At 44.0% G+C, this 72,089-nt stretch overlaps 1 protein-coding gene across 1 annotated transcript; it reads right to left on the bottom strand.

Annotated features, from left to right (window-relative positions):
• Window positions 1–24,169: 24,169 nt before the first annotated feature.
• Window positions 24,170–64,609, bottom strand: LOC106562389 (protein naked cuticle homolog 1). Its single transcript, XM_014127253.3, has 10 exons — window positions 64,395–64,609; window positions 64,234–64,266; window positions 63,815–63,954; window positions 37,706–37,763; window positions 34,475–34,581; window positions 34,041–34,136; window positions 32,427–32,574; window positions 30,128–30,209; window positions 29,784–29,950; window positions 24,170–29,237 (listed from the first exon to the last, which is right to left on the bottom strand). The coding sequence occupies exons 1-10, from the start codon at window positions 64,417–64,419 to the stop codon at window positions 28,699–28,701; spliced, it is 1,395 nt and encodes a 464-aa protein (XP_013982728.2). The 5' UTR covers window positions 64,420–64,609; the 3' UTR covers window positions 24,170–28,698.
• Window positions 64,610–72,089: the final 7,480 nt, after the last annotated feature.

The following is a 72,089-nucleotide window of genomic DNA, read 5'->3' as shown; positions in this document are numbered from 1 at the left end:
GAACTTCATGAAATGGGTTTCCATGGCGAGCATCCGCACACAAGCATAAGATCGCTATGTACAATGCCAAGCGTCGGCTGGAGTGGTGTAAAGCTCGCCGCCATTGGATTCTGGAGCATTGGAAACGCGTTCTCTAGAGTGATGAATCACGCTTCACCATCTGGCAGTCCGATGGATGAATTTGGGTTTGGTGGATGCCAGGAGAACGCTACCTTCCCCAATGCATAGTGTTAACTATAATGTTTAGTGGAGGAGGTATAATAGTCTGGGTCTGTTTTTCATTGTTTGGGCTAGGCCCCTTAGTACCAGTGAAGCGACATTTAACACTACAGCATACAGTTACATTCTAGATGATTCTGTTCTTCCAACTTTGTGTCAAAAGTTTTGGGAAAGCCCTTTTTCTGTTTCAGCATGACAATGCCCTCATGCACAAAGCAAGGACCATACAGAAATGGTTTGTTGAAATCGGTGTGGAAGAACTTGACTGTCCTGCACAGAGCCCTGACCTCAACCCCATCGAACTCCTTTGGGATGAATTGGAACGCCGACTGCAAGTCAGGCCTAATCGCCTAACATCAGTGCCCGACCTCACTAATGCTCTTGTGGCTGAATGGATGCAAGTCCTTGCAGCAATGTTCCAACATCTAGTTGAAAGCCTTCCCAGAAGAGTTGAGGCTGTTATAGCAGCAAAGGGGGGACCAACTCCATATTAATACCTATGATTTGGAATGTGGTATCCACATACTTTTGGTCACGTAGTGTATGTCATACAATGGGAAAGAAAACATGAAAGAAAGTACACAATGCCCCAATTCTTGTCAACAGAATTCTGATATACATTACTTTGCTGAGTTGGTCCTGATACAAACTGCTCTCATCGCTATCTCTGTCACGCTGGCTGCCTACTGCTGTAAGGTGGTCAACTGCTGCTCCCCGGGGCAACGAATGGTGAGTCAGTGTAGAAATGATCCTCTAGAATCAGAAACAGAGGCCATAGTCAGATCTGGCAAATGCCAGATGGGTCCATTGGCAAATAGGCCAGTCTAAATTGGGGTTTTATCACAGAATTATCATGATTTGGTTTATGATGAGGACAACAAGGGGATTTTTTTCTCCAATTTCATGCAGTTCATCCCTGCTTACAACAGACATCACGTTGAAATGCAAAGTTTGGTTGGAGACCTACCAATACTATGCCTGTGGTGTGTCTAGAACGGGCTGAGTGGCCTTTTCTCATCATTCAAATATTGTATTTGATCAGATAATCTGAATTATCATCAGTAATTGAATGTTGTTATATCATGACTGTTATAATGTCTTAATTGAGTGTGTGAGTTCTCTCTTCTAGCCGGTGATCAAGGTCCAAGTCCCTCCTGCTCAGCAATGAGGAGAGATGCTGGGTGAGGACCTATTAAGACATGCAATCCACCCCCCTAACCAACCAGCAAAAACATTATACTTGTCTTATACTTCCATCAACTGACATATTGTAGACCTATATGCCTACACATATGTCAGACCGATGGATTTGTTATTTATATAAAAACTGCTTGGAATGATGTAGCCTAATGTGAGTTATATTTTAAAAGAGGTCCTAGCAGGTTGGTGGAACTGTGATGGAAAACATTTTGTTGGTGCTTTTCTATTTACCAATTGCTGTGTTCTATGTTTGTGCTTTTCTATAAACCAATTTCTGTGTTCATGCAAGTGACTGATTAAATGAATCCTCACTATCAGTATCTGCAATTTGGCAGTACGCCCAGAACCTTGTTTAGAGAAAGGGAAATCTCAGTTTCAAGGTCTCAGCTTAGAGAGAAGAAGCCTTGTGAGGTACTGGTCTGTCACATGCATGACCCAGTATTGGTTGTCACATGAATGAAGCAAACATTAATTATGAATGATGAATAAGGTAAATCATGCAAATCTAACTTTTCAGTATATAAGGGAACTAACAAGACTGCCCGTTAGAGCTCACTTCAGACCGGTACTTTATGCATCTAAGTTTGACTGTGACCTCTCCAGCTTGCTGACAATAAAGAGTGATTCGTTTATAATTGACTTTGAATGTCCCTCTGTAAGAATTTACACAACAGAAACCCTACATTATGATCTATAGAGGGTTTCTAAATGGCTTACAAGTTATCAGTAAAGGATATCCATAGATGGTTTGAACAGGCTATGTGGGTTAGAGCATGGTGCTGGCAACACCAGGGGGTTGGAGTTGATTCCCACATGGGCCACAAATACAGTGGAAAAAGTAGAAGTAGCTGGAACATGAAAGTTATTGTATTGTTTCTATTCAGTGAGCAACTAGCTCTCACAGTCCATGTTTCTCAAACTTCAAATTTCGAAGTTGCTGCAAATGTCAAATGTATAAGTATTTAATGTTAAATTTAGCCATTAACTCCAAATTTTTAAGGTTAGGTATCAGGTTTCAGGTAAGACCCAAGTGCAGACTGTATTGAAGTAACAATGTTTATTGCAACAACAGAGGCAGGCAAACGACAGGTCAAGGCAGGCAGGGGTCGATAATCCAGAGTAGCGGCAAAGGTACAGGACGGCAGGCAGGCTCAGGTTTGCTGATCAAATACTTCTGGGGTAGTAGCCGTGGCACTATAGCGGTATGCCAGCGCCATAGGCTAGACCTTCTTAGATACCGGTCGGTGCTGCGGAAGCGAAGTGGCCCGGGCCTTACTGAACCCCTCCCGGAGGTCCCGGTACACTGCGGAGCTGGCAGAGAGGTCCGGGAAAATGTCCAAGCCCCCAGGAAGATGTCCCAGGGCAGGCAGAGCTGACTCCAGGCAATGAGTGTGGCAGGACGGGCTCCAGCCCACAATGGCACCAGTAGCCCAGTCAATGGAGGGATTGTGTTGCTGGAGCCAAGATAATCCCAATACCACGGGAACCTGTCGAGACTCAACCAGCAGGAATTGGATCATCTCGCTGTGGTTCCCCGACACTCGTAGGTTGAAGGGGGTGGTCTGGTGGGTGACCCGGCCTATAGAGCGCCCATCCAGCGCTCTAACACCCATGGGAATAGAGAGGGATTGAGTGGGGATGTCCAGCTCGGACGCCAGTGTAACGTCCATGAGACTCACATCGGCCCCCGAGTCGATGAGTACCTGGAGAGACTTGGACTGGTCGCTCCACCACAGGATGGCATGGAGAGGGGGGCGAGCAAGGGGAGATGAAAAATGATCTTTAAGGCCCACCAGAGTACTCACTCCTACGAATGAGCTAGGTCTCTTGAAGGGACAGGTAGACACATAATGAACGGCAGTACCGCAATACAAACAACTCTGGGTCAGAAGTCTGCGTACGCATTCGGCTGGAGACAGCCTAGCCCTGCCGAGCTGCATCGGCTTGGGAAGAGGTGAATCGGCAGTCTCCAGAGGCTCTTGGAGGGACTGGGGTAAGCCCGGATCCTCTCGGGGACGTAGACACCGGGGACTTACGGAATTCATCAGATGCAAGGTGGGATCCCTGAGTGAGTGATTGGGGCCGCAATCGGACCTCTTCTCCCTCCTATGTTCCCGTAGCCGACCATGGATCTGGATGGTTAAAGCAATGAGTGAGTCAAGATCCGTCGGTAGTTCTCCGGCTGCCAGCTCATCCTTTACCTCCTCCGATAATCTGTGCAGGAACGTGTCGAACAGCGCTTCCGGGTTCCAGGTACCCTCTGCTGCTAGCGTGCGGAACTCCACCTCATAGTCGAAGCTGGTGTAACTTCCGGGCAGCCTCTTTCCCGGACACCGGAGCCTCGAAAACGTTTCTCACCTCCGCCACGAATACCTCCAGACTGAGGCAGAAAGCGGATTGTTGCTCCCACACCACCGTGGCCCAGGCGAGTGCCCTTTTGGACATCAGCATAATAATGTACGTTATCTTTGAGCGGTCCGAGGGGAACGAAGAAGGCTGTAATACACGGCAAAACTTTTACCCAGAAAGTGAGCAGGAAGATTGCCTTGAAAGACATGAAGTAGCTTTTCAGACCTTTTGCCTCAGATTTGGCTTTGTTTATCAGGCTGCAGGTAGCAAAAAGCATGTCTAGGGCCTTGATGATAGACGGCTAGTTGCCACTGGTCGGACCGCAGCAATACGCGCACTCCATCGCATGTCTGAAAGACGGTTAAGACAGGAGCCAGTCTTTTCTTTGAGAATGGCCCATCGCTCTGGGCTGGCAATGAACAGATTGTAAAGATGATACTTCTGGGCACGACTGAGCTGCATGTACACCCACAAGATTAAGAGTATGGGAGGCACAAGGTGAGTATGTGGCCAGTGGATTCTTTTGCAGTATGTGTGCTTAAACTTCCTTCACTTTGCCTGACATACTTGCACCATTGTTATAGCCTTGACCATGGCAATCTGCTATGTCAATACCATGCCCTTCCAATGCACTCACAATCATTTCAGAAATGTCACTGCCTGTCTTTCTAGCAAAGTCTTTAAGTTCAAGAAAATGTTCTGTTATTTCCATTCACCTGTTCCCTGAACTTTATCTTTGTGTACATATTTCACCAATAATACATTTTGCTCAGTATGGGAAATGTCTGGAGTTGCAACACATATAACCGAGTAATAGATTGCATCTTCTCTTTCATGAAGTATTGTTTTCAAAACCCTTTGACCACATATTCTGATGAACTCGTTTTGGCTCTCAGGGCTGAGGTAATGAGTCAGTTGTGCTCACTATTTAGTTTCATTAAATAGTACCCGCAAAACACCAGTCTCAACGTCAACAGTGAAGAGGCGACTCCGGGATGCTGGCCTACTAGGCAGAGTTCCTCTGTCCAGTGTCTGTGTTCTTTTACCCTTTTTAATCTTTTATTTTTATTGGTCAGTCTGAGATATGGCTTTTTCTTTGCAACTCTGTCTAGAAGGCCAGCATCCCAGAGTCGCCTCTTCACTGTTGACGTTGAGACTGGTGTTTTGCGGTGTCATGACGTTGCCCTCTTTGAGTACAGGGAGGACAGTTGACCCCCTCCCCCTTGCACCATCCCCCAACCTACCTCCCCCCACCCAGGCCCTGTGTGAAGGGGTGGTAAAATTCTAGAGGAGAATCTCCTGCCGCATTGCCCAGTTGAGACACAGAGGGGTTTCATAGAGAGACACAGGAAATTCTTCCAACTCACAGAATTGGGGAACCGAACGACAATTATGTTCTGGAGAAGGTATAAAAGATTGGTGAAGAATCCAGCTACGAACTGGTCCGCTTGGTACAATTTTGTGATACTCAGAAGAGACAATATAGCCATATTACCACAATACTGTTTATATAATAGCCTCAGCTATGGGACTTGCATCTAAATGGTTGTATAAAATGTATTAACCTCTCTAGGGTATGTGGGACGAAATCGTCCCACCTACTCAACAGCCAGTGGAATCCCGTGGCGCGATATTCAAATACCTTAGAAATGCTATTACTTCAATTTCTCAAACATATGACTATTTCACACCATTTTAAAGACAAGACTCTCGTTAAGCTAACCACACTGTCCGATTTCAAAAAGGCTTTACAACGAAAGCAAAACATTAGATTATGTCAGCAGAGTACCCTGCCAGAAATAATCAGACACCCATTTTTCAAGCTAGCATATAATGTCACATAAACCCAAACCACAGCTAAATGCAGCACTAACCTTTGATGATCTTCATCAGATGACACTCCTAGGACATTATGTTATACAATACATGCATGTTTTGTTCAATCAAGTTCATATTTATATCAAAAACCAGCTTTTTACATTAGCATGTGACGTTCAGAACTAGCATACCCACTGCAAACTTCCGGTGAATTTACTAAATTACTCACGATAAACGTTCACAAAAAAACATAACAATTATTTTAAGAATTATAGATACAGAACTCCTTTATGCAATCGCTATGTCCGATTTTAAAATAGCTTTTCGGCAAAAGCACATTTTGCAATATTCTGAGTAGATAGCTCGCCATCATGGGCTAGCTATTGTGACACCCACCAAGTTTGGCATTCACCAACCTCAGATTTACTATAAGAAAAATTGGATTACCTTTGCTGTTCTTCGTCAGAATGCACTCCCAGGACTTCTACTTCAATAACAAATGTTGGTTTGGTTCAAAATAATCCATAGTTATGTTCAAATATCCTCTGTTTTGTTCGTGCGTTCAAGACACTATCCGAAGGGTAACGAAGGGTGACGCGCCTGGCGCGTTTCGTGACAAAAAAAATCTAAATATTCCATTACCGTACTTCGAAGCATGTCAACCGCTGTTTAAAATCAATTTTTATGCGATTTTTCTCGTAAAAAAGCGATAATATTCCAACCGGGAAACCCTGTTTTCGTTCAAAGACTGAAAATCTAAAATGGACTCTTCACGTGCACGCGCGCCCCCGTCTCATTGTTCTCAGATCGACCACTTACCAAATGCCCTACTGTTTTTCAGCCATGGCCTGCAAAGTCATCATTCAATGTTCTGGCGCCCTCTGAGAGCCTATGGGAGCCGTAGGAAGTGTCACGTTACAGCAGAGATCCTCAGTTTTCAATAAAGAGAGTGTAGAAGGCCAAGAAATGGTCAGAGAGGGCACTTCCTGTTTGGAATCTTCTCAGGTTTTTGCCTGCCATATGAGTTCTGTTATACTCACAGACACCATTCAAACAGTTTTAGAATCCAAATCAAACAATTATATGCATATTCTAGAGAGGTTAATAAGGATAAAGCTATTTGTAATACGTTGAGATGCTATGTACTGATGTTAATGTGATAGAATGTATTTCTGTTCAAAGCTTAAATCAGTCATCGGCACGCCCCCAGGGACACAGACAGGACCAGGCATCATGTGACAAGCCTGTTCTATGTTCACGTATAAAACCCCACCCTGATTTACTTTCTTCAGACCAGCTTACCTCAGAAGAGAGAGCCAAGGTTTGACCATCCAATTCCTCTACTGAAAGTTAACTATACCACATGGTTAAACTTTTAGACTATCAAGACCGACAGAATAATAACAAGTCTTTGATATTAATTAATAGTCTGCAGCTAGAAATTATATCATTGAACGTGAAGACCGACGAAACATCCATTCTATAACGACATTAATGAATGTCGCTTTGAAAGATCCATTCTAACCGAGAGAGAGAGAACAGGACAAAAACTCTCCAACAGAACAGAACTCTCCAACAAGGATCCCGATGACACACTGAGCGTAAATATATATTGATTGCAATTGTTCCCGAATGAGTGAGCGTTCATGTGCAAAGGATTAGCATATCAATTGTTAATATTTATCAACTCTGTAGTGTCTTCTCAGCTGCCCTTTATGACCCTTTGTTTAACAGGCCGCCATGCCTGTTTAGCCCACTAGGGCACATTCCTCTACCATTTCTTTGTAACGATAACTACTGTTTGTATACTTTCTGTGAATTACTTAGTTTAGTAAATAAATGATTTTAAGACAATTGATGTATGGATGACTTTAGTAAAGGCTGGATTCGTGCAGATACAACAATTTACGACGTTTGGAATGAGACTGGACGCGAGGTAAAATACACCATTTAAACCAGAAGATAATCGGCCTATACGATAATATAATATATAATGTTATAACATAGGAAAGTTATATTAGGAAAATGATAACTTTGTAATCTGAATATTTTCCTTAGTGCCCCGATCTCCTAGTTAATTACAGTTAAACGATTAATCAGTTTAATCGCGTAATAATAATTACAGGGAGTTAATTGATAAACATGTCTTCAGTTTAAAGGTGCCCAAAGAAATGACAGCGGGTACTATTTAATGAAGCTGCCAGTTGAGGACGTGTGAGGCATCTGTTTCTCAAACTAGACACTCTAATGTACTTGTCCTCTTGCTCAGTTGTGCACTGAGGCCTCCAACTCCTCTTTCTATTCTGGTTAGAGCCAATTTGCACTGTTCTGTGAAGGGAGTAGTACACAGCGTTGTACGAGATCTTCAGATTCTTGGCAAATTCTCGCATGGAATAGCCTTCATTTCTCAGAACAAGAATAGACTGACAAGTTTCAGAAGAAAGTTCTTTGTTTCTGCCCATTTTGAGCCTGTAATCGAACCCACAAATGCTGATGCTCCAGATACTCAACTAGTCTAAAGAAGGCCAGTTTTATTGCTTCTTTAATCAGGACAACAGTTTTCAGCTGTGCTAACATAATTACAAAAGGGTTTTCTAATGATCAGTTAGCCTTTTAACATTATAAACTTGGATTAGCTAACACAACGTGCCATTGGAACATAGGAGTGATGGTTGCTGATAATGGGCCACTGTACGCCTGTGTAGATATTCCCTTAAAGTCAGCTGTTTCCAGCTACAATAGTCATTTACAACATTAACAATGTCTACACTGTATTTCTGATGAATTTTATGTTATTTTAATGGACAAAAAAGTGACCCCAAACTTTTGAACGTTATATTTACCAAAAAAATATATGGGGGATTAGAAATGATGCAGACAAATACATTGATGGAAGCGACAATCTATCCGCAATATTAAAGCTGATCCACCCCTTAAATACATATATACACTGCTCAAAAAAATAAAGGGAACACTTAAACAACACATCCTAGATCTGAATGAAAGAAATAATCTTATTAAATACTTTTTTCTTTACATAGTTGAATGTGCTGACAACAAAATCACACAAAAATAATCAATGGAAATCCAATTTATCAACCCATGGAGGTCTGGATTTGGAGTCACCCAGGGCCAACCGCACCAGCATATGGTCTCACAAGGGGTCTGAGGATCTCATCTCGGTACCTAATGGCAGTCAGGCTACCTCTATGCGGCCCCCCAAAGAAATGCCACCCCACACCATGACTGACCCACCGCCAAACCGGTCATGCTGGAGGATGTTGCAGGCAGCAGAACGTTCTCCACGGCGTCTCCAGGCTCTGTCACGTCTGTCACGTGCTCAGTGTGAACCTGCTTTCATCTGTGAAGAGCACAGGGCGCCAGTGGCGAATTTGCCAATCTTGGTGTTCTCTGGCAAATGCCAAACGTCCTGCACGGTGTTGGGCTGTAAGCACAACCCCCACCTGTGGACGTCGGGCCCTCATACCACCCTCATGGAGTCTGTTTCTGACCGTTTGAGCAGACACATGCACATTTGTGGCCTGTTGGAGGTCATTTTGCAGGGCTCTGGCAGTGCTCCTCCTTGCACAAAGGCGGAGGTATCGGTCCTGCTGCTGGGTTGTTGCCCTCCTACGGCCTCCTCCACGTCTCCTGATGTACTGGCCTGTCTCCTGGTAGCGCCTCCATGCTCTGGACACTACGCTGACAGACACAGCAAACCTTCTTGCCACAGCTCGCATTGATGTGCCATCCTGGATGAGCTGCACTACCTGAGCCACTTGTGTGGGTTGTAGACTCCGTCTCATGCTACCACTAGAGTGAAAGCACCGCCAGCATTCAAAAGTGACCACAACATCAGCCAGGAAGCATAGGAACTGAGAAGTGGTCTGTGGGCTCCACCTGCAGAACCACTCCTTTATTGGGGGTGTCTTGGTTATTGTCTATAATTTCCACCTGATGTCTATTCCATTTGCACAACAGCATGTGAAATTTATTGTCAATCAGTGTTGCTTCCTAAGTGGACAGTTTGATTTCACAGAGTGTGATTGACTTGGAGTTACATTGTGTTGTTTAAGTGTTCCCTTTATTTTTTTTTAGCAGTATATATATATATTTCTTTTTGGCCTATATGTCACGTCCTGACCCTGGTATGAGGCCATTTTTCCCTAGTAGATTGGTCAGGGCGTGACAGGGGGGTGTTTCGTCTATGTGTTTTGCGTTTTCTGTTTTCTATGTTGGTTGTCTAGAGTTTCATTCTATGTTGTCATTTTCTATGTTGTGGCCAGGTATGGTTTCCAATCAGAGGCAGCTGTCTATCGTTGTCTCTGATTGGAAGCCATACTTAGGCAGCCTGTTTTTCATGGGGTTTTGTGGGTGGTTGTTTCCGTTTAGTCTAGAGTACCTGATGGGACTGTTGTTGGTCGTTTTGTCATTTTGTTGTTTAAGTGTATTCATTAAAGAAACAGAATGAGCACTATACACGCTGCGCCTTGGTCTCCATTCAACGACCCCTATGACATATATGCCTACACATATGTCACACCAATGAATTTATTTGTGTAATTAAAAACTGTTTGACATGATGTACCCTAATGTGAGTTACATGTTATTAGGGGTCCTAGCAGGAGCAGCAACCCTATTGTTCTGTTCGTTTTCTTATTACATTTCCTGGGTCTTCCTTCTTTTGGTCAATACAATAATTAGAAATGGCAGGTTGGTAGAACCGCTACATTATGACATATGGAAGGTTTATAAATTGTCACGATGTACTAGAAGTGAAGGAGGGGTGAAGTCAGGCGCAGTAGACCAAATGTACGTAGTAGAACGTTTATTTGTTACCGAGTCCAAAAATGCCAAACACTAGGCAGGGAACAAGGAAACCCAACTGGGCAAAAGCCACCAGTACAGAGTCGGGACACAGCCCAGGATAAACGTCCTTTCAACAAAATATAAGAGAGGAAAAACAATCCCCAAAACATTAAACATTAAAGTTGAACATTAAAGTTGTTCTATTGTTTCTCTTTAATGAGAGCACAACATGAGCCATGTGCCTACATTAATGAAGCGACTCAGAGTAGGACTAATGATCTAGGATCAGTTTAGCCTTTTAGGTCATAATGAATATCAGATTCCATGGACATGGGGACCTGAACTTAGATCACCACCATAGCAGCACTAAAATGTGGCTATATATGAAGTGCACATCTCTTATAATCCATTTGTAGATGGTAGATTTGGAGTAATGGTAAATGGATAACTGTAGTGTTCTTATGAGCAAGGGTTAGAGGTAAGCCTAAAAAGCTCTCATCAAGTCCACAAGCGGCTCCCATTGTGGTGACACTGATGGTTTCTTGGAATTTATGTTTTCTACAGTTGTGGCTAAATGGAGTACAGCATTTTAGCTTGGCCTAACCCTAACCCTTTTCCTAACCTTAACATAATTCTCCTAAACTGCCACTATAATCGAGCCACAACTGTAGACGTCATCAGTTCCGAGAAACCATCAGTGTCAACACACCGCCAAAACATCAGCTATGAGGGTGTCGGCTTGATCTGATGGAATCTAGGCTTAACTGCTGTACATTTGATTTGAATGGTGAGCATTGTTCATTCAAGAGACTGGACTACAGTTTGAAGTTTGATTTAAAGCTTGCTTGTTTCAGTCTTTGCTTACTTTGATTCAATCATTTTTGGTGAGTTCCCCTCATATTGTAAGAGGACATCACTGCTGGTATTCTGAACCATGGATATAGGAAAGGCATTAGCTCAGACTAGAGGCCACATCTTTTTGAAGGTCGTTTTGGGAATGTGTTCCTCAAAAACAAGCTTTTATAAAGAGGAAACGTCTAACAACAAACACAGAATTAGTACCCAAATGATCATTGAGTAGCTAAAGTAGTTTTAAATGCATAAAGTGAAGGACCTCACATAATTCTGCTAGGTCCTAGGAGATGTGTAGCACAGATTAGGGTGCCAGTCAAATTGTCATACCCAATAATATATGCTGTAGTGATCTAATGCAACCACTTGAGGGAACTGTTGTGTAAATTAGAGCACGCTATCTGTTGACGAGACTGGACTGTGAGGCCCCATCTCTTACCGTTTTCCTATGACACATTTTCTTTAGATTCCCCTGACACTAACCTTTCATCCATCCCTTTCTATTATCTATATGCTTCAAACATTCTACAGAACTCAATCACAGAAATGACTGATGCACAAATTATCAGATATAGGGATGTTTTCTTCACCCACATCATAACTCTGTCTGCAGGGTTCACTGTGATCATTTACCAAGACATTTAACCAGTTAATTGTCATTAATCTAAATTGGGAAATCATTTGACATGAGATGATGATTAATTGGCTGTGCTTTGACAACTCATTCTAAATAAAACAGCTCAGGGGGAAATTGTAATGCTCTTTCCTTCAACAACAATAAAATACTAAAATACTAATGAATACTAACAGTATGCAGTGGAGGTGTGGGGGAAATGAATAGTTTAGCCATAGGGAGCATGTATCTATGCATCATGCTCACATGCTGTGTTTCTGATGTAATCTCATAAAATCACAACCGTGGAAACAGCAGCATTCTGATTGCCATCTACTCCTCATGCATTCTTTGATCTGAGAAATAAAATACCAGCGGAACATTTTTTTTTTGGGGGGGGGGCTGTCTGTTGTTTTATTATTATTATATTCATATTGTTTCCTCCTGTGTGCCATGATTAGTTCATTGTGTTTTTTATTATGTTCTGAGGGCGAAATCTTCAAAAGTCAGACAAAGGAAGTATGTAATGAAAGACAGACTGGGGTGTATGATTTTAAAGTCAGTTTTTTCCTAAATCTGCCAAGGAGACAATCCTACCACAGGGAGTAGCAGAGTGTCACACAATTGTCTTTATCCAACCAGCACAGCATAGTTATTGCTATATCTAAAGTTCTGTGATATGAACTAGGGGTTGTGGCCTGGTCTGAGTAAATTTCAATTAACTTTTACACTGTGCTTTTGTAACCATTCATTTAACCCAGTCTGACCATGGGCATGAATATCTGTGACGATTTAATGAAAAGTTGTTTATTGTGAATTCCTGGATGTGGTACGTACAGATGTTATTGTGTTGTTCATACACAGTCTTTGCATTTTCTAAATGATGCACTGTGACAGTAGACACAGCTTTAAGATTTGTGTAAAAATTTAGAAAGCAGACAAAATACATCTTATAGAGTAATATACAGCATTTCTTCTTCACTTATAGCTGAAACCATATCCATTCCAGGAGCAATGATGCTAGCCAAGTCTCTACAGAGTACAGACCATTCCTACTAACTTCCTCCCTCAGTGATGAGGTGATCCTTGGGTCTATATGGGTCTCCAACGGTGCAGGACAACTTCTTGAATCTTGCCCAGACGTATAATAATGTTTTTCACAGATATATTACAGAGAGTCTGGCTGCATTGTGTGGCTGATGATTAAGCGGTGGAAAAAAAATCCCAAAATTGTTTGGAGTCTATACAGTCCTGCTGATATCGTCTTGGAGCTAATTGTATCTCTCGTGCCAATTAGAAATCTCTGGACAAACAAACAGGGAGTCAGATGACAGAAGAGCTAGGATCTAGCTGTCACTGTTATGCTTGTTCTTTAGTGTAAAAAGATAGTAAGGACTAGTGTCTGGGTGCAAATGTCTTGACACACCAGTCACCACCAAGCTCCTATGCTCTGGGTCATTGGTTGTAATGAAAGGTCAAACTGATGTTGATCTGACGATGTGGTGCTGGCCTGTGAGCTCTGCAATGGACACCCAGTGACAGACTTACATGTCTATGAACAGCCAAGCCTGGGACTCCTTCATATATGTACTGTAGCCTCTGGCTTGTTCCACCCACACTATGTATCCAGCTACATACAGATCCCTGGACCTGAGCAATGGACCAGTAAAGGGGAATCAAGACAGCGATGGGACTCCAAGTTTCTATGGTCCTCCAGATCACCCTGTGAAAGAGAACGAGAGAGAGAAAGAGGGGATTTTAGAGGGAGATAATGTTCATTTTTCCACAATACCCACAGAGAGCCCCAGCCAAACCCGACATGGCGGAAATGTTCATCAGCATGTGGTTTATTGGACATTAAAGTAAGGTCCTGCTCCATATGGACTCAATTCAGTTCCCTGAGCTGCACTAAAGCAGCTGCAAAGCACTAAATAACTTAACTCCACACAGCCATTTTAACCTTGATGGCTATGAATAACATAGCCCAGCCCAGCCCAGCCATTGCAGGCCTATGGCAGTGAATAACGTAGTTCAGCACAGTCGTTTCATCATCATGCATTTTTCTGCTCTTAAGATATCAAAAACATGTGGTGAGCTTAACGGTAGGCCAGGTGCATTGAGTGTGCACGTAATGTGGAAGAAAAAATGTAGGCTAGGAGTTGTTTTGAATACTAAGATATTGAAATACAAGATGTGTGGTTGTGGATGTGACTTCAAAATAAATCTGGACCGCTCTTGCTTTGTGCTTGGTGTTAGATCAGTCAGATAAGGATAGGACTGGGAGGGTAGAGTAGGTCCATCCATAACCTGATAGGATCAGTCACAGAGACATTCTCTATTTCCTTATCAGTGTTTGGACAGGAATGTACTGTAGACTATCTCTGACTGGTACCTATTACTACCTGTCTGTAAATAGGCTCCATGGTTCCTTAGCCATCATCAATAGCTGTAAATGTCAAGCGGCCATCTTTCTTTTATTTTCTTTCTCTGAGTGCACTGTGAGGTCAGAGTATGCATCATCCTATTAAACTTCATGGACTGCTGAAATTCATTGGTTCTTTAAATCCCTGCAATGAGAACTTGTGGTGTGTTGATAAAAATTCAACCATTAAATACAGTGTAGTGGGTCCTCACTTAAAAAAGAGAGTTGAGCTCTGCTGAAATTCATGGAAATCTGGAAGATTAAATCTAAGGTGTGTGTGTTAATCAAAATAATAACAGCTTCCCTAGACAGACTAACTAAGCCACTCTAATGAGAGCGAGGGGGATGGAAGATACAGGTGGGTACATTATTCTCCCAGTCAAATTATGGAGAGGTTAATTGGCAACAGGCTTTGCTGTAATAATGGTAAGAATGGGAGACTGTTTTTCTGTCTCCTATTGACTCATATGTTGATAAGATTGGTGTCCAATTAGTCAGTTCTCTCCAAGGCCAGTGAGCGAGGAACTTAAAAGAAGAACCAGATAGAACCGCTTTTAAAGGGAACAGAGCAAGGGTGTGTGTGTGTGTGTGTGTGTGTGTGTGTGTGTGTGTGTGTGTGTGTGTGTGTGTGTGTGTGTGTGTGTGTGTGTGTGTGTGTGTGTGTGTGTGTGTGTGTGTGGCCGCAAGTGTGGGTGTCAATCGGGATTTAATTGACAGGAAGATTAAAGCTCACATCTGATAGACGAAGGAGCTTTTTTCGGGCGCCAGCAAAGTCGAAAACAGAAGGAGAGTCTGGTCTCCTCTCCAGTGCCTGCCTGCCTGCCTGGCCGAGGTTTGGGGTGCGGTGGGCACGGCCGCTCAAGGTTAGCACTGGGGCCCCTGCTGAGCGTGTGCTGTCTGAGATGGGTCGTACTTGTTGGACATTCATTATCAAACTCTGTTTGCTCCTTTCATCTGCAGCACTCAACGTAAACTACAGAGGCACCTTGCAGCTTGACATCTCTCCATTCATGCTGTACCTTTAACAGCATGCTGCCACTTCAAAGAGGAAGAGCTGCCTTTGATGTTGCAAAAAGAAAGAACCTCAATGATCTACTAAAACCAATGCAGCAACTTTTTGGAGGGAGCAGGCTGGCTGCTATTCATCTCCAACTAGCTCACTCTCTTTAAGTTTGAGAAGGGTTCTTCTTCTTAATGTCCAACCTCTGTTCTGTTTTTCCTGTCCATGGCAAGTATTTCCTTTGCAGTCCCTTACTTTGCAAGTCCTTTCTTTGCAGATCCAGCAAACACAGAAAACTCAAGTTAGCATTAGTTAGAGACTTAATTCAATTCAAAGGGCTTTTTGGCATGGGAAACATATGTTTACATTGCCAAAGCAAGTGAAATAGATCATAAAATATAAAAAATAAACAGTAAACGTTGCTCACAAAAGTTCCAAAGGAATAGAGACATTTCAAATGTCATATTGTGTTTATGTAGTGTCTCTGTCTGTTTCTCCCATAATCTAAGGTTATTTCTCCTCACACTGCTGTAATCATATTGGTGTCTCCCCTACAACCTAACCTACACAATTTGATCATTTAATTGTATTTAAACTAAAACAAACAGTCACAAAGCAGACTATTTCAATCATCATACTCAGTCATAAAATAGTTACTGATTACATGCAATGCCAGCTTGCGGTACATAATATGTTGCTCCAGAATCCAGTAATGATGCCATGTAACAGGAAATACACATGGCGTGCACAGACACAGACGCACGCACTCGTCCATCTGGGACCAATCTAAACCAGTTGTTACCTTTCAATCCAATGTTGCAGTAATTTGCAGTTTTTTCAAAGGATCTGTAAGCTTGTGGAAATGACAAATGTTTTTTTGTTTTTCCTGTTTGTGACAGAAGAGAAGCCTTTAAATCTGATGCAAAAATCACAGATATAAAAGGAGAAAGTAGGTGTTCTTCTTGACTAGCTTGCGGCCATCTTTAATCTAAAACATTGCTGGGAAATTGGGCAAAAGGCCAGTTTGTTGGCCATGTGTGTAGACTGCAGACCCTCACTCCTGGGAAGATGGAGCAGGGAGGCAGGGCAGGCTGGATTACTAGAGGCTGGGGTTGTGAAGGCTAGGCCGCCCCCTCCACCCCTCCCACCAGCCAACCACACCTCAACACACAGACAACAAGTGCATCTACATTGATTTTCTGCTTTGATCTGTGTGCTGAGATCTGTTGATTTTTTTCCTTTTCAAATCAAGAGTAATTTCCAATCTAAAAGCGGCAATTACAGTCTGTTGGATATAAAAGGCCTGAAGCTACTGGCATCCTTCATCCTCCCAGACACTGAATAATTCACCACAGCAGAGTTCATTAGCAATCAGGCTTCCTCCATTACAAACATATCCTTAGTGGCTGGAAAATCCAACGGCAAGCAAACCTGTGGAAATGTTATTATTACTGTACTGACTGACTGAGTGAGTCTCCTGGACCATTTACTTAGTACTGTGACGATTGGGCGCTTACTTTTCATACTGATTAAACATCCATCATCCTTGCATCTTGCATTAAAATATTAGGAATTTAGAGAAAAGTGTATTCTGATTGTTTAAAGGTGGAAAACTCATTGTGATTTGAAAATGTTCACATACTGCATCTTTGGTCCAAAGACATTAATAAATGACTTCACCTCCCTTTCTATGAGTGACAGCTAAGCGTGTGCTCAGAGCTGGAGAACAGGTACCGGCTATTTAAAAAAGTATATATATATATATTATATATATATTATTTCACCTTTATTTAACCAGGTAGGCTAGTTGAGAACAGGTTCTCATTTACAACTGCGACCTGGCCAAGATAAAGCAAAGCAGTGCGACACAAACAACAACACAGAGTTACACATGGAATAAACAAACATACAGTCAATAATACAATAGAAAAAGTCTATATACAATGTGTGCAAATGAGGTAGGATAAGGGAGGTAAGGCAATAAATAGGCCATAGTGGCAAAATAATTACAATATAGCAATTAAACACTGGAGTGATACATGTGCAGAAGATGAGTGTGCAAGTAGAGATACTGGGGTGCAAAGGAGCAAAATAAATAAAATAAATAACAGTATGGGGATGAGGTAGTTGGATGGCCTATTTACAGATGAGCTATGTACAGGTTCAGTGATCTGTGAACTGCTCTGACAGCTTTTGCTTAAAGCTAGAGAGGGAGATTTGAGTCTCCAGCTTCAGTGATTTTTGCAGTTCGTTCCAGTCATTGGCAGCAGAGAACTGGAAGGAAAGGTGGCCGAACGAGGAATTGGCTTTGTGGGTGACCAGTGAGATATACCTGCTGGAGCGCATGCTACGGGTGGGTGCTGCTATGGTGACCAGTGAGCTGAGATAAGGCAGGGCTTTACCTAGCAAAGACTTATAGATGACCTGGAGCCAGTGGGTTTGGCGACGAATATGAAGCGAAGGCCAGCCAACGAAAGCATACAGGTCGCAGTGGTGGGTGGTATATAGGGCTTTGGTGACAAAACGGATGGCACTGTGATAGACTGCATCCAATTTGCTGAGTAGAGTGTTGGAGTCTATTTTGTAAATGACGTCGCCGAAGTCGAGAATCGGTAGGATGGTCAGTTTTACGAGCATATTTTTGGCAGTATGAGTGAAGGATGCTTTGTTGCGAAATAGGAGGCCGATTCTAGATTTATTTTTGGATTGGAGATGCATAATGTGAGTCTGGAAGGAGAGTTTACAGTCTAACCAGACACCTATATATTTGTAGTTGTCCACAGATTCTAAGTCAGAACCGTTCAGAATAGTGATGCTGGACGGGCGGGTAGGTGTGGGCAGCGATCGGTTGAAGAACCTAACCTTGTCGCAGGCTAATTGCTAACGAGTCGGCTGGTGGATGAGGCTAGATCAGGGCTAACAGTGATGACCCACGATCAACACTGTATGATCAGAGATGAGGGGGCGATGCCGCCTCTTCACCACACACGTACACACCACACACCCACCGAGTGATTACAGGGACGGCTGTTTAATCCATCCAATTGTCATCTCATCACATTTTTAACAAGTGAGTCCCGGTGCAAATGTCAACAGACAGGGAAAAGTGATATTCAGTGCCAGTGACTGATTACAGGGGCAGACAGCTTTAACTTTAGCACTTTGTCAGCTCCTTAATTCAATGAACTTGACAATTATTGAAGTGGCTTTATTTTTTTACCCTTTCTTTCCTACACATGAAAGGCTGCCACACTAATTAGCTTTCATTCTTTTTCTTCTCTTTTTTCATGCTCTTGAATCGGCAGAAACCAGCGTATTCCAATCATTTGCATTATCCTGTGAATCTGGGCTTTGAAGTTCTGATATGCTGTAAGAAATAGGGGCCCACTTATCCCGCATGAAAAACATTTCAAAGCCCCATAAATATGCTGGAACAGATGTACATTATCATTGGATTTGCTTTTTTCTCTTTGCTCCTGTATTGGTAATAGAGTACCTCGTGTCCTTCTCATCCTTAGCGTTTAGCATCTCGTCTCTACAGAAGCTAGCACCCCACTGGGCCAATCCGCACTTCAAAGCTCTCACTGCCTATCTGCTGGAGACAAAGAGAACACATATGGCAGCCTCTCATTTTCCCACAATATCATTGCTCTCCTGCTTTTGGCAACAACAAGATAGGGTTCATCTCCACCCCCTCCCCAACCCCCCCACCTCCTCTCACCCGACTCCCACTCCCATCGCTCAACAACACACAATCTAAGTGTGTTTTCACATAGTGTCATCTTTAAAATAACCGATCTCAGTACTTTTTAAATTGAACTCTGGGGTCAAAAAAAGCAAAAGAGGTTCTCTTGGTATTCACACTGCTCTTGAATTTGAATGAGGACTCAATTCTTTTGCAGGTTCACTTCATCTATTTTGTGGTCCGAGTCCCCTATGCATATCATTCACATTGCTATGTTTAGAAAGGAACCAAGATCTTTTTCCAATATTCAATCAATGCATTCTGGGTTTTTACAAAGTGCAGGACAAGCCATTCCATCAGAATGTGTTATCGGACAGCTAGATATACCTACTTACATTTTGGAAGCTAATAGATTGCATTTAGTTAAAAGATGAGACAATTATAATCAGAAAATAATAACAGAATAAATAGCAGAAGAATACCTGCAGATTAAAAACCAGTTGAATGTAACTAAATGTAATGTATGTAATTATTTATCATGAGAGCATACTAATGCTACATATCTAAGAAAGGTTCAAATCGGACTTCTCTGGTAACAAATAGTTATAAATTGCTGAGGTGTAGTCACTTTTGAGGACACAAGTTCAAGTACACCGTGCAAATATGAAATCTGTTATATGATGTATTTCCTATTCAACAAATCTGTATGAATAAGGCTTGACATAACTCACATGCTTTCTAAATATAGTATAATCAAATTATACAATGACTAACTATGAGTTCACCTTCTTTATAACTGTAAAATACATATTTGTATATTTAGTGATAGAGAAAATGTGCATATTTTCTAAAGGTCTCTCAATCAAAACATCTGCCCCATCACTGTGAACATCTCACAGAGCTTTAGCTTGTCTTCCTGACAAACAGAAAGTGTTTTTTGTATAACAATCTATTCATTATTTTAGATTACTGGCTATAAATCAATCTCTGAATGGGCTACAGTGACGGAACCACTCTCACCTGCTGCGCTACGGTGTAAGGATTTCAGGCATATGCGTTGTTAGTGGCTGTGACGTAGAGTTCAGCCAGGAGTTGATGGACAGTCGTAAGAGCAAATGAAATGGTAGGAGGGACATCCCAGCTTCAAGTGGTGTCAGATTTCACATCCTGCTTTACACAGGCAAGAGAAAAATACTCCTGTATCAGGGCAACCGCTTAATGCAAGCCATTTTGATCTACAGTATGGTGTCAACAGATCGATTCATAAGCGAAAATGTTGGTCGGAACCAATACCAGAACGACGCAGGTCCCCAAAACAGGGGACTTACATTTAAGAGGTATAATGCTGTACAATGGAAAATTGTACACCCAATGTAGGCTAGTGCCACCTTGAGATAGGGTACAAAATAAAATAGTATGTTGTGATTCTCACCAAATATGTTGTCTTCACACACTATTCAAACCCCACAATCGAATAAACAGCTTATGAAGCTGCAGTAGTCTAGTGTGAGGGGTTATGTCAGTAGTCTAGTGTGAGGGGTTATGTCAGAGGAAACAGTCTTGCAGTAGTCGGAGTGTGAGGGGTTATGTCAGTAGTCTAGTGTGAGGGGTTATATCAGGGGAAACAGTGTTAAACAGTCTAGTGTGAGGGGTTATGGGAGGGGAAACGGTGTTGCAGTCATCTAGTGTGAGGGGTTATGGGAGGGGAAATGGTGTTGCAGTTGTCTAGTGTGTGTTAATAATGAAAAGCGAACCTGGTGAGCTTTTTGTTCGCATTTCCCTTTAAAGGGAACCGAACCTTGGAATTCAAGCGAATCGAACTCAGACCACCTCTCAAGATGGTCTCAGTTCGGTTCGCTTCTGGGCTCTTTTTAGGGGTTTGAGTTCCTTTGGAATGTTGACAATGCACAAGAAATTAAGCAAACTGCACTGGGTTCTATAATATATTTTTGTGACCTATAATGTATTTTTGTGGTCACAAAAATATATTATATAATATTTTTTCCAGTAATGAGTATTTTGACAAATTACATCAGATCTTTTCTCCTCAGATCTTTTTCAGAGCTAATCAGATTGGTCAAAAAATATTTGAATTGGGCTTCCTGTATAAACGCAGTGTTAGAGTAACCAGAGGTGTACATGCAGTTGAAGTTGTTAGTTTACATACACTTGGGTTGGAGTCATTAAAACCCGTTTTTCAACCACTGCACAAATTTCTTGTTAACAAAGTTATAGTTTTGGCAAGTCGGTTACAACATCTACTTTGTGATTTTTCAAACAATTATTTACAGACAGATAATTATTACAGACTTATAATTCACTGTATCACAATTCAAATGGGTCAGAAGTTTACATACACTAAGTTGACTGTGCCTTAAACAGCTAGGAAATGTCCAGAAAATGATGTCATGGCTGCTTCTGATAGGCTAATTGACATCATTTGAGTCAATTGGAGGTGTACCTGTGGATGTATTTCAAGGCCTACCTTCAAACTCAGTGCCTCTTTGCTTGACATCATGGGAAAATCAAAAGAAATCAGCCAAGACCTCAGAAAAAAAATTGTCGACCTCCACAAGTCTGCTTCATCCTTGGGAGCAATTTCCAAATGCCTGAAGGTACCACGTTCATCTGTACAAACAATGGTACGCAAGTATAAACACCATGGGACCACGCAGCCGTCATACCGCTCAGGAAGGAGATTAGTTCTGTCTCCTAGAGATGAACGTACTTTGGTGCGAGAAGTGCAAATCAATCCCAGAACAACAGCAAAGGACCTTGTGAAGATGCTGGAGGAAACAGGTACAAAAGTATCTATATCCACAGTAAAACGAGTTCTATATCGACATAACTTGAAAGGCCGCTCAGCAAGGAAGAAGCCACTGCTCCAAAACCGCCATAAAAAAGCCAGACTACGGTTTGCAACTGCACATGGGAACAAAGATCGTACTTTTTGGAGAAATGTCCTCTGATCTGATGAAGCAAAAATAGAACTGTTTGGCCATAATGACCATCGTTATGTTTGGAGGAAAAAGGGGGAGGCTTGCAAGCCGAAGAACACCATCCCAACCGTGAAGCACGGGGGTGGCAGCATCCTGTTGTGGGAGTGCTTTGCTGCAGGAGGGACTGGTGCACTTCACAAAATAGATGACATCATGAGGCAGGAAAATTATATGGATATAATGAAGCAACATCAATACATCAGTCAGGAAGTTAAAGCTTGGTCGCAAATGGGTCTTCCAAATGGACAATGACCCCAATAATACTTCCAAAGTTGTGGCAAAATGGCTTAAGGACAACAAAGTCAAGGTATTGTAGTGTCCATCACAAAGCCCTAACCTCAATCCTATGGAACATTTCTGGGCAGAACTGAAAAAGTGTGTGCGAGCAAGGAGGCCTACAAAGCTGACTCAGTTACACCAGCTCTGTCAGGAGGAATGGGCCAAAATTCACCCAACTTATTGTGGGAAGCTTGTGGAAGGCTACCCAAAACGTTTGAGCCAAGTTAAACAATTTAAAGGCAATGCTACCAAATACTAATTGAGTGTATGTAAACTTCTGACCCACTGGGAATGTGATGAAAGAAATAAAAGCTGAAATAAAGCAATCATTCTCTCTACTATTATTCTGACATTTCACATTCTTAAAATGAAGTAATGATCCTATCTGACCTAAGACAGGGCATTTTTACTAGGATTAAATGTCAGGAATTGTGAAAAACTGAGTTGAAATGTTTTTGGCTAAGGTGTATGTAAACTTCCGACTTCAACTGTATGAACGAATAATGATTTGATATTGTAGCTTTAAATATCCACTGTGTGATGGGAATGGAGCTCTTCCTCAGCTGAGTGAACAGAGCACCATCCTAACTGCCTTCTTTCCAACGTGTTCTCCCCATGTCTCTCAGGGGCCATCACAGAGTAATTGCTGTATTACAGTGGAGTTTGGGCTCATCTATAAATGATCAGGGCTCTATAATAACCCTCTGACCTGGGTTCATCTGAATGCTCACACACAGAGCACCAAACACACACACACACACAGAAAGAGAGACAGACAGAGAGAGAGAGACAGAGACACAGAGACAGAGAGAGAGAGAGAGAGAGAGAGAGAGAGAGGCCAAAGCAAGCAACTGAGCCAGATATTGATCTGAGGTCAGTCTAATTATTCCTGTGGTGATATCTCTCTGGTGCTCATCATGCTAAACCAACCAGCCTGCCCCACTCTGCTTTGCTCAGAGAGGATTAACAGGAGGCGACGCATACATTAGACGGCAAAAAGGAGAACAGAAATTCAGCAGAGCAGATACTTAGACAGTACAGGGCAAATCAAACACCTTAGAAATTATAGCAGTGCAATTTCCAATTTCTGCGTTAGTTAATAAACATAATACCAGTGAGTTCAAAAAGACATGTCAAAGTCACACGAATGCAAGAATCCAAAGAATGACTTTGAAAGACTGATCTTAGATATTGCTGTGTTTTCTATACCCACTCCTGGCTAACATATCTCCATGTAGACCCTGCAGTGGGCTGGGGATACGATTGATGTACTAAAAGATGAAATGAAGAAAGGGAGCTTTGGAAATGGTTTGATGTGTCAGTGTCGGAGGGATAGATACTGTTTATCATGATGCCGACTTCTCCAGACACACAAACATGGTTGATTTAAATGGGCTGTATTTGGGAGAGAATGGCAGGTCACGTTGCCGTGGACACTCTGTGGTCGTCCCAATGAGAGATAAGAGCTTAAGCTGCATATCAAAGGGTGTGCATGTAGAGAGCGTGGCATGGCGGGCAGCTGTTGCCAGCCAGATTTGGGAGCCCACCGAGGCTCCATGGGGTGGGATGGAAAGGATCCTCCCTCCTCCTTCCCCTCTCCTCCGACTCCCTCATCCCCACATGTTCCCACATTCAGCCACATCAAACAAACACATACACGGCACATCAAAACACACACACACAGACTAACGCACACACAAGCGGATAAAACAGCCCGAAATAAACCCAAACGCACAAACACCATGAGGAAATGTATGCATAAAAAACACCACTGGCACAGAGGTCCAGCAGAAACAGATTCCAAGACACACAGATAGGCGACCTGCGGTGGTTTAGATCACACACACACTCCCTCCCTCATCCATATACATCCAACACAAATACGCACAGCACAAAGCCACACAAAGAGGAGTCAGCAGACGTATTCTAGGGAACAGGTTCATACTTTAATGAAAGGGTATCTCCCTTGGCACAGTTCTGCTATCAAATAAATAAAGCAATTAATCAAAAACCATCTATATAAACTAAACAAAGTCATGAAAAAGCCATTAGGGAAAAGAGAGAAAGGGTCTGGTCTGCTATTGAGGAACTGAACAGCAAGTGCTAGACATGTTTCATTTGCAACAATCACAAAGAAGAAGTGAAGGAAGTGAGAGAAAGAGACAACTATCCTTCCCTGCTAGCACTGATTGGCACAGCGGATACAGTAGAGAAGTGACAAAATAGTAGGCAAGTGTGATAGCTTGGAAGAAATACTGTATATTTGCTCAGTCATTCAATTATTATAAATACGTTTATTCCTTCTACACGATACTGGTATAACCTTTCTGCAGTCCATATACTATTTACATTAGTTTAACATGTAGATACATTAATTTTACAAAACATAACTTAGTGGTGGAATACAGTGAGAAAATTAAATTCAGTCTTGTCTGTAAATACCAAAACTGAATACATTTACAGATGAAGAAGATACAGTGGAGCATTCTGGAGCAGAACTTTAGGTGCCGGTGAAGCTGGAGTGTCCCTTTAAAGAGGCACAGTGCACTACTTTTGACCAGAGACCCTGGGCCCTGGTCAAAAGTTGTACATTATATAGGGAATAGTGCTGCATTTCAAACGCACCACAGAGATATCTGTTCCAGTGGCTGCCCCACTAATACCACAGTACTCTAGAGGCACATGGCACCATTCATCTAGTGTCTGTGGTGTTGGGGGAAGATGGCAGAGGGATTGTAAGTTTAACTGAGGATGAGAACCCAAGCAGATCCCTGCCTATTAGCCATGGTGTCTGTCTGAGGGGATCACTGCAGACATCATCACACACACATATGCCTAATGACGACCACCATGAAGGGAGACACGGGACCTCTGCCTCTCCCTGGCTTGATATAGCCCCCAATGCAGCAACAAGCCATTTCCACCTTAAGCATGTCTATCCTATGGGCAGGTGCTAGTATCAACACCTCTACTGTTTAGCTGTGGTGTTGCCGTGGTGTGAAGACTACAACATGAGTTATAGTATTGTGATGGGCCCTGTCAGATGGGGTGCTGCGATGCTAGACCAGACAGATGACAGCGCCAAGCAGATCGCAGAGCGGCAGCGTTGTAGGGGAGAGAGGGGCTGTGGAATGGGGTGCAGCTGCGTTCCCCTTGGGGGTGGCTGAGGTGGGTGACTGTGTCCCGTGGTGAGGCCAGCCTGACTGGTGCCTCTGCTAATGCACAGCCTGCAGCTGTGTGAGGGAGTGCAGCACTGGAGCTCAGGACAAGCCTGGAATGCACCAGATTCCCTCAACTGACCCAAAACACACACTAACGGAAACTTGTAGTAAAAGCTCTAAACCTATACATGACCCAGAGTGGAAAGTTAGCTTTGATGTCCACACACCTGGTGTGAGGTTCAACACACCTGTAGGGGAATTTGTGAACTCTTCACACCTGCTCACAACGCATAGCCAGTAGTGAGGTCTATTAGCTCATACTGACTACCAATGTTCCCTCTAAGATGCGTGAGAGTGCAGGTGTGCAGCTCACCCAGGACTGTCATGCAGAATAAATATCAGCCCGCAAAGAAGTGCGAACTTTCTAGAGTTTTCCACATTAGTTAACACGATCAACGTTTCCGTTTACTGTGGGAAATGTGATTGAATCAATGCAATATTAGCCACTTTCAATGCAACATACCGAAACAAAACCATGCAAGAGATTTGTTGTAGGCAGAACGCATCGGAGTAGGATTTCATTGCATTGACAGGCACAACATAGGCCGTACTCTACACAGACCGGTGCCCCATAACCAATCAGAGCTGCAGTAGGCCTATATGCAAATAGACATTGCCATATATGGATCTGTGCCATTCACTTTGAACTGGACTGTTTACACAGCATGAGTGGTGGTGAGTAGATGAGTTTGTTTTGAGATCAAAGCCAGAGCTACATGTAGCGACGTGTGTACATGTGTTCATATCCTTCGCTAGTTAGTCAGTTATTAGCCCAGTTATAGATAATTTGTAGTCAGCAATGGGGGAGTGATTGCTTCCTACAAGAGCACAAAACGTGTGCATTTCTAGACATCTTTGAAAAGCAAGTCAGGTAAATTGCTTATTTGTCTTAAAGGGGCAGTGTAGCCAATTGGCAGAGGGTAGAATATTTTGCCTGATTCTCTGTAATAATAGTATGTGAATAATGATGCATTTAATTTCATAAAGTGGATTCTTGCATCAAACACCACAACATTTTCAGTCACCTCCTTGTCTGAAGGACAAGTGGATAAAGAGGTTAATGTCAAGCCCTGCATGTACTTTTCAAAAGTCTCATAGAATGTAGGCCTACATTGAACACCACACATTGTCTGCTACTGTAGGCTGAACGATAGAACAGCTATTTCCATGTTAACATATTATGGGATGAATTGTCTCCATTGTTTTTGATGGTTGGCCAGTCAAGTAGGCCTACATTATTGTCAAATAGCCACAGTAGCCTACTTGACCACTGTTAAAGGTGTACCCTAGCGGGTACAGCCTCAGTGTTCACATTAAACGTGCTTCGTAAGTTGCACCAAATTTTCACAATGTTCAAGTTTGCGCTCAGCAGACCTGAAATTTGCTCAGTGACGAAAAAAAAATAGAGGGAACATTGCTGATTACAGTATTTTCCTCTTTACCCTGGCCAGATTATACTCGGTCAGGAGCTCCTGGACCCAGATGCAGGCATACCGTAGTGACCTGTCCTAAACAGTGGTGTAGGGTTCTGATGGTTCACCTAGGGTGGGAGAGGATCTGAGAGGTCCTGTGTGGTTGAAGCTGCCTGTCTGACAGCAGGCCTTCAGCAGGGTGAGTTATGGTCCTGGTGGAGCCTGCGGGCTGGGCCTGGTGTCACCTAGCACCAGAGGAATGAGACAGACAGCTGAGAGCCTCCACCCCTGTCCAGCCAGCGTCATAAACAGAGCTTTGTTGCCTGAGTGCTGGGGACACATGGCGTGATGGCAGCCTGGTGAAACGGGTGCTGACAGCTGGGGAAACGGGTGCTGACAGCTGGGGACAGGGGGATGCCTCATGGGGGGACAGCGGTTAGGGTCATGTGTTATGATCAGACCTGGAGGATCATGGGACTGCTGTGGATTGTCAACCACCACATACTTATGATTCAGCTAATGAGAAAGAGCCTTACTGTGAACTGCTAACCACAACGATTAGACAGACACTGTTCAGAAGGCAGAGATGTACTTGAGAAGGTGTACACTGATCATTTGTGTGAAAGAACTGTGTGTGGTGATATTAGGTGGTGATATTAGAGGGAGTCAGAGTTGTATCTTTGATGGTCTAAATTGTATACATAGTGGTCTTTCAATATGGTACATCGGGAAAATGGGTTTGAGTGAGAAATAAATGTAGATTGTTGATACAAACGTCACATTATAAATAAAGCTTATAATGTTGATAATATATGTACATACAATATGTAGGTAAAAAAATGTAGGAGCGTTTCAACACTACATTACTGCAGATTGTGTCATCTTTAAAAAATAAAATAAAATGTAACTGAAAAATAGCATCTGATTATTAACAATAATAATAACACCAACAATTCCATTAATAACACTAGAGGTAGCAGCTGATTACAGTCTTCTATTCTCACTGAACATTTCAACATCGTTCTCTCAGGGAGGGTCCTGTATTGCATGTGAGATTCAGGAGCTGGATGATCTTGTCTTCATCATATCCAGCCGATGCCTGTCAGTCCTCTGTTCTGACAGCCCAAAGTGTCTCCAATGCAACTGCACCCACAAGTGCTTTTCAAGTGGTTTTCAGTGACGATAGGTGTGTCACAGCAGACAGGTAACACATGCTCTCACACACACACTGTATATTCATACACACAAATCTCTCTCACTCTCCAAACCAGACCCTCACTTCTCATTCCCCAAAACGTAGAGATATGTGAGGATGGCAGTGCCAGTATGGCTTCGTAAAGTCAGCTAGTCCATCAGAGTAGAGGGTTTCAGAGAACCAGACAGACAGAGAGGGATGAGAGGAGTCCTCTGAAGGATTACAGCCAAGTCTCTTTTCTCATTCTGTTCCTCTCAGGCTCCCCTGTTACATCCCTCTGCCAAGTCCTGCTCCTGGTTCATGGCAGGCCTGAAGACCAAGAAACTGTCCCGCTGCCTCAAAGGGACTCTTCATGCCTGGACAACCCCATAATAACCCTCTTCACCCTGCACCTCTCCCTGTCTGTCCAACTCCTCTTGATGTTCTGTCCTCTTAGCCCACAGGGCCATGCAAGACCCAACTCCCCCTAACAGTGACACAGTTCTGGCTGTGCTGTTGCTGTGCTGTGTGGGAGGGGCCTGTGTCTGTAGAGTCTACTGGCTTGGCAGTGGAGCCAAGTTGAGGTGGGGCTGTGAGAAGTTGCTCTGGGGCTGGGGGCAGCAGGGCAGGGAGCTGGCTGGCTGCCTCAGGACTGGTAGAAGTGGTGGTAGTGGTGGTGGTGTTCATGGTGGTGATGATGCTCGTGCCTTTGAACCATCTGGGCCAGCCCTCCTTCATAGAGGAGCACACTAGGTAGGTCCCTCACCTGCTCCTTCTCCACCACAGGCCCCACTGGAGCCCCCAGAGCCCGGTACTGCTGTTGGCCCTCCTTGGCCCTCTGCTTGTGCCTGCGGTAGGGGGCTGAGGACTGGTGAGGGGGGGCCTGGCTGGGTAGGGCTGGGGGAGGTGGGGCCCCTCTGCTCCTCATCACTCTGCCCATGGTGGTCTGTGTGGGGTGCGTGCGGCTGTGGGTCTTGGGGGAGCGCAGGGCGTGTTTACCTGAGTCTTTACTCGGTCGTGGGGGACAAAGGGTGTCAGGGCCTGGGGCAGCGCTGCTCTCCATGGCCACCTGTGAGCGACGGTGGTGGGAGTAGGTTTGGCCATTCTCTGGTTCATGAGAGCGAGACCTGGTCTGGTTCGATGGTCGGGTCTGTGGCTCTGCTTTCACAGGCTCTGTGGTGGGGGCTGGAGAGGGGAGAAATACAGCACAGGATAAATAACCCATGATGGGTCAATTGATACATCAATAACTTAATTGAAAGACGGAGAACTCATAAACGTTAATATTACCAGTTCCAATACTATTTTAATAACTTTTTCCATTTTTTCTGCTTTCTTTTTTTCACGGGACAAAGTGTATTTTTCTACTTTGAACTAGAGGGGGTCACACTAAAAAAATCCTCCCGTCAACACAGACATTTAAACAAAAGCAGTCCCATAATAAACAGAATTTAATTCACTTCATGACGAGGCCTGGCTCCTGAAGACATATCGTATTGTGCCCTGGTGGGTCCAGATGTTTTACTGGCCAGACCTACCTGCCTGTCTCCCTCCAAGCAGGTGCTGGGGTAATGAAGGCCTCTCTCTATCTGGACACAGCTTCAAAGTACCGCGGTGCTATGATCGGTCAGTGCCTCTAGTCTCCAATCTCTCCATCATCACCCCCGGCCCTAGCCCCCCCATCCCTCTGGCTTTCTACCCCCCCGGACCAGCCCACCTGGGCCAGCTCACCTGCTCCAAAGCGGGATGTGTAATTCTCGATGCCGGCCAGGTCTAGGTAGTGGTTCCTGCGCTCCAGGTTCTCATCCACACAGTGGCGCTGGCAGCCCTGACTGTGACCCTGACCCTGCTGGGTCAGAACCTGGTGCTGGATAGTGTGGTGGTCACTGTGATGACGCCTGGAGGGGAGAGAGATGGGACTTTACAACAGCTTGAAGCAGTATTTTAGCTCTCTATGATGTATTGCAAAACATACATTCTGTCGGTGTCAAAATAAATGTTATTAGTGTCAAAAATGCACAGATATACATTATTGTCTTGTAAAACATTGATGCAGGCTGTAAAACATCTGTTACCTGAGGAGGGCACGAGACTTCTTCTCCGCACTTTTAAGGTCTTCAATGCACCTGTCAGTCTTGGTTCTGGGGTGGGGCATGTCTGTGAGAGAGTGAGCAGCACATTATCAAAAAGAGCAGCCACACACACGCACGCAGATCTATTTCTCTCAGAAGAAAGAAACCTTTGTTCAATACTTCATTTATTTACTCCAGGCCTCATATAAGACAAAGAAAAAATATATACAGTACCAGTCAAAAGCTTGGGCACATCTACTCATTCAAGGGTTTTTCTTTATTTTTACTATTTTCTACATTGTAGAATAATAGTGAAGACACCAAAACTATGAAATAAACAAATCAAAATATATTTGAGATTCTTCAAAGTAGCAACCCTTTGCCTTGATGACTTATTTGCACATCCCTGGCATTCTCTCAACCAGCTTTACCTGGAATGATTTTCCAACAGTCTTGACGGAGTTCCCGCATATGCTGAGCACTTGTTGAGTGCTTTTCCTTCACTCTGCAGTCCAACTCATCCCAAACCATCTCAATTGGGTTGAGGTCAGGTGATTGGGGTGGCCAGTCATCTGATGCAGCACTCCATCACTCTCCTCCTTGGTCAAATAGCCCTTACACAGCCTGGAGGTGTGTTGGGTCATTGTCCTGTTGAAAAACAAATGATATCCCATCTGGTTTGCGCTTAGTGGGACTGGCGTAATGCTGCAGAATGCTGTGGTAGCCATGCTGTTTAAGTCTGCCTTGAATTCAAAATAAATCACAGGCTGTGTCACCATCATAGCACCCCCACACCACCTCCTCCATGCTTCATGGTGGGAACCACACACGCAGAGAACATCCGTTCACCTACTCTGCGTCTCACAAACAGACGGCGGTTGGAACCAAAAATTTCACATTTGGACAGGTTTCCACCAGTCTAATGTCCATTGCTCGTGTTTCTTGGCCCAAGCAAATCTCTTCTTCTTATTGGTGTCCTTTAGTAGTGGTTTCTTTGCAGCAATTCAACCATGAAGGCCTGATTCACACAGTCTCCTCTGAACAGTTGATGTTTCAATGTGTCTGTTACCTGAACTCTGTGAAGCAATTTCTGAGGCTGGTAACTCTAATGAACTTATCCTCTGCAGCAGAGGTAACTCTGGGTCTTCCTTTCCCGTGGCGGTCATCATGAGAGCTAGTTTCATCATAGCGCTTGATGTTTTTTGCGACTGCACTTAAAGCAACTTTCAAAGTTCTTCAAATTTTCCCGGATTGACTGACCTTCATGTCTTAAAGTAATGATGGTCTGTCGTTTCTCTTTGCTTATTTGAGCTGTTCTTTTACCAAATAGGGCTATCTTCTGCATACTACAACCTACCTTGTCACAACACAACTGATTGGCTCAAACGCATTAAGAAGGAAAGAAATTCCACAAAGGCAAAGGGTGGATACTTTGAAGAATCTCAAATATAAAATATATTTTGATTTGTTTAACACTTTTTTGGTTACTACATGATTCCATATGTGTTATTTCATAGTTCTGATGTCTTCACTATTAAATAGTAAAAATAAAGAAAACCCTGGAATGAGTAGTTGCGTCCAAACTTTTGACTGGTACTGTATATATAACCCAGAGTGTATTAATGAAGTGTTGTGGTTTGAAATTAGCCTGAAGACAGCTGAAATGTGCGTGAAGACAGCCAGCTAATGTTTCGTTTTCAAAGCCTGCTTCTTTTGAATCGCTTTTATAAATAGACACAACAACAGGAAGTAAACAAACAGGGCGTCATATTTAGTAGCAATTTTTTTTAAATTCTCAATACTTGTTTACCAAGTCGTCAGTTAGAAAAGTTACGTTGAATGTAGCTATATTTTACCGACAGCTCTGAGAAGTGGGGGGTGAGGGAGAAGAAGAAACACTTTGGAGAAAAATAAAATGGTTGTGGTTATCAAACGGAGTTGGTGCATCTCTTAAGGTTTCTTTCGGAGTATTTGAAGGCACTGGGGGGTTCTCAGCTCTGTCACTACTCCCATCATTAAAAATGAACCCCATTGTGCCGGAGAGATGGAGCAATGGAAGAGATGGAGACACAGGCAAAGAGTGAGAGAGAGAGAGAGAGAGGAGTCTGACATGCCTAAAGCAGGTGCCTTTCCGCATGACAACAAACAAGACTCTGGATGTGCTGACAGCAGAACAGTCAAGTAGGGGAGCCCAAAGAACACTGCTCTCTCCCCTCCCCTACCTCTTCTTCCCCCTCTATCTCCCCATCCTCCCTCCCTCCCCCTTCCCAGCCCTGTGATCCTCCCCCAGCCTGGTGGTTACCTGCGGGGCCCTGAGTGCAGCTCTGCCAGCGCTGGCTGGGGTCGGGGGCGACGGAGAGCTTGACCCGCAGTGTCTTGCTGCTGCTGGGGGAATGGTTGACCGACGTGTCCACCACCTCATAGATGGTGTGGAGCAGGCTGGTGATGTCCTGAGGAGGGGAGGGAGAGAGAGAGAGTGAGATGGTTTGAGTTAGTGCACAGCCGACAACTCAGTTACTGTAGTCTGTCTAGCATGTTACAGACAAACAGGAGAGATGAAGAGAAGAACATGCTGAGTTGTCAGTTGTTTTATTTCAGTGTTCTCCCTGTAAAGTGATCAGGCAGGGAGTACAAAGATGGGATAAATGCACAACAAGATATGTCTGGGAGATGGGAGGAGAAGTGCTAAAAGATGAACTGATGCACAACCCACTCTATAGCAGCTCTGCTCTTAATAGGTAGAGCTTTCATTACTCTTTCTCTCTGTAGGCTTTTTATGGTGGTTAGTGTAACTTTCGCAGTGGTTCAATTAAGAGCTTTTAAAAGTATTATCTCCCTCTCAATATCTCTCTCTTTCTCGCTCTTTGAAAGAGTCGAGTAGCTGAGGGCCATAGCACAGACCTTTGCCTCAGGGCTAAGAGTCAGACATAGACAGAGAGACGATAAGAGGGAAAATTCTGTAGGATGGGATTCCCGTAGAAAGGCCGAATAACAGCCACACACAAAGTCAGTGAGCACAGAGCAGACATCTGAAATCTGTACTCGCTTAAGTCTTTAAAAGCCTGTTCAGGAAGAGAGCAACATGAACATCCACAGATGGATCAATAACATAGTATGTTTAATTATACATATTTCAAGTCTTGTTAGGATTTTCCCTCTGAAGGTAATTACTGCATTTCTACTAATGTTCCCTGGACTGCCACTGCCAAGAAAAGGGTCTTACAAAACCACTCAGAAATTGGGACCTTTTTGGGCCTGTTAGCCTAGCTTCTGCTCTCGCTCCTCTAAAACGTCCAAATGCCTGCATTCCTATTGCCTTGCCTCTCTCTGAATGCAACATAAAGGCCTATTATGAGCTCTTTGGGGACTGGCTCCAGATACCGTTTCAAACGCTAAGACGTAAAAAAGCCTCCTATGTCATTTTTAGTTTTCCATTTTTTCATACGTCTGAAGAAATAAAAAAAAGGGAGCTGGAGAAGAAAGCTATTTCCTTCTTCTTCTTCTTTTTGTGTGAGCTGCCGCCTGCCGTCTCATGTGCCGCGGGGCCATGGGCGATGCCAAAGAAACTGGAGATCCAACCATCCCACTACACAGAGGACAGCTTCAGTCTCTTCACACCGTTTCAACTCAGCTCTCCAAAAATACAGGCCTCTCTGACTGCACTGCTCAGATCTTTACAAGGCAGCAGCCCGCCACTAGGTATCTATCGCTGGGAAGGAAAAAGTCTCTTTGGTTCCTAGTGGCTGTATTATTGAAATGGATGTATGTAACTTCATCTGGTTGTGTCTCACTTAGTCTATGTATCTGCATGTGTGTATTAGTTTGAAAGAGGAAAAGATCATGGGCAGGTAAAGAAAAGGAAAGCCCTGTTATGTATTAGAGTATGTTTGAATATAAAATGTGTTTGAACCCTTACCTCTCTGGTGACCTTGCCATTGTTGTCAAAATCATACAGCGTGAACGTCCACTCCTGTCTGTTGTCTTCCTCTACAGAGACGGCACACTCAAGCTCCTGAAACGAATCGCATTGCAATATAAGTATCAATACGTTCACGACTGTGTGCAAGTGTGCCTCCTTCCATCCCTGAAAGAGTATTATATTGTTGCTCTAGTTTTTCCCAGAAGCACTAATAAATGGTCCACGTTGGTGGTTCCCTGTAGCTCAGTTGGTAGAGCATGGTGTTTGCAACACCAGGGTTGTGGGTTCGTTTCCCACGGGGGGCCAGCACAGAAAATAAAATGTATGAAATGTATGCATTCACTACTGTAAGTCGCTCTGGATAAGAGCGTCTGCTAAATGACTAAAATGTAAACGTAAAAAAATGGTTCACAGGTCAACTTCACACTCACTTCAAACTGGAGCTGTTTCTGTGTGCCTGTGGGCACCTGGTTCTCTCTCCCCTGCATCTTCTCCTCCACACAGCAACTGTCCACCGTCTTCTCCGGGGGCAGCGCCACTGTAAGAACACACACGCAACCAAATGATAAGTTTACTGGTCGCGTACACAGTTTAGCAGATGTTGTAGCAGGTGCAGCGAAATGCTAATATTACTAGCTCCTAACAATGCAGTAAAATGTCAAATAAAATGTAAGAAAATACAAAAAAACGACAAGAAATCAACAACGGCGGGACGAATCTGATTAACAACCCAAATAGCACTGTAGCAGTAATCAAACGCAAACTATATCTATGTACACTGGGAGAATGTACACAAGATCAACTAAGAATGATATGTACAGCAGTAGATATGTACAGCAGTAGATATATTACAGTAAGCTACGTCAAGAATCCAGTGTATAAATAAGCATAAGGCACAGACACAAAATACTTTGGGGCTTGGATGCAAATCATTGTCATGGGAAAGTGCTAACATAGCCCCAGGACTGGTTGAGGAGGTGGATGACTAGAACATGGAACTGAACAGACATAACACACCCTACATGCCAAGAACAGGACATGATGCTACTGTATAATGTGGCTTAAGATATTACATTCTAAAGTGGGAACATCATCTGATCTGAACATCAAAGAACCCCGTGGGAGCCCTGCCTCAGTCTCTGTGCCCACTGTAGCTAAGCTCATAATGCTGGATGTTTCACTGAGTATTATAGCTTCCAGACATATAGCCCAGACAGACAGCGTCCATAGGGAGGCCCCACCTCGTCTGTCACACACACATCCTATTCCACCGCTACGCACATCCTCATGAACACTAGGCCCCAACTACAGTATCAAACCCTTATAGTGTATGTCAGCCCACCAACATCTCCTACTGTAACATGTCACAGTCCTTTCATATCCTCTCATCACATCATAATCCAATTAAAACCTCAGATGTTTCAGACCTGGGTACTACAAATGAAAAACAGACTGATAGGCCACGGGCAGAGGCCATGATTACACAGTCACTCCATGGGTCCAAGTAGTGCACTATTTATGGAATAGGGTGCCATTTCATTGGAACGCAGTTGGTGGCCATTTGGTTTTGCTTGTGCTCCTGCCCGACCAATCAGGATCAGGAGATGGCTGGGTTACTGCGCATGCACGTATACACACACACACAGCTCAGCTCCCCCCCAACCCCCTCCCCCCTGTTGCACTTTGAAGTTCCATTCTCAAACCTTTTGGCCGAGGATCAGACCAGCCGGCTGTAAAACAGAATAACTAATTAATTAAGCCAAGTCAAATCTGAAACAGCGTTTGTTGTGGTCGCCAAAGGAGCAGACAGACAGACACAACAGCCTCGTTCTCTTTCCTCCGTATCCAAGCAGATCAAAGAGAGAGGAACATGTCTGTCCCCCTCGGCTGCAGGCACAATGAAAGGCAGCGTCCTGGGGAGCAAAAACTTTTTGAAGGAGGAAAATTGAACCCTGTCTTTTGATCATCACAGATGCTCAAAGGTACCATTGTGCCGTGCGAGGGGGCAAATCTGTTGGGTAATAAGCCCAATGTGGAGATGGTGATGCTTATCTCCAGGCTAATGAAAAGACCCAGAGGAATACTGTAGGCTATGTCCCAGAGGGCACCCTATTTCCTATGTAGACATAATCTGATATCTCCCTCTCAGACTCTGACCCCCCTCGTCACTGAAATACAGTCAGCCTGCTCTTTATGAGTGGAACTAAATGCTGCCAGAGGATTGGCTGGTGATCTGATGGGAGTGGAGGAGGGACTGGGCTGGCACTCTCACAATGCGTTCATGCCTGATCCAACAGCCCTGCCATTACACACACACACACACACACACACACACACACACACACACACACACACACACACACACACACACACACACACACACACACACACACACACACACACACACACACACACACACACACACACACAAGACCGCTGTCACACACTCTCAGACCATCCACACAGAGGTGAAAGCTGAGAGTCAAGCAAGTGTGACCAGACACAGAGATACAGGTTTATACAGCTGATTGGGACTTCTAAGCCTCAGTTAATGGCCTTGTGAAAACTACATTTGAAAAGGCACAGAGGATGCAACTGCAAGATCCAAAGAGTCAAAACACATTACCATCTTGAATCCCTTTTGCTTCATCCCTCTGCAATTTTGCCAGCAAGTTCTTTTTTAATCCTCACAAACTTTCTTTGAAAATGCTTACTGAAGACCTGAGGAAAGACAAGCTTTCATATGTGCTTTGGCCTAACGATCATCTGTAACCTCTCTCTGGCTCTCTATGTCTGTCCCTTTCAACAAACCACTTTCATTCCTGGGTTATAAAGAATCAAAAAGCCGGAATGCTCCATAACGGCTTTCATTCAAGTTTAAATGTGATTTAAGAAATCTGTTAGTGAACCCCCAGGTCTAAAGAAGAATTGTACCAAACGGTAATCAAGAACTACTTTGATAATAAGTTGTCTCTCATAAGTTCTGACTGAAATGTACCACAAATAGTACTTACAAAGTCTGTAAGAGACCCATGGTGTGTCTACTCTTCTGAGAATGAGGGGAAGAGAAAGAGAGCAAGATGGCTCCTAAGCAGACACAGGGAGGGATTTTGACATGAACAAGGTGTGGTGTGAATGGTCATCTAACGTTATCATAATTACATGTTCTATAATAGGTTGTATTTATAGTGCTTTTCACCAGGTCTTTAGGCACCTTTATGAGGAGAGGACAGTGATGAGGACCAAAGCATACGTGGCCCACCACTTAAAATAAACCAGCCTGAACTAGCTCAACTCAATGACAAAACTAGCCAGCCGAGACACCCTGACCCACATATCTGGGCTGGTCCCATCCCAGTCTCCCCTGCCGCCAGTTAGGTAGCACAACAGAGCTCTGGTGCTCTTTTCCAGCTCAGTTCAGATGAAGGGGGAGGCCTTCCACCCTGATTCCTTAATCCAGGATCACACCACACAGGGGGAAAACAGAATAGATGGAGGTGGATTGCAAAACACAAAGGGGGAGGGGAGGGCCAGGTGAGAGAAAGGGGGGAGGAAAGGAGAAGGTAGGTAAGGGGGGAGAGAGGGACTGGGGGAGGGGTTCCATACATCCACCTCATCAGCACATTACAGGAGCTTAGTGGGGTGGGGGGGGGGGGTCATACCTTCTAAACGGTAATGTTCATCACTGATTCCCTCTGCACACGCCTTGTCCAACACATCCTGGAGAAAGAGAAACATACAGACACATTTATTTTAGTGCATTTGTCACGGACTATGCACAACAAATATATATTCCACCAGATTTAGCTACAGAGTTTATTTCCATGTTTGTAGAGAGGAAGAGAGGAGAGGAAGTAGAGAGGAAGAGTATAGTCACCATATAAACAAAGTATTCTAGATGGACACTGGAGATCTACATTAGAGCCGCCAATACATACTGACATGGCTAAATCCAAATGACAGTATTGAGCTCTATATATTTGTTTGACAACTGTGAGCTGAAGCTGAGCAGAACCAGAAAGTTAGAGAAGACAGTACTGTAATTGAAGAATCTAAACAGAGTGAGCGTACGACTGACTGCCACTGCCACACAGTACTGGAGTTGGTCAAAGAACGGCCTCAAACACTGGTCACAATCACACTCTTCCTGTGGGGAATTGTGGGTTGTCTGTGAGGCTATCGTCATTGGGTTAGAGATACGCTGGTGGGATTCAGTCCACCCGACCCGAGCCCCTCTCCTCTCCTGGCAGCCGTGTCTGTGAGCGCATACCAATGGGACTGCGTGATATGTGAGCACAGGGCTTCACCATGGAAAATGCCAACTCAGGTGTCTCTGTGGCATTAAAGTCATCTGGCCCAAAAACCATTACACACACACACCCCTGATCTGAGAGTTCTCTTTCACACACACACACACCCCTGATTTGAGAGTTCTCTTTTACACACACATCGGAAAAAGCTCTCTCTCTCGCTCTGGCATAGACATGCATGATACTGAAAACACTCTCACACCGTAAACCTACAGAGATATAACCCCAGAGACATACTAACTACATTATAAACACAGTACACCCTATCCCTTATGTATGAAGTACCTACTCCAACAATCAAATCATAAACCACTAAAACAACACCTGAGCTGCTTGATCTAGTCTATGTGGAGATCCTAGCTCTCTCCCCTCTCCGTGTTAAAGAGGTGGATTTATGAGAGTGAGAACGTGTAGGGGGGATTTGGGTTTAATCCAGTAGAGAGGTAGCGTTCAGCTGGTGTGATCCTAGCCCAGTCAGCCTAGTAGAGCAGCTCTGCAGTGTACTCAGTGGGGTGGCCCCTCAGGAGGAGTGTACACTACTCACTGACTGACACTGACTAAAGTGCACTAAATATGGAGTAGGGTGCCATTTGGGAGACAGCTTGACTGAGGCTGTCTGAATCATTAAAACCTCCTCAGGATGTAGCCAGGTTCCTCTCTCTCCCTCTGAGCCGAAACCTTACCAGCCTGCTATTTAAACTAGGCCTGACCCAGACTAATATGGTCAGGCCCAAAAGAAGCCAGCCCAGGAGATAAAAATCAGACACTGACTGTGTGGAAGAATTGAGAGTAGAGATCGAGAGAGGAGGGGAGTGGGCGGTGGGACGGTGGGGAGAGAGTTATATGAAGCGGTGTTGTGTTGCTGCTTAGGCGCTCAGCCCCTGCCTGCTTTGCCTTTGAGAGGCAGCCAGCAGAGCAGTCTGCAGCAGACAGGGTAAGTAACAGGAGAGCCTCTCCATGTGCACGCTGCTTTACAAGATATCCCTGTCCAACACAAGAACACAATCAGAGACCTGAATGTCTCAGCACTGCTGAAATCCTGCTGCCAACACACATCTGTAAAGCATTTCTGAATGCCTTGTATTTACAGATCCTCAGCGGGGGGCTCTGAATGTAGTACAGATTAAGCTGTACAGTGCAGTGCAGTGCAGTGCAGTGTGTGTGTGAGAGAGAGAGAGAGAGAGAGAGAGAGAGAGAGAGAGAGAGAGAGAGAGAGAGAGAGAGAGAGAGAGAGAGAGCTGCAGTCAGATGGCTGTCCCTGAGTGGCGTCAGGACTATCTCTGCAGGTCAGGCAGAGTTCTTCAGGTCAGAGGAGGGCAGCTCTGGAGTGCCAGCTGACAACTTAATTGACAGTAGTACTGCAGCCAGTATTGGCACCACAGCCACAGAGCTCCAGGTCTACAGTACTCTTCACAATTAAGGTCCAGGCCTGTACAGTAACTCCAGCCTATGACCCAGCCAAGGCCCCAGCCTCCTTCCATAAACCCCCAGAAAAATCACCCCTCAATCAACATTCCTCCAGCCTCTCACACACACACACTCACTATCACTCACGCATAGTATTGAGTCGAGAACATTTTCTGTTTTTGATGAATGACACAAAATGGAGGGATTAGCCAAAAACATGAGAACAGGGAAAAGAGGAATGTGCTAATTGGTTGTTGTCTGTGATGATGGATGGCAGCAGTATTATTAGTATGCTGGGGTTACTCCGGGATCTGCTCTTGGCATCTCTGCTTAATGTTGAAAATGTTTTAATACATTCAGTAAAAACCCGAGAGAGTCTTTCTCCCTCTCTCCCTCTCTCACCACCTTTCTCGCCCCCTTCTCGTTTCTCTCTCTCACTCCCTCTCCTTTCTCTCACTCCTCTCCTTCGCTCTCTCACTCCCCCTCCCCCTCTCTTGCCCCCTCTCCTTTCTCTCCCTCACTCCCTCTACCCCCTCGCTCTCACCCCCTTCTCGTTTCTCTCTCCCTTGCCTCTCTCCCCCTCCCTCCTCCTCTCTCCCATTCCCTCTATCTCTCCATCACTCCCCCTCTCCTCTCTCACTCACTCCCCCTCTCACTCACTCCCCCTCGCCCCCCTCTCATTTCTCTCTCTCACTCCCTCTCGTTTCTCTCTCACTCCTATGAGAATATATTCCCCTCTCTCCCTCGCCCCCCTCTCAGTTCGCTCTCACTCCCTCTCCTTTCTCTCACTCCTCTCCTTCGCTCTCTCATTCCCCCTCCCTCCTCTCCTTTCTCTCTCACTCCCTCTACCCCCTCGCTCTCACCCCCTTCTCGTTTCTCTCTCCCTTGCCTCTCTCCCCCTCCCTCCTCCTCTCTCCCATTCCCTCCATCACTCCCTCTCTCCTCCATCACTCCCTCTCTCCTCCATCAATCCCTCTCGTTTCTCTCATCCCCTCATCAAAAGACCTGACCGCTAAACGGCAGGAGGAATATGATAAGAGAAACAACAGAACTAGGCAGAAAGAATCATTTGAAGTATATTTTTTCTCTTCTACTTTCTAGAATGTGCCGTTCAGAGAACTGGGCAATTCGACACACACTCAAAGTTTGAACTCAGACCAGAACTGCCCAAAATTCCCCATTTTAAGATTCCTCTGGTCCTGGCAGTGAAGTGACTGAATGTCTCTCATTCTTTCTTTCAGGGCCTTGTCCCAAAGGAACAATAAGGCCACTCTCTTTGTCCAGCAGCTCCAGGGCCTGTTGTGGCCCTGTCAGCAGGCTTTAATGGAGCTACAATAACACTTTCAGTGAGGCTCAGGTCCTCACCTCCTCACCAGGCAGGCAGAGGGCTGGACAGAGGGCTGGACCAGCTTTATTCAGCCCTATGAGAATGAAGTTTAATCCCCTGAACCTCACTTCTGACTCTGGTGGTGACACACTGAGCACTCCATTGTCTTCAGCCCCTCCCTGCCACGTCAGCATCTCCATTTAGATCAATGGAGGACCTGGCCCAGGCCCGCACCCCTCAGGCCCTCACCCCTCTCTACTGTGGGACTGACTGCTCTTTTCTTCCTGGGGATCTCACAGGGACCTCACAGCTCCCAGGTTTGAGGATTAGGGAATGGGGATAGTGACTAGTGACCTCTGTCCTCTTTTAGGGGGTTCTAAAAAAGGTTTAGGACTTGTTTTTGTTCATTGATGGATTCTTGGCTGGCTTAATAGATGGAAGACTTCACACAGGATGCTTACTGATTTTTTTTTATTCACACTTCAAAGTTGTTTCATCCTCTGCTTCAGGGCCAATGTGAGATTCAATACACAAGTGACGATATCAAAGAATAATTTATACTATTCTTAAAATGTTTTTCAGTGATTGCATCTTTTGTTCAGCCAACCTTTATTCTTTATCTTCAATGACCGTGTTTTCCACTGGCTATAAGCATGGTAATCAGCTGACCTTAAAAGAGCCATCCATCTTGACCTGTTGTGTCAGGCCAATGAGCCAATCACAGGCCTGTCTGGTGACCTTTGTCCTATGTTGGGTCAAGGGTCACAATAGGAGTGCAGCTTAAGACAAACAGAGTCAGGGACAAGGCCAAGAGCTGCACCACTTTGATCATCTCAAGAAGACCTCAATGAACACCGCATCTTCCTGTATCTTTCATACCTTCAGTAACCGTCTTCCATACTATATATGCTAATCAAATGTGCTTCTCTGGTCTAACTCTATACCAAACAAAAAAGTGAAGGCCCAGCTGCTCATTTGAGAAATAGTCGAGGAGAATGAATTGCTCAGATGAACATTGTGTGATACTGTACGTGTAAAGGTCTTTTGGCTTTTTTTACTGTGTGTTCACGACTGGTGTTATGGAGTGTTTATGAAGGTTTTACGAAGACTACAGTGAAGTGTCACTTTCCCAGCTCTGCAGAACGTATTTGGGCGCTACGCCAGAGCTTCAGAGTATCATGAAAGGCTGTAAGCAAATTAACAAGCCTCTTTCCTCCAATGCTTGGGACCACCAAAAACAATTTTCCAGACATGATGTTTAATGTTCTGTGGAAACCAAAGTTTAAAGCATTTTGCTTTCAACAGGAGCCAGACCCTTCAGAGCGTTTTCTCTTCTGGGCTTGGAGGATGGAGGATTGTATGGCCCCAGTGTGTTTTAAAGTTGTTAAAGACCCTTCACAGAAAGTGATTTATTCCTAGAGCAGTATAAGACAGGAACACAGTGTGACTGTGCTGCAATACAGCATCCCAGCTAGCTACATCAGTACTGGACAGTCTGCCCGCTCTGTCTACTAGGGTTGTTTGATTTAACCTTTGAATCAAAATGGCGGACCCACGTCAATGAGACACATAAATATGGATTTGAATAAGGGAAAATAAAGGAAAACCCAGATTTGCGTATTTACAAATAATAATATTTTTAAGAACTAACATTGGTTATATTGAGAGTTTATGTGAGCCAAGGAACCACTGACTGCAGGGGTGAAGAGCAAATCATAGACTGACTGAAGTTTGGCAAGTTAGGGCATGAGGTTGCCATGGGGGCCCACAAGCCTTACCCTGGCACTGTGTTCACAGACAGACTGGGCCGTGTGTGTGTGTGTGTGTGTGTGTGTGTGTGTGTGTGTGTGTGTGTGTGTGTGTGTGTGTGTGTGTGTGTGTGTGTGTGTGTGTGTGTGTGTGTGTGTGTGTGTGTGTGTGTGTGTGTGTGTGTGTGTGTGTGTGTGTGTGTGTGTGTGTGTGTGTGTGTGTGTGTGTGTGTGTGTGTGTGTGTGTGTGTGTGTGTGTGTACGCGCGCGTGTGTGCATAAGTGCATGTGTAATTACATGTGCGCGACTGTGTGGTTGTGAGCGCATTCCGTGTATGAGTGTGTGTGATACTACCATATGTGTGTTTACGTGTGTAAGTGTGGGGTTGTGAAAAGTCCTACAAGGCCCTGGTCTCTACGCTGTCTGCCTCCACCCAACACAGGCGGCTGACAATTTACGCGGGACGACAGCTCCCCCTGATCGTGCGCCAGCCAGCCGGGGCGCAGGGCTCGGTGGAGGCCATCCGGAGGCCTCGAGAGCAGCGTTGGGTTGGAGCAGTGTTACTAGTTACTGGCACTCCTTCAAAACCCAGGAAAAATCTCATTATGAGAGTGAAGAATTGGGTTGGGTGCCTCCCGCTGCTCTCTACTCTGCTCTCCCAGGCAGTGCTGGAACTGGAGAACACCTTCAGGTCTGACATTTAGACTGGAGCAAGACAGGCCCACGATGCCGAGCAGGGAGGGAAACAACACATGAAAGGCCATTTAGGGAATGTGAGAAAGACAAACAGAGCGAGGAAGACAAGAGAGAGAGGAGAACAAGGAAATGGTTGGTGGCCATGTTTGTCTGGTTGTCTGTCTGTTAGGCCTGCGGGGTCCTTTTGACAGAGACACAGAGGATCACAGCCCACAGGCCTCACCCAAAGCCAGAGGAAATGTAACCTTTATTTAACTAGGCAAGTCAGTTAAGAACAAATTCTTATTTACAATGATGGCCTACACCGGCCAAACACGGATGACGCTGGGCAAATTGTGCGCCGCCCTATGGGACTCCCAATCACGGCCGGTTGTGATACAGCCTGGATTCGAACCAGGATGTCTGTAGTGACACGTCTAACACTGGGATGCTGTGCCTTAGACCACTGCGCCACTACGGAGCCCAGGTATAAAAAGAGGAAAAGGGTTTTAAATGTAGAAATTGTCCAGGTGATACAACAACTAAGTCAAGACAGGGTTATGAATAACCTAGAAAACCACACCATTGCTAACATCTGAAATGTATATATAAATTCAATTCATAATGAAAGAAATCAACTAAAACTGCTAGTTTGTAAAGCCAAGACATTTCCAAATGGCTTGGTGACAATACTATAGGTTGCAGCACACAAATGGCTAACGTTGAAAGCTTAGAACTAAAACAACAAAAAGTATATTGGTTTTAGGGCTGCAAATGAGCTTAAGGTGTAGTGTTACTGGAGCAGGACCTCTTGAGAGGAAATGCCCATCCCCTCTCCGCCCCCAACAGACTAAGCTGAGACACTCCGGAGGCTGGTTCAAAGGTTTGGGTCTGGTGCTGCGACTATATCCTTGAGAAGGGGGATCTAGATCAGAGAGTTAGAAGTGCAGTGACCCTTTTAATTGTGTGGTACTGTTTGGGAAAACAGAAAGCATCAGCAGACACCAGACAGCAGCTTAGAGCTAGGTTGAAAACTGAGTCAAATGCAGTGGAGCTACATGGATTTGTCCAATAACAAATGCAAATTTGTGTTTTCTGTTGCCATAATGAACACGACCCAAGACTCAGCTTCAGTTCTTCATGTGAACCGCTCCTCCTCCTCACTTGTCTCTACCCGATATTTAACAGCCACAGTCAGACAAGGCGGCACGTACCGACAAAACACGACACCTTGAGATCGTTCCAAGATAGAAAGTGTTGTTGTGAGGTAGTGAACGGAGCACTGCCTCTAAGCATGGCTTCCAAAAGGATCGGTTTGCACACAAGAAATTAAGATCTCAGAAAATCATAATGTAGCGAACCTGTCAGGAAACAGAAAGACACATCTACCAGGGTGGAGAAAGCAGACAGCCAATTATTGTGCAACACATCTGTTAGATCAACAGCCATCTCTGTGTCCGCGTGTGTGTGTTGAGTAAACATAATGTAGGTGTCTGCATGTAGCATGTAGAACTATGAGCCAGAACCAGAGAGACCTGTTCTGTTGTTCAACTGTGAAGAGCCTATCCTCTTGGGCCAAAACATTTGATGCTACTTTGAGGTATTTCTTGGGTTCCCTCCAAAATCATAGATACTTGGACAGACTCCAACATCATAGATCTTTATTATGCATAACTGCATAAAAGCAGAGGAAAGGCCGTTTGAAATGCCAAGAAGAGACATATCTGTTTTCTTTTACAATGCTATTTGATGCACATTTGATAATCAACTGAACGTTATTCGCTGAGATCAAAGCATGTCAAGGCAATCCGAGGTTTGATCTTGAGGTTCTTTTCAACTTGTGAGCCAAGTCCAGCCTGATCAGATAAAACTCTCTTCAAGGAAACAAAGAATGTTTCCTTGAACTCTAACTGGACCATAACAACTCACTGACTGAACTCCAGGTCGCCCGTTTGAAACACCACGCCAGACGGTCGGAGGATGACGCTGGCTAATTGGACACTTCTGAAGGAGCAGAGTGGACCAGACACATTCATTGCAGTCGGCGAGGTTACGGTGTAGACTCTGCGGCCCCAAGCATGACACTGCTCACTCACAGCAAACCCACTTGTCTTCCTTTCCTGCCTGTGACCCAGGAAGGAAATTATTGCCACAGGCTGGGGATTCGTCAGCAGTCAGTCAGCCAGTCATGTTGGAGGAAGCTGCCTTATGATGTGTATGGTATACAGTGAGCAGCACCAGGGCTCTGTGATGGCTACGCTGGGCTGGTTAGGAGAGGTGGAGAGGCCTGGAAGGATGCATGCCAGTGGGCTTACCATCTTATCTCTAGTTAACTGGACAGGTCACACACAGACAGCTTGCAACACTGGGAAGGGGGAAAAAAAAGTCCTGTGATTGGAGGAGTTGTGGTGTCCAACCTCATGGATTCATGCTGGTATGTTTAGTGACATTTGGTGTGTCTGTGCAGACCAACTGCATAACATAACATTGCTGAATGTGATGCCTTTGGATCCCAGATTTAACTCTTGGGCCTGGAGAGAGAAAGTTGTGTGTGCATGAGCGCCCGTCTGCGTGAATCCAGCTCTGTTGACAGCCCCCCAGAAGACTCCTCCCCTAATGACTGGCTCTGGCTTTTATAGTCTGATTGGTGGCCAGGCCGTGTAGTCATTTTAACCAAGTCAGATTAACATTGCAAACATTGCTGGTCACATTACATCATCCACTTCAAAGGCTTCCCCCTAAAAGGCTCAGTAGAATATTAGTGGAGATTTATAGCCCTTATTTCTGTACTTCAGAAACATGCTGATTTGAGCTAATCTCCCTCCCTCCTTCCCTCTTCGTGGTTCATGTGTGAAGTTAGCCAACGCTTTAATGACCCATTTACAAAACTTTTACACCTGCAAAGATAATCTTTTACAGCTCTGCTAGCTTGCTAACCCCTTCAGCAACACACACCACTGTAACCTGCCTGTTTCTCAAGGCATAAAGCAAGGTACTTATTAGGGCTTTGAAAATATGTAACCACAGCAATTAGCTTTTATCAGGCTGTTTATCAAATGAGTTTCTCACAGAGAGGAGGAGAAAATGGCTGCTTGATCAAGGGTCTTTAAAGCTCATGTTATTCTGCGGCTGGTTCCCCCCAGCCCAGCAGCAGAGAAGGGGTTCATGGAGATACAGTAGATAGACCATATGAACTCCAGGTGGACTGCTCTCAATTCAATTCAATTCAATTCAATTCAATTCAAGGGGCTTTATTGGCATGGGAAACATGGTAACATTGCCAAAGCAAGTGAGGTAGGTAATATACAAAAGTGAAATAAACAATAAAAATGAACAGTAAACATTACTCACAGAAGATCCAAAATAATAAAGACATTACAAATGACATATGTATATATACAGTGTAACGATGTACAAATGGTTAAAGTACAAAAGGGAAAATAAATAAGCATAAATATGGGTTATATTTACAATGGTGATTGTTCTTCACTGGTTGACCTTTTCTTGTGGCAACAGGTCTCAAATCTTGCTGTGGTATTTCACCCAGTAGGTATGAGAGTTTATCAAAATCGGGTTTGTTATTGTATTATTTGTGGATCTGTGTAATCGGAGGGAATTATGTGTCTCTAAAATGGCCATACATTGGGCACAAGGTTTGGAAGTGCAGCTCAGTTTCCACCTCATTTTGTGGGCAGTGCACATAGCCTGTCTTCTCTTGAGAGCCAGGTCTGCCTACGGCGTCCTTTCTCAATAGCAAGGCTATGCTCACGGAGTCTGTACATAGTCAAAGCTTTCCTTAAGTTTGGGTCAGTCACAGTGGTCAGGTATTCTGCCACGGTGTACTCTCTGTTGAGGGCCAAATAGCATTCTAGTTTGCTCAGTTTTTTTGTTAATTCTTTCCAATGTGTCAAGTAATTATCTTTTTGTTTTCTCATGATTTGTTTGGGTCTAATTGTGTGGGGTGTGTTTGTGAGTCCCAGGACCAGCTTGTTTAGGGGACTCTTCTCCAGGTTCATCTCTCTGTAGGTGATGGCTTTGTTATGGAAGGTTTGGGAAACGCTTCCTTTTCGGTGGTTGTAGAATTGAATGACTCTTTTCTGGATTTTTATAATTAGTGGGTCTCGGCCTAATTCTGCTCTGCGTGCATTATTTGGTGTTCTACGTTGTACACAGAGGATATTTTTGCAGAATTCTGCATGCAGAGTCTCAATTTGGTGTTTGTACCATTTTGTGAATTCTTGGTTGGTGAGCGGACCCCAGACCTCACAACCATAATAGACAAGGGGTTCTATAACTGATTCAAGTATTTTTAGCCATATCCTAATTGGTATGTCGAATTTGATGTTCCTTTTGATGGCATGGAATGCCCTTCTTGCCTTGTCTCTCAGATCGTTCACAGCTTTGTGGAAGTTACCTGTGGCGCTGATGTTTAGGCCAAGGTATAGTTTGTGTGCTCTAGGGCAACAGTGTCTAGATGGAATTTGTATTTGTGGTCCTGGCAACTGGACCTTTTTTGGAACACCATTATTTTGGTCTTACTGAGATTTACTGACAGGCCCAGGTCTGGCAGAATCTGTGCAGAAGATCTAGGTGCTGCTGTAGGCCCTCCTTGGTTGGTGACAGAAGCACCAGATCATCAGCAAACAGTAGACATTTGACTTCAGATTCTAGTAGGGTGTGGCCAGGTGCTGCAGACTGTTCTAGTGCCCTCGCCAATTCGTTGATATACATGTTGAAAAGGGTGGGGCTTACGCTGCATCCCTGTGGGAAGAAATGTGTGTTATTTGCCTATTTTAACCGCACACTTGTTTGTGTACATGGATTTTATAATGTTATATGTTTTCCCCCCAACACCACTTTCCATCAATTATAGCAGACCTTCATGCCAAATTGAGTTGAAGGCTTTTTTGAAATCAACAAAGCATGAGAAGACTTTGCCTTTGTTTTGGTTTGTTTGTTTGTCAATTAGGTTGTGCAAGGTGAACACGTGGTCTGTCATATGATAATTTGGGAAAAAGCCAATTTGACATTTGCTCAGTACATTGTTTTCACTGAGGAAATGTACAAGTTTGCTGTTAATGCAGAGGATTTTCCCAAGGTATGCTGTGATGCATACCCAACAGTAGTTATTGGGGTCAAATTTGTCTCCACTTTTGTGGATTGGGGTGATCAGTCCTTGGTTCCAAATATTGGGGAAGATGCCAGAGCTAAGGATGATGTTAAAGAGTTTTAGTATAGCCAATAGTCAGTCTCAGTCACACCCCCCCCCCAAATGGCTTTATTGGCATTGGAAACATACGTTTACATTGCCAAAGCAAGTGAAATAGATGAACAGTAAATATTACACAAAAGTCTCAAAAGGAATAAAGACAATTCAAATGTCATATTATGGCTATGTACAGTGTTGTAACGATGTGAAAATAGTTCAAGTACAAAAGGGAAAAAAAATAAACATAAATATGGGTTGCATTTCCAATGGTGTTTGTTCTTCACTCTCTCGAACACATTCTCCGCCAGCCAGCCCAGCCACTATGACGAACCCTCTCTGGGAGAAAGCCTCCATTCCCAGGGGGAGCCAGGATTGGAAAGGAATGGAGACCGCTTGTCACTTGGCCTTGATTTACAGGTGGCCCAGTCTGCCAAGAGTAGCAAATCACTATGTTATAGCCCTTGTCTTTGAATACAGAGTGAAGTGAAGCACATTTCTAAAGAATGGAAGAGATGAGGGGAGAGGAGTCTTACAGGCAGCAGAGACAGTGTCACACCTCATCTCTGTCTGAGGGCTTAAAACTGTAATCACATACCTCTCACCTCCACACAGGAAATGATGGAGCTCTTTGGAAACATCTAGCTATACTGCCAAGCAGCAGCAGAGAGCGAGAGCTGTATGCGTTCCAGAGGGCTTGACACAGTGTGTCTAGGAGGTCTGGGTAATTAGTTGAAGTATCATGAGTTGGTTTAGGAGGCGGTGCTGTAGGGGTATGTGTGGGTTCAGACGCAGGTCTAACGTGCTTCAGAATGTGGGAGGGGAAGTAGAAAGTGACAGGCACTTCAGCCTCACCACAGACAGAGCACTGGGGAGATATCCAGCTAAACACACCTCTGTTCTCTACCTTGTCAGGAAATGACATCTGGGCCTACATCTGCTCTGACTGCCCTTTTTTCAATGTCCCAAGCCATTATGTAAAGGGACAATTCACAGCCACTTCCAGATAGTTGTGTCTTGTTTTTAAACCTAGGACAAAGGTGGAATAAGGTTTAGGTGAACATTTTCTAAGGCTGACATGGGAAGGAACCCAGAGACCTGGAAGACAGAGTCACCACACACACACACACACACACACTTTATTGGAGCCTATATGAGGAATTTTTCAGCCCAATCCAGACAGACACCCTCATAAGTCCACGTCATATGTAACTCTCTCATGTTGAACTTCAAACTTTACACAAACATTCTTTTTAATTACAGACAACTTCTCAACTTAGCAAATAAACACAGGGGCAGAAATAACCACTTCCAACTCCAGAGAGCACTCTGGTGCCAGTGGCAGGTTTAAGTCATAGTTTCTAGTCATAGCTCTAACCAGAATTAGTGGTCAGGGTTAGCTGTCAGTTGGTCACGATAATGAACTTTGGTGGAGCATGTTGTTCACGCTCGTGCTTGACTGAATCCCCTGCAAGCACACACACAAACAATCGCCTGCACAGCACGTGTGTGCACTACCGCACACGCACACACAGGAAAAGTTACCAGTGACAAACGAATCAGGAAACGGGAACTCAAACAGGAAGGAACAAAACAAATCTCTGAGCACCCCACTCACAGAATCCAGAACTCAGTCATTGAACCTCTCACTTTTGTTGGTTTCAAAGATCTTGGGAAATGTGTAGCATTAGCAGTGGCTTCATAATCTCAAGTGAAAGTAGCACACTGACGGCATACAGGCGGATTGGCTTTGAAGCATCAAATATGAATCGGCACAGTCAGTTTGTTCCACTTCCACCGCCTTCAGGCAACCCCTGTATTTCACTCACAGATTTCAAAATCTGTGAGGTTCCACTGATACTGCAGCAGGAAGTTAAAGCACAACCGTTTCACATAGATATCTCCCTCAGAAGGAGGAGGTGAACGACACACTGCATTTGAAACAGTATTTCCATCTGCCCCAGGTGTACCTCAGAGAGGGATGCAACTTAAGCTAGGCCCACCACAGTCCAATGTCTGGGCAGACTTCAGCTAGAAGAACACTGAAGCTTCTGGAGTGGAAATGACCCAGAAATGTTACACAGTGTTTAGTAATTATTGTTGTGCTATTAGAGTTGAAATGGTGTAGCAGAGGCAAGACAGTGAGGCTTGAGTTAACCTCTGCCTGGTGGGGAAGCCTACAGCTCAGGCCCCTGGTTGTTCCTACACACTCATCCCTGTCCCCTGAGCACTGTCATTAGCCCTCAGGAGATTCCCCCAGCTGCCCTCATCATCCACACAGTCACATGCAGACACACAGACACACCACATGCATACACAAACCAACAAAAACAACTCTGAGCAATATAATCAGAGGCCATGGATGAAGAACCAACCAGCCACGCACCTCCACAAACCAGTAGTCACAGTTAAACGCTTGACAGCCTGTGACCACTTTACATTCAGTTCCATTCAGAGTTCACACAGACCAACTCCATCTCTGGTTAAGCACTCTTCCGGTTGAGGTTCCTCTGCCTGTGTTTAGCATGAGTAATGGGTTTAAGGTTAACAGCCAGGCCAAATGGGCCTTCAGGGACTCCTCCCTGGTCGTCCTGACCCAGTGACAGGCTGTGACGTGGGGTAAAGTCCTCTCCTCTCTGGGCCTCACTCAGGCACCTGTGGAGCATAAACACACCAGAGAGCAGCGGGGAGCAGGGCCATTCCTTTACAGCTGCCCCCCCCCCCCCCACACTCCTGTCCTGTGTTTGGGCTTCACTCAACCGAAAACATCCCCTAACAGACAATCCAATGCCACCTCCAGCCCATGCCAGCTCCCTCCAGCCCAGGCCAAAAACATCCCCCAACAGGCAATCCAGGCCCAGGTAGGCAACCTCTCTCCAATCCAGGCCCAGGTAGGCAACCTCTCTCCAGGCCAGGCCCAGGGCCCCTGGGTCCCAGGCACCATGGGAAGGGCCTACATCCCACGCTGGATGTCAGGAGGCCACAATGGTCCCAGAGCTGTTTATCTATGCCCCACTTCCTCTGTTCTCGCTCTGTCTGTCACTCAGGTGACCACAGGATTCTAGTGGTCATCCTGTGTCTGAAGCAGAGAGTAACTACTCCAAGAGTTGTAGACTGGAGACCATCATTGGTGTCTCCCTGTGTCATCCTACTAATGAAAACATACAAATGTGGAAGTAGACTAAATTGGTATTTGGCAGTTACTAATCCTAAATCAACAAGTAAATAAATATGTTGAGAGAGAGTGTGCATGTGTGTGTTCTTGACTGTGTCTGTGTGTGATTGCAGTTTTACTCAGATTTATTTAAAATAAAATTATATACACACCTTTATTTAACAGTTAAGAACAAATTCTTATTTTCAATGATGGCCTAGGAACACTGCCTTGGTCAGGGGCAGAATGACAGATTTTTTTCCTTGTCAGCTCGGGGATTTGATCTTGCAACCTTTAGGTTAGTGGTCCAACGCTCAAACCACTAGGCTACCTGCCGCCCCAGATGACGATCTTGTCCTATTTATAAGAGCCATATACATGCAGCGACTGACTGCTCAGTCAAATTACTCAGTGCTTACTACCATGGGCCGGAGCACAACCCACAGGGGGACCACATAAACAAACAAGAGATAATTATTCAGGGTTTAAACGCTTAAACGCCCACTTCAGCAGAGCCTTTTAAGTGTGTGATTAAAACGGGCACTGAGCTTCACATGGAATGCTCAGCGGAACCCAACGCCACCACAGGAGTTTCTTTCCCGCTCAATCTCTCCCTCCCCCTCTCCCACTCAGTCTATACATGGTCCTGCCTCACACGCTCCATCTTTACCAATTCTTCCTGTCCCATATAACATCCATTACTACCAACAGTCTCTGTGACCATCCCTTTTCAATCAGCCAGTGTAAAAAAAAAAAAAAAAACACTCTTTTGTAAAGCAGGAAGTGCAAACTTGTAGTATGAGTTTAAAATGCTTCTAAAGTTTGTCATTTCCAATTTGAAATTTCAGACTTGATTTTCCCTAATGAAAAATGTATCAACTCATAAAAAAAAACATTAATTATAATCCACATTTAATTTTGCTGCAGGATTATTTTCCTGCTGTAGGAAACTGGCTCAAAATAAGATCCTACATCTGTATTTGCTTTCTAGATCGTTGTTCTGTGTCTGATGCATCCACACATCAAAAGGATAACGAGAAGCGAGCATCTCATCTCAGCGTGATGATGTCAGCGTGATTAGCTCTATATTTAGATGGATAATCTGCTAATTAGGCCTTTCACTGATACTTAATATGCACACACTCATCAATTCGATAAGCCATCTCAAAACCGGAAGCTATAAACTCTGTCACAAAACAAAGGCAAAGGGAGAGTCAAAGAGAAAAAAAAAAAATCAATCTGTGGTCCGTAGTGTTAAAATTACACAAAAAAAGTAGCTCTTCTAGCATACAAACAACTCCTACTGAAAGCCAAGCATCATAAGAGAAGAGAGAGGAGAAGAGAAACACTTCCAATTGATCCTGGGATATCTGTAGCTCCACAGTGAGCAGATATTTGGGGAAACAAAGCTCAAATCTCAGCTGCTAATCCCTGGGGATTCAGAGCACATTCCAGGGACTGCTTTGATCTCCTGAGTGCATCCGGACAGCCCATCCCAGACACACGGCATCCTCATACACAAACGTATCATGCCGTCTCCCTGCACACACCCATACCTCACATGCTCAATCACAATTTTTACACATTCACACATATAAAGAATCAGATCAAAACATCACACAGACATGGAACCCAACAATAAACAGAGACAAAAATCAACAATGGAACAATATTGTGAAGATACTCAACCTAAAATGAATGGAGGAGAACCGTGTGAGATGTAGCACAGGAGTATCACAACACACAACAGAAAGTTGTAAACAACAGGGCCAACAGATCTAATGTCTGTGTATCAATACTTTTACCTCATTTAGTATATCATTATCATCTCCTTTCACCGAAACCATTTCCGGCAGTCCCATTCACAACACCCAATGAGGGTTATCCGCTTCACATTGTCACATAGGGTGAAATTCCTCCAGCTATGTAATCTGTGACACACGATCCGGGAAGTGACATTAATACCACCTGTGTCTCCTCTCCCTCCCAGTCCCCCAGATACGTAAACGACAACCCAAGACTTCCTCTCCTCTATTCTCATTGTAATAACAGAGCCAGGTGCATGTCCCCCTAGTCCCCAGCCCTCTCCCCAAAGGCAAACGCTTTCTTTTCTTAGACCACAACTCCAAACTTCTCCCAGCCTCTTCAAAGACCAACAACAGGCCTGTCCTCCCAGGGGGTGTGGAGGGGTACGGCCTGGTGGGAGAGGGGCACATGACATACTGTCACGCACAGCACATAGGGGGACAGCTGGTGGGAACAGCACAGGCATGGGGAGAGGACAGAAAGCGAGAGAGAGGACAGAAAGCGAGAGAGAGGACAGAAAGCGAGAGAGAAGACAGAAAGCGAGGAGTAAGCATTTGAAAGGTGCATTCAGCACTGAGACAAGGACCCTGTGCTTTTGTGAAGACAATAAAAAAAACACAGGAGAAGTAAGAAAAGAAGCTAGGTCACAGAACTGCCATGTCTTTTATCCGACTCAGAGGCTGAGGGTAGCACATTTAAAAGCTTTACTTCAAAAATCAGAGCGCTGGCACCCAGTGAGAAACACGGGGATGTGGGCAGAAGTTCTACTCTGTGATTCATTTCAGAATGCTATTAGTTGTCAGATGTACCTTAAGATATTTTGTCCCAGTTTTGTATGGGTTTAGAACCTAAATCTTAGATGGAAGGTTTTGAAAAATGTGCTTTGGAATTGTCAGTCCAGAGCAGGGGTTTGGCAACTCCAGCAGTAGCATCACTGGGGCCTCCTTTTACTACACAGAGGGTTAGGCCTCATATATATATATAAATAAATATAACGTCCCTGGCCCACTTCAAATGCAGTCTAATTTCATCAGCAACAACCAGGCAAGGCCACAGGGTAAACACAAGAAACAGATGGATGGAGCCTGAGAGGGAAAATGGGAGAGGTGGAGAGGAGAGAGCTGAGATGGGGGGAGGGGGCTTAAGGGAGGATGAAAGTTACTGGCAAGGGTGTGGGGGAAAATGCGTTAACAAATCATCAAATTAAATCTTTGCAATTTGCTTTCAGCACATTGCAAATTCCCCAGACAGACCACTGGCTTAGGGAACAACTCACAACACTGCCTGAGGAGAACCGGAGAAGACAGGGGAGGGCAGTAGACCTTCAACACCTGGGCTTAGAGACTTCTTAAGACCCAACAAACCAGACAGGCATTGGAACTGCCAAATCATAAACTGTTGACTTCTCTACTTCTTCTTAATAATCTAGATTACAAACCTTTATAGGAGATATAAAAACAGCATAGTAAAAAACAAAAACTGTACTTAGAGTCAAAATTAAAGCTGGAATCCTTAGTGGTGAAACTAACACATCTGTTCGGGATAACACAACAAAGAACAAACCGTTTTTTCCCCCTCAGACATTATTGCACGCGCGATAATGAGACAAGGATTAAGTACTGCAATTTTTTTCCCCAAACTGCTCATTTCATTTGGATGCTGCTCACCTCCATTTGTCAACCAAACAAAAAACAATAACAAAGGAACTGGGGCAAACAGTGGCGCTGTTTCCCCTAAAGTGGATTCTATATTTAAAGAGAAAATGTACCCAGCTCACCTGTTGTGGACCTCACATGACAATACCAGCTGTTCTTACTGCTCAGTTCCACATAAAATAACTCTGTTAACTTACATTTTGATTTTAAAGTGAGTTTAAAATGATCTATATGCACTAAATCTATATGCAAGAAAACTTTTCTTGACTCTAGAGTCTTTCCTCTCCCTACCACATAACATAACTCAATGCATATATTTTTTTATTTATTTATTTTATTTCACCTTTATTTAACCAGGTAGGCAAGTTGAGAACAAGTTCTCATTTACAATTGCGACCTGGCCAAGATAAAGCAAAGCAGTTCGACAACATACAAAAACACAGAGTTACACATGGAGTAAAACAACATACAATCAATGATGCAGTAGAATAAAAAAAATTAAAATAAAAAAAAATAATAATAAAAAAAATAAGACTATATACAATGTGAGCAAATGATGTGAGATAAGGGAGGTAAAGGCAAAAAAAATGCCATGGTGGCAAAGTAAATAAAGTATAGCAAGAAAAACACTGGAATGGTAGATTTGTAGTTTGAAGAAAGTTCAAAGATAAAATATAAATAATATGGTGCAAAGGAGCAAAATAAATAAAATAAATAAATACAGTAGGGGAAGAGGTAGTAGTTTGGGCTAAATTATAGATGGGCTATGTACAGGTGCAGTGATCTGTGAGCTGCTCTGACAGCTGGTGCTTAAAGCTAGTGAGGGAGATAAGTGTTTCCAGTTTCAGAGATTTTTGTAGTTCGTTCCAGTCATTGGCAGCAGAGAACTGGAAGGAGAGACGACCAAAGGAGGAGTTGGCTTTAGGGGTGACCAGAGAGATATACCTGCTGGAGCGCGTGCTACAGGTAGGTGCTGCTATGGTGACCAGTGAGCGGAGATAAGGGGGGACTTTACCTAGCAGAGTCTTGTAGATGACCTGGAGCCAATGTGTTTGGCGACGATTATGAAGCGAAGGCCAGCCAACGAGAGCGTACAGGTCGCAGTGGTGGGTAGTATATGGGGCTTTGGTGACAAAACGGATGGCACTGTGATAGACTGCATCCAGCTTGTTGAGTAGGGTATTGGAAGCTATTTTGTAAATGACATCGCCGAAGTCGAGGATTGGTAGGATGGTCAGTTTTACGAGGGTATGTTTGGCAGCATGAGTGAAGGATGCTTTGTTGCGAAATAGGAAGCCAATTCGAGATTTCACTTTGGATTGGAGATGATTGATGTGAGTCTGGAAGGAGAGTTTACAGTCTAACCAGACACCTAGGTATTTGTAGTTGTCCACAAATTCTAAGTTAGAACCGTCCAGAGAAGTGATGCTGGACAGGCGGGCAGGTGCAGGCAGCGATCGGTTGAAGAGCATGCATTTAGTTTTATTTGTGTTTAGGAGCAGTTGGAGAACACGGAAGGAGAGTTGAATGGCATTGAAGCTCGTCTGGAGGGTTGTTAACACAGTGTCCAAAGAAGGGCCAGAAGTGTACAGAATGGTGTCGTCTGCGTAGAGGTGGATCAGAGATTCACCAGCAGCAAGAGCGACATCATTTATGTATACAGAGAAAAGAGTTGGCCCAAGAATTGAACCCTGTGGTACCCCCATAGAGACTGCCAGAGGTCCAGACAGTAGGCCCTCCGATTTGACACACTGAACTCTGTCAGAGAAGTAGTTGGTGAACCAGGCGACGCAATCGTTTGAGAAACCAAGGCTACTGAGTCTGCCGATGAGGATGTGGTGATTAACAGAGTCAAAAGCTTTGGCCAGGTCAATGAATACGGCAGCACAGTAATGTTTCTTATCGATGGCGGTTACGATGTCGTTTAGGACCTTGAGCGTGGCTGAGGTGCACCCATGACCAGCTCTGAAACCAGATTGCATAGCGGAGAGGGTGCGGTGGGATTCGAAATGGTCGGTAATCTGTTTGTTGACTTGGCTTTCGAAGACCTTAGAAAGGCAGGGTAGGATGGATATAGGTCTGTAGCAATTTGGGTCAAGAGTGTCACCTCCTTTGAAGAGGGGGATGACAGCAGCTGCTTTCCAATCTATGGGAATCTCAGACGACACGAAAGAGAGGTTGAACAGGCTAGTAATAGGGGTTGCAATAATTTCGGCAGATAATTTTAGAAAGAAAGGGTCCAGATTGTCAAGCCCAGCTGATTTGTAGGGGTCCAGATTTTGCAGCTCTTTCAGAACATCAGCTGAATGGATTTGGGAGAAGGAGAAATGGGGGAGGCTTGGGCGAGTTGCTGTGGGGGGTGCAGTGCTGTTGAATGCAGTAGGGGTAGTTAGGTGGAAAGCATGGCCAGCCGTAGAAAAATGCTTATTGAAATTCTCAATTATAGTGGGCTTATCGGTGGTGACAGAGTTTCCTATCCTCAGTGCAGTGGGCAGTTGGGAGGAGGTGTTCTTATTCTCCATGGACTTTACAATGTCCCAGAACTTTTTAGAGTTGGAGTTGCACGAAGCGAATTTCTTTTTGAAAAAGCTAGCCTTGGCGTTTCTAACTGCCTGTGTGTATTGGTTTCTAACTTCCCTAAAAAGTTGCATATCGCGGGGGCAGTTCGATGCTAATGCAGAACGCCACAGGATATTTTTGTGTTGGTTAAGGGCAGTCAGGTCTGGGGAGAACCAAGGGCTATATCTGTTCCTGGTTCTAAATTTCTTGAAAGGGGCATGCTTATTTAAGATGGTGAGGAAGGCATTTTTAAAAAATAACCAGGCATCCTCTACTGACGGGATGAGGTCAATATCCTTCCAGGATACCAGGGCCAGGTCGATTAGAAAGGCTTGCTCGTTGAAATGTTTCAGGGAGCGTTTGACAGTGATGAGTGGAGGTCGTTTGACCGCTGACCCATTACGGGTGCAGGCAATGAGGCAGTGATCGCTGAGATCTTGGTTGAAAACAGCAGAGGTGTATTTAGAGGGCACGTTGGTTAGGATGATATCTATGAGGGTGCCAGTGTTTGCGGCTTTGGGGTTGTACCTGGTGGGTTCATTAATAATTTGTGTGAGATTGAGGGCATCAAGCTTGGATTGTAGGATGGCTGGGGTGTTAAGCATGTCCCAGTTTAGGTCACCTAGTAGCACGAGCTCTGAAGATAGATGGGGGGCAATCAGTTCACATATGGTGTCCAGAGCACAACTAGGGGCCGAGGGGGGTCTATAGCAGGCGGCAACGGTGAGAGACTTGTTTTTGGAGAGGTGGATTTTTAAAATTAGAAGTTCAAATTGTTTGGGTACAGACCTGGATAGCAGGACAGAACTCTGCAGGCTATCTCTGCAGTAGATTGCAACACCGCCCCCTTTGGTCGTTCTATCTTGTCTGAAAACGTTGTAGTTAGGGATGAAGATTTCAGAGTTTTTGGTGGACTTCCTAAGCCAAGATTCAGACACAGCTAGGACATCCGGGTTGGCGGAGTGTGCTAAAGCAGTGAATAAAACAAACTTAGGGAGGAGGCTTCTAATGTTAACATGCATGAAACCAAGGTTATTACGGTTACAGAAGTCATCAAAAGAGAGCGCCTGGGGAGTAGGAGTGGAGCCAGGCACTGCAGGGCCTGGATTCACCTCTACATCCCCAGAGGAGCAGAGAAGAATAAGTATGAGGGTACGGCTAAAAGCTATAAGAATTGGTCGTCTGTGACGTCCAGAATAGAGAGAAAAAGGAGCAGGTTTCTGGGGGCGATAAAATAGCTTCAAGGTATAATGTACAGACAAAGGTATGGTGGGATGTGAGTACAGAGGAGGTAAACCTAGGCATTTAGTGATAGTGAGAGAGATATTGTCTCTAGAAACATCATTGAAACCAGAAGATGTCATAGCATGTGTGGGTGGAGGAACTGAGGTTGGATAAGGTATAATGAGCAGGGCTAGAGGCTCTACAGTGAAATAAGCCAATAAACACTAACCAGAACAGCAATGGAGAAGGCATATTGACATTAAGGAGAGGCATGCTTAGCCGAGTGATCAAAGGGTCCAGTGAGATTCAGACAGCTAGCCGGGCCATAGGTAGCAAGCTGGTGGAAGATGGGAGGGAGGTCTGTTTTTAGCCAGCTCGTGCGTTTCCGTCTGTGGGTTAGTGGGGTTCCGTGTGGAAGGGGGGACCTCGGGCAGATAACGTCGGTGGTCCAGTCGTGAAGACCCGATGGGGCTCCGGATCGGCAGTAAAACGGGTCAGGATAGGTGAGTTGTAGCCCAGGAGACACTTCAGCTGGCTAGCTCAGGAATAGCCCAGGAGTGGCTGACGGAACTCTTCAGCTGGCTAGCTGGCTAGCTCCGTAATAATGTGTGTTATATCCGTGACCGACGTTGCCAATAGTCACTCAGGTAGCAGCTAGTTAGCTGCAAGATCCAGGTGTAAATGTCCAGAGCCTGCGGTAGAAATCGGGGAAAGGAGAGAGAATAGGTCCGGTATGCTCTGGTCTGAGTCGCGCTGTACAAAAACTGGCGATAGCTTTTCGAGCTAATGGATAGCTGAGGACAGCTAACCGTGGCTAGCTGAACTTCAACGTTAGCCAGTGAAAATGGCTAACCTCTTGCTAGCTTCTGTTGTGGAATTCAGATGAGGTAAATAATACTTTCTTTTTTTAAATTGGTGAGGCGGGTTGCAGGAGAGTGCTTTGAGGTTGAGTTTTTAGAATTAAAAAAGAATATATATATATATAAAAAGATAAGTGAAGAAAAAAAAAGAAAAAATATGTAAATATATAAATACACGGGACACGACAAGAGGAGGGTAGAGGACGTCTGAACTGCTACGCCATCTTGGGGGCCATATATACCTCAACCAATGATAACAACCTTGCTAATGTAATCAGCTCAACAAAACAAACATGTTCCATAAATGGGCATTTCATTTTAATGGAGGTAGACTATGGCAGTAATCCCCTCTCTCCTTTCAAGAATATGATAGTTTGGTTTGGGAGGTTTCAGATCAAAAGGATTCCAGTCTCAGACTCCCCGCTGCTGCCACCATCTGACCCACATTCTCCTGGACCCCAGTTCAGCCGGGAGGCAAAAAGAACACGGCCTATAAAGTATATGTATCCTATACAACATGGGCCGCTTTTAAAGGCTAAGAGGGTTGTTTGCATTGCATTCTCACCTAGCTAAGGATTTAGCCCTTTTTCATTTGACAATACTATGGGGTTAGGGTATTTAACTACGACTTATGGAAAGCAGTAACTTCCACAAACTTCCTGTGAAGATTTGTAATGCTAATGCTTCATGATAAGTTATAGATCATTTATAAGACATTTGCTAGTTAATCTCACAATTTAGAAAAATGTACTGTAATTTCAAGCATTGTCATACTTAAGTGTTTTAAAATCTAAAAAAATGGAATAAATCTAAAATGACAAATGGTCCCTAAAATAAAAAACATGAAATGCCATGTCAAAGCATGCAAACAAAACATGAAAAACATTACATTGAAATATTCAAGTTCTAAAGACCACTTTGTTGAAGGGAAAAAAACAAAGGGAAAAGCATCCAAATAAATATTGATGTCAGGAACAATTTTCGTCCTATTTCTATTCATTTTCCCGCAGCGCTGTGAAAGCCATTAGGCACATAGAATTTAATAATTTATAAAACAGAAAACCCTGCGAGCCCAAATTGTTCAAAACCATCCTACTTTTTCAGTGGGGTTCCTTTTCCATCCTGGCCAAATATCACTTCACACCATCTGGCGAATTAAAAAAATGCTCCACAAAACAATCCCACCCTTTCACATGTATCCCACAATGCCCTCTGGTGAGTGTGCTGAACTGAAGAGGGCCCACGGATACCCTAACTGTGCCCAGAGGGCTGCTACACTACACGGAACAGAACACCGAACCCCTTCCTACCCCGATGATGATGTCATAAGGAGGGTCCGATTACAATATGAAGATGTTTATTAGAGGCCTGACAGCATGTCAGGCTTAGTGGCTTTGACACCATGTGCGTGCAACAAGCAGACCTGAGGCTGACCCCATCACGGCACTCAGTGCTACACTTGATCACTCGCACGTCAATACAAACTGGGCATAAGTCATAAAAATCTCAGCCCGCTGCTTTTCTCGTCAACCTCCCTGGGCTAACAGAGCCTCACACCTTCACAGCCCGCCGACCAATGTGCTGCTATTAAAAACACCTCACGGCAGGGATAGAGAAAACAACTGTGTACTTTAGACAGGTTGGACTTTGATCAAGATATTTTGACAGCGTGCATGAGGCCGATTGTCACTCCCTGAAGGAGTCCTTGACTTGGCTCCTCACCAGCATATCCCTGTGTCTTCCTCATACCAGAGACATTTAAATGAAATGAACCAGACTGGTCTGGTATGCGCTGCTATCGGTCACTTCCTTATGATAATGACATGATAAATCAGAAGAAGCAAAGCAAAAAGAGGCATATGCCATCACATAAAAGATTCAGTTTAGATATATTCCTTTCTGTGCATTGCCAAAGTTTCAAAGTGCTGGGTAACAAATGCTTGGGATAATCCAACCAGAGAAACAACGGCAAACACCTCTTGTTCAGTTAACACAAGGCTTTTCATGCACACAAGCATGAGCAGGTCAATAGAAATGCAATGTCCATGAAATAGTGTGACAGTGAATGCATGATTCTCATTGAATGCAACTTTAGCATGAAATGTAGCATGTAAACATCCCAATGATGGTATGTCTGTGGTCACAACATGATGGCCACATTGCTGGACAGAGTGTATTAGCTGCCCTCTGTTCCAGTGGGCTGAGTGAGCTCAGTAGCTGAGAAGTGGAAAACTCCCGGTGAGCCCTCAATCCTCAAAAATGCTGCATTTGAGACGTGAGCATCCCTAACCAAAGAGGCTTACACCCGGTTCCTCTGAAGCTTTTCTCCTCTCGACAACACAGGTTACGTCCCAAATGGCACCCTATTCCCTATATAGTACACTACTTTTGATTAGAGCCCTAGTCCCTATATAGTACACTACTTTTGATTAGAGCCCTAGTCCCTATATAGTGCACTACTTTTGACCAGAGGGCTCTGGTTAAAAGTAGTGCACTATATAGGGAATCAGGTACCATTTGGGATGCACCCACTGTGTTTACCGGGATGACAAATCTGAAACAGACATGACCTCCACCACCTCTACCCCAGCCTTACAATGCAGCCCTGTCACCAGTCTGTCAGACTGCAATGCTTTCAACTCAGCCGTGATCTATTACCTAGAGTATAAACTTTAGCAGCATCTGTTCTTGGTGGTGTGACACATTTGTTCCCATGCACCAAAAGTGTCTGATGATTAGACAGTTACCAAAGCAAGCAGTGTGTAGCAAGCCAGGGCTCCTTTTGTAAAAAGTTGTATTAACATATGCTGTTTTGTACTGTATGTTGAAACAGACATGGCTGAAAGACTGAAAAGTGGTGTGGGAAAGATATTTGTTAATAGAGAGGTTTAAACACAAGCCTACAAAGTTTTCACTCTTAAATATTTGGTCCATCAAGTGTGTACTGTCAACAGCCATGTCATTGTGTTAACATGTCACACTTTCATTTTCCAGAATCACAAAACATCCTTAACTGTTTACAATGGGAATGAAATTAACACACTGATAAGAATGATGAAGTTCGTGCACACGGAATTTTAAATAGCAGCTTTTACCTTGCCACACCTGCATGAGACTTCTAATGTGCCACTGCATTCAATAATTTCCATGTGTCTGGATGAGAGAGTCAAGAATGTCTATCTATGTTGCCTAGCCAACAAAGCAAATAATGATTATCTAAACAAAACAAAAAAATACATATGCTGACTATCTCTATGATGTCAGCTTTATATTATAATTTTCAATTTTTTTATTGATATTATTAGTCTGACCTATAACTTTCCCTCAACTAGCCTATAACTAAACACACTGCTACTTTCTTTTTACAACATTTCTGGTTTTCTTTTCAACTTCTGCATAATGCACAGAATACATATTAATAAGCAAAATTGCTTGAGAATGTCATTGAATAGGTCTATGTCAGAAGCTGACTTTTTGCTTTACGAGTGTTTGAAGAAAAATTAAGCAGGCAACATCTGAAGACTTGTAGGATATTTATCAGGTATTGTCATTCCATTGGTGTACTGCAATAAGGTTACCGAGAATCAAATTTTGTGTGTGTGTGTATATATATATATTTTTTTTTTATTATTTTTTTTTTTACTTAATTTGAAACAATCGATAAATTCAGTTAAACCTTAGAGACTACAATTTATCCCAGTAAAAATAAATTGCAGCCTTGGCTAAACCTCGAAAGGGAAGCTAAGAAAGTTAGGACCCTACAGGCTTCATTGTAACAAACAGATTAACAATCTTGTTTTTGAAATCATAATAATTTATTGAAACATTTATTTAACTTACCGGAGTAGACAAGCCGCATTTATTCGTGTGGTGACAGTCCTGTTGCTCAAGCCGCGAGCCCGTGCAATAGTATTTCTGTTTCACGAGCCAATCGTCAATTCCCTTCCTTGCCAAACAGGCATTAACTACAAAACTGTCGCCTGAAATCAACAAACAATGTACATTATTACAATGTAAACAACATGTTACGGTTAGGTTACAATGTAACATATTTCTTCAGCATTGTGGTTTTTTTCCTAACTTTTCTTGAATGATAGCAGACTGTCTGATGTTGTTAACGAGTCGGTCATTATTGGTGCATGGATAAATGGGATGATAGACTGGAAATACTTTTAACAATGTATATTTTAAACAAATATAATAAAATATAGACAACAAATGTATAGCCTGTCCTAAGTGTAGGCCTATTGGCTACTCACCCTCCGGACTTTCCCTCGGTTTACAAATCGCAGCTTTTCGGGACAATTGTCGAGAGAAACAGAGAACATAAAGATAGGCATTACTCGAAAGTATTACCGCAAGTGAGCATTCAAAATCAACGATTAGGGGTGACATGTTTCGGTAAAACATCGTATCTTACCATGTTTCGAGTGAAGTTTACCCATTTCTCTGCATTGAGTTGGGATTGAAAACCATCAAATGTATTTATAATCCAGAAATCTGCGATATCCAGACGATACAAGAAGCGTCCGTAAAGAAAGCAGCAGGCTGCACTCAGTACATCCTACGGCAACAGCGCCACACCAGCCTTTGATCCGAAGAAAGCTCCCCCTTCGTCTCCCTTCCAAGCGTAAAGGAGGCGGTTACCAAAACCCGCACTTCTACCGCTGAATGAACATGATTGACACCTCGCCCAAGATTAGACGACTTGCAGGCAGGCCCTCTTCTGTTTTATTGGACGAAGGCGGCACATGAGAGCCAGCCGAGACTCTTTCGGAGTTTCCAAATATGAAAAGAGCAGTAATGCAGCAGCCCCCGTAACCACTACCACCATTCCCAGCCAGCCAAGTAGGCGCAGTGGTCGTAGAGCAGCGAAATAGGGCTTAAAAGGATATTTCGCAGGACGATAAAAAATTATGAATAAAAACATGTCTTTGATTGATAGACATGCAAACATAATATTTTATTAATCATATAAACTTTGGGTTAATTGCTTCCTATAATAACTTGTTTACAAATATTTTTCTCATAGTTCACACTGTGGGAGAGAGTCCTGAATAAACAAAAACGAATATTTATAGAATACAATGTATAATATTTATGGCACTTATAGAACACTTTAAAATTCCAGTTTTAAAACTAAAATAAACACAAGACAAACTAATTTGGGGCATACATTTGATAAACCATAAATGCCCTTCAGACATTTTACAACATACTGTATGAGCCTGTTGACAGGAAAGTTTGTGTCTCTATCAAGACACATTGCATTTTCTAATGTGTATAATACTAGCTACATTTCAAATCTCATGAAGTCCCATACAACTTTGAGACTTGTACAAGGTCTTACAAAAAAAAAGCCAATTATTGGTTTAACAAAAAAAGTGCACAATTTCACAGGATGGCCCACGTGGCCCAAGTGTAATGGCCCCTAAATTATCCCGGGCCTCTATAACAGTCAAGGCTATGTTTAAGTTTACAGGCCTGGTCAGCCTCCTGCAGCAGTTTAGATCTACCAAGCCAGGCAGCCACCTGCACCACCAACCCACATGCACGGACAGTGTGCGAATTACAGGGGGGCTCAGACCCCCGAATGAGACATGAGCTCCCCTAAATGCAACAAAAGTGAAACTTTGGGGGGTCTCTAATTGAACCATTCTCCTATTTGTTTAAAATGCTATTTTGTACTGATACAGTGGTAAATATGAAATATAAAGCTTATTCCAAATGAAACCAACACCCCAGTCATGGTTTAAACAAGTGACAGTTGGTTCAGGTTCTTTCGATCACATTCACCTTTCTACTCCCCCTGTCTGTCTGTCTCCAGCTTTCACAAGCATACTTGCAACATTGTTTCAACTGGGCCCTCACAGTTTCCATGCAGATGAGCTCGGGACAGACACAGCTGTATTTGAGTCCCGTATTTCAGCCCCTTTTCAGGAGTCCAACTTTTTTTATATAAAAAATACCAATTTGTCAGCAAGACACATCAATTAATTTAGGCTACAAGAGTGTAGATCTGATGACAATCGCAGAAGGTCATCATGCTACACTTTATGGTGTTTTGGAACATATGTCGCTTTCCATTCACCCAATGGCTGGTGCACAGTGCACTGTTTGGTAGCTGGAATTATTTTGGAGTGGACGAATGTGCACAGGTAGCCTACTTTTTGAAGTAATTTGTTTGACAATCAGATAAAAATCTCACGACTGGTTTTTGTTCATGCCACATTAAAAGATAATACATGTTTACTGTTAAAATACATGTCTTTACTATTAGGCCTATTACATTTTTACTGCACGACACAAATAGGAAGTCCCATGAAAAAAAGAGACCCCCGAATTTAACAGTATAATTCGCACTCTGTGCCTGGGTGTACAGCTCCACGGCCTGCTCTCTGTTAGTCCTTCCCTGGGGCTCAAGACTCCAGGCCTGGCTTGCACTCTGCTGGTCCTACCCTGAATTTCTTACATTTATTTAACCTTTATTTAACTAGGCAAGTCAGTTAAGAACAAATTCTTATTTACAATGACAGCCTACCAGGGAACAGTGGGTTAACTGCCTTGTTCAGAGGCAGAATGACAGATTCTTTTTTAAATTGGGGATTTGATCCAGCCACCGTTCAGTTACTGGCCCAACGCTCTAACCACTAGGATACCTCCAGCCCCAAAGGCTCCAGGCCATGCTCCAGGCCATGCTCCATTAGCAGTGTCTGCCTCTGACAGGCCCTGGGCCCTGCAGCAGCGGATAAAATCACTGGCACCGGGGCCTCCACCAAAATCTTAACTGCTGGCAGTAGCCGCAAAACCACTCCAGTCGACTGCCTGCCTCTCAGACACGGTTCAGCAAGACCAAAGAGTGTAGTTTCTGAATCAGCCAGACCGGAGTCTGTAGATCTGGCTGGATAAGAGTTGGTAGAGTGAGTTATGACACTGTGGAGTACATGTTAGAGGAAGGGGGCCTTCTCTCTCTCCTTCACTGGAAACCTGTGGTCTCTCTCTGTGGTCTCTCTTGCTCGCTCTGTCTCTGTCTCTCTCTCTTTGTCTCTCACCCTCCCCCTTTATCTGTATTCAGCTGCAGTCAAGCCTGAAAACACTCGTGGGAGCAGGTCCATGTGGGAGGTCTGGTCTCAATGTGTGGTGTGGTGGCGGTATGGTACTCTGAGCACTATACCAGCTACCTGCACAGGAAGTCTGCTAAAGTAGTGCACTGAGAGAAACTTTACTGTGGTTTCATTTAAGTTAAAGCAAGTGGGATGTTTTTTGAAGGGGAGGTCATGCTCAATAATCTAATCTCCTCACACTTTTCTGGGGGATTTCCGCTTCTTGGAGGATTCAAATGTACATACAGTGGAAGCAGCAAGCTTGTCCCTGACACCAGCCACCACAGACCCCATCCAAGTGCATTTCCACTAAACAGAGGTTTTCCGCATCCTGAGTCTATCATCACGTTGTACCAGAGGAATCAGGCCTCTCTCTTTGAACTCTTCTGCCAAAGACACGCAGATGAGCTTGTTATTATAGCCGCTCGGCTCACTTGCGTTTGCTGGGAACCAAGGCCTGTCCCTCTGACACACTTCCTGTTCTTTGAAGAGGCCAACGGAGAGATGGCTTTGCGTCCCGATTTCCGAGCCTGGCGCTTTGATGCCTGGGAAAGGAGGTGGAGGGGCTTTCAAGCCAGAATTCCATTGCACAGATGGATCTGAATCAAACTCCAACCACCCACACCCATTGATTCTGCTGTTGTGCACTGGGCTACTTTCAGCTCCATTACCCATCATCCCGCTATGGAATGGACCAAAAATATATTTCAAAGGGGCCATCTTCTTATTCATGTGTCTCTAATAACATACTTGATATGTCATGTACAGAGCAGTGCAGTAATCTCTGTCTGGCTTGAACTTCAGAGAGTAAACAAGATAACAACAGTCACATAGAGGTGAAAGGAAGGTGCTCTGAGGTATAAGTACACAGCGGAAGAAGAGTGTAGACTGAGGTCTTAAGATGGACACCTGCCTGGCTGTCAACCTATTTACCGACCACTTTGGTGGCCTAGCCCAGTTGATTCCACCCTGTTCTCTCCCTGGCAACAGGAATAATAGGGGACATTCAGCTCCCTGGATTCGGGGGGATCTAATGCTTTGTCTGTGTTTATGTCCTTATAACAATGTTAGGGAGGCTGCCTGGGGTGCACACTGGATGCCGCTTCAGTGAGGAGGAGGGGGTGTGGAGGGAGCATATAGAGAGAGGGCCTAGCGTCTAGCTGAGCAGCTGCTGGGCGCTTAGAGGACAAACATGTGACTGTTGCCTTTTTGTAGTGGGACAAAAGGAGGGGGGATGATGTAAAGGGCAGAAGACAATCGTGATTGAAGTACAGTGTTGGTTCTTGGAGCGGAGGTGACTCTGCTGATTGTGGTGAGCTCAGCGTGTGATGTGTCAGGCGAGGGGTCTTTAGGAAGGGAGCTCTGGCCGGTCGTGTGTATGCCGTTCCATATGGAGAATGGAGAATGCCGCCTATAGTCATCCAGTGCTGAATTAATCTACAAAAAATGTATGGACTCAGTGTACTGTAACCAGGCCCCCAGTGTCCGGTCTGGAGTGTGAAGTCACAAGCTCTGCTGGTAGCAACCTAGCAGTGCCAAAAGCCCTGGTCTGCCCTATGTAAATTACGATTGCCAGAACAGCAAAACACATTTTTTAGACGAACGTATGGGGCTCTAAAATGTGTTTATTATGATCAAGTTCGGTCCTCACTGTGAATTATTTTAAAGTTTTCTACAAATCAAGATATTTAATTAAATAGTTATCCTTTCTGACACAAACCAATCACAGACCGGCAGGCTACAAGGAGGCTCACACTCTCTTGCACGCTCTTTGCAGACCTAAGGGGGTGTGGTGTGCTACAGTATCCAGATGAGAGCGCGGAGTTAACGAGCCTATCAAGTGGAGATGGAAGGGTTGATCAATGGCTATGGGGCTGACAGAGGATGACAGAGGATGGACATGGAGGATTGGCTCACACTATATTTGAAATATCAATGTAATATGCAATTATAATTTAGTACATTTTGAATTCCAAACTGCATCATGTCTAAGGTTATTTTTTATGATGACAAAATGATGCAGTTGCACAAATGATAGTCTACAATCATATAAAAATACAGAATTTAGATAAAATAAATATATAATTTATATATAGTCTCATGGGGTAATCCAATATAGCATAACCGAGTTGTGATGCGATGGTAGCCCATTACCTTTTTATTTTCAGGTGGAAGGATCATGGTCATATGATAGACTAGAAAGGGTACTCACTCGCACTTAACTTTACTGCAATTTGAGTTAGATTTTACAAAGACAGTCACCATGCCAACATGTTCTGTATTTAATTGTACTAATCGCCACTCGAAAGAGTCTAATCGCCATTTTTTCCGGTAAATCAGTCGTCATTCTGATTATCATAGTTAATATTTGCTGTCTATTTTATTCTCCAATGTTGACCTGGCTAGGTTCTAGGTAATGCTGAGCTTTCAAATTAACATTCTGCTGCAAAGGTTTAACAGTAGGTTAGCATTAGGTTATTGCATGATTATGCAGGTTATGGGCATACCTGGTCGATTTAGCTAACTTAATTTGGTCGTCTTCGTTTCATGACATGCAGTAATAAGATGATGGCTTTAATGTCCGTGGTTGACACTCTCAGGCAGGATTTAAACGACTACATCAACCATGATCCTTTGCTAGTTACGGCCACTTTCATCATGATCCTTATACATTTTTTGGGTGCCATTCAGCCCCATTCAGCAATATGGCGCACTTCAAATTAAAATACTTCCGCTTCATTTGCCATCCAGTAGCAGTGCGTGGGTAAAATCCCTGGGGAAGCCAAGCCAGGAAAAAAAGTCATATTACAACATATATGTTGTGATAATTGTGTTGTTTTCTCTATAACCTGTTAGTTCATATGCCTTGCGAACGTGATATATGCCTAAGGCTGAGACATTAATAAGACACAGTGGCAGAATAACATCAACCACACCTTTGTTTTATCACAAAACCGGAGAGCAACCTCTGTCCGGTGAAGTCCACAAAGCATATTGCATGTAACAAACAGTTACATGACCTACAGCATGGTCATGCAAGTTAATGATTCCGACGTTTTCGGATTAATAAACAAAGGTGTGGTTGATGTTATTCTGCCACTGTGTCTTATTAATGTCTCAGCCTTAGGCATATATCACGGTCGCAAGGCATATGAACTAACAGGTTATAGAGAAAACAACACAATTATCACAACACATATGTTGTAATATGACTTTTTTTTCCTGGCTTGGCTTCCCCAGGGATTTTACCCACGCACTGCTACTGGATGGCACATGAAGCGGGAAGTATTTTAATTTGAAGTGCGCCATATTGCTGAATGGGGCTGAACGGCACCCCAAAAAAATCGATAAGGATCATGGTGAAAGTGCCTCCACTATTCCAGCACCATTTCAACTTCAACATTTCAGCATCATAAAATCACCTATGCTTAGACTAATACAGTGACAACTAAAAGATACCGAAAACAATTTAGTCCAATCAACTTAAGCTAGATATGATGGTTCAGATTTGTGTGTATGTTTGCATTCCTCTCTACTTGTAGAGAATCCTTCATGTTGATGAAATGGACTCTGTCATACTTTTATTTTTTGTCGTCCTAGTCTACCTGGCTAAAATGCTTGCTCGCTAGCCTTACTTCATTTCATAGCTGTGAGCAACATTAGAAAGTTAACATCAGCCTTCTAGATCTAGCTGTCAGACCCTGATCCGTTTCACCTGTCCTTGTGCTTGTCTCCACCCACCTCCAGGTGTCGCCCATCTTCCCCACTTATCCCCTGGGTATTTATACCTGTGTTTTCTGTCTGTCTGTCTGTGCCAGTTCGCCTTGTTTGCCAAGTCAACCAGCAGTTCTCTCAGCTCCTGGTTTTCCCCAGTCTCTCTTTTTCCTCGTCCTCCTGGTTTTGACCCTTTCCTGTCCTGACTCTGAGCTCGCCTGCCTGACCACTCTGCCTGCCCCTGACCTTCGAGCCTGCCTGCCGCCCTGTACCGTTTTGGACTCTGCCCTGGCTATGAATGCTTGCCTGTCCCGACCTGCCTTTTGTCTATCCCTTGGATTATAATAAATACCAGAGCTCAAACCATCTGCCTCCTGTGTCTGCATTTGGGTCTCGCCTTGTGTCGTGATACTAGCTACATATTGAACTTCCATCCTCTCAGTCCAGGGGCACAATGTATTTTATGGTTGGATCAGAATTGCCGTTATAATCATTGGCCAGTACGGAGAATTAAGTAAAACCACAAGTCCAAACCCCTATCGCCATGCATGGCTAATTTAGGAAAGGGCCAATTGTAGGACAACAACACAACGATATGCAACAATTCAAGTTGTTTCTGTCGATGACGTATTTCTCTGTGATAGGAGTGAAGCCAATTGCAAACTGGCTTCCCTGGACACTTTTTCTTTGGTGCGTCAGGACCATTCACAGTTGAGCTCGCTCAGTTTAGCTCAACGCTGATTGGCTATTATTTTATACTTTTTTTTTTATTAAGGGAGGCCAAATGCTTACTGGCTTACCTTGCATTCAATGCTACAGGTGGCAACAATATCATACTCTTTATGACCAGACCGCTTCAGATAGATTGCCTACAGAGACAGAGGGCCACTGTTTCGCTCGCTTGGATGCTTTCTCTGGTGAGATACAAGGAAAATCATGTAAACACAAAGAGATGAAATATACATTATTTTATATGTTTATTTATTTTTTTCTTTGTCAATTTTTTAAGGGTGCCTGGCTTCCTTTGGCATCTATGAATCCACGCCACTAGCGCCATCGGGCATTTTCCATAGGGATATGTGGATGACATCAGCACTTACTATCTAGTGGTTTTAATGTCTATGTGTAACACTGCTATGTAGCATTCAGGCCTATCATTATTATGGAAAATAGCAGTAGACATGTACCAAGACAATGATATTTTGCATAATTCTAGGTGTGAGAAGTTTTTCCAAAACAATTCACCCACCAAAAAAATCCCATTGTGTACGGAAATACCCCATTGTCACACAAAGCTA

The sequence above is a fragment of the Salmo salar genome, chromosome 11 (assembly GCF_965601325.2).
Source record: "Salmo salar chromosome 11, fSalSal1, whole genome shotgun sequence".
NCBI lineage: Eukaryota > Metazoa > Chordata > Actinopteri > Salmoniformes > Salmonidae > Salmo > Salmo salar.
Note: the sequence above shows the minus strand (reverse complement) of the source record. Positions and strands in the feature narration are given on the sequence as shown.

Bases quoted from the DNA above. Each gene is read 5' to 3' on its own strand.
- LOC106562389 (XM_014127253.3), bottom strand. From the start codon at position 64,419: ATGGGTAAACTTCACTCGAAACATG. The intron at 34,137-34,474 runs GTGAGTGTGAAG...GATTCGTTTCAG, and splicing joins AGAAACAGCTCCAGTTTGAA to GAGCTTGAGTGTGCCGTCTC. The intron at 30,210-32,426 runs GTAACCACCAGG...ACTCTCTCACAG, and splicing joins CTGCACTCAGGGCCCCGCAG to ACATGCCCCACCCCAGAACC.